This window comes from Alligator mississippiensis, chromosome 5, assembly GCF_030867095.1.
Source record: "Alligator mississippiensis isolate rAllMis1 chromosome 5, rAllMis1, whole genome shotgun sequence".
NCBI lineage: Eukaryota > Metazoa > Chordata > Crocodylia > Alligatoridae > Alligator > Alligator mississippiensis.
This window is the reverse complement of record NC_081828.1, coordinates 156,571,057-156,632,004: the sequence shown is the minus strand read 5'-3', so window position 1 is coordinate 156,632,004 and position 60,948 is coordinate 156,571,057. Positions and strand designations below refer to the sequence as shown.

Here is a 60,948-nt window from a genome sequence, read left to right as displayed (position 1 = left end):
ATGTCACTCCATGTCCCCATGTCACTCCACAATCTCCATGTCACTCACTCCTGCTCCTGATGGGAGATTGACTGACAAGACCCCCCCAAATCCTTTTCTTTTCAATAAAAGGGTAACTACATTGCTGGCTATCTAGTCTGCATCAGGCCCTAGAGCTGCAGCTCCAGAATGCCCAGGCAGAGCCATCCCAAGGTCATTCTGGGCTCACTCAGCCTGATGAGGGTTGGATTTTTTTCCATACCCGGGAGTGTTGTATAGTCAAACACTTCATCTGTTTTATCAGACAGGCAGAACTGGGAGTCTGATAACTTTTAAAAAAAGATACAGTTCTCTGATTAACTGAAGAGTAATAGCATGAAATTTCTAGTCTCCAATAAGTAACATATTGATGCTTATGTCTAATTTAATCAGCATCAGCGAGGAACAGGGGTGCCCATTCCTTCACCATCAGTTATGCAGCAGTTCAAGGTGATAAATCCTATCTGCAGAATGATATTCCGTTGACATTTCTATAATATTAATTAGATCACCTTGTCATGCTGTAGGAAATTTGCTTAACATTCATTAGGAATTTCTTATAGATAGATAGGTATCGCCCCCTTCATTCTCCCCCTCCTTTCTTTCTGTTTTGATTGACAGATGAGGTCAAGCCAGAGACAGTTCCTCCCTCACTGTGCCTGAAGAGCCAGGTCACTGGACTCCATAATGCATGGAGAGTGGGAGGGGAGGATTATGCCTTGAAGAGATATCTTATTAAATTGGACAAAAGCTTGTCTGCCTCCAGGCTGTGTCTCAGGGTCTCCTCTGCCTGCAGCCTGCATGGAGAATGCAGGAGAGTATGCGACGCAAAAGCCATTTGCATTACCCTGCAGTCATTTTTATATGCGGAGGTAATGAAGTTGTCAGCGGAGCCCTGACTGTGGCAGAGCCTGATATTCAAATAGACCTGCCAGTTCCCCCTCCCCCTCTTTTCTCTTCCTTCTCCCCCCTGCTTCCCCCCCCCCCCCCAATCCCCATGGCTGATCTACAAACTCCCCGGATTACTGCTTCACTGACTCCCAGACTCCTACTGCATTCGCACTCTCGCCCCTGTCAAATGCTTTTGTTTCCAAGTCAGGGAACACACAGCTGTGTATGTGAGTGCCTGTGTCCATGTCCCTGTGTTTGTCCACATGGACTGATGCTGGCTGCAGATACCAGGTGTCATGGGCTGACTGCTAATGAGTGGCAAGAGGCCCAGACAGTCACACCACGGCATTTATTAAAGCAAGGCTGTGCTAAGATAGCAGCGGCATTTCTGCTGCTAAGTGCACTTTTGTTTGAGTTGTATTTGAGGGGAGAGGGATTGTTGAGATTACAAGGATTTTTAGCTGAAATCTGTGGACATTTTATCATGAGCAATAGAAAGAAAGATGTTGCAAGCTCATGTGGGTTTCCTGGATAAAACAATGGTGAAAATCTCACTTGCATATTTTGCATTTATAGTGCTCCTGTTGTTCTGAAGAATGGCAAAGCATATGCAAACTGTATACACACAGCACTGTGGGAAGGTAGCAACCAAGCAGCATGCAGCATGCTGTACAACACTTGTTTGGCAAAGGTGAAGATAAGCTTATAGTCTGAAGACACCCAGATCAGCCCCTATACTTACTAAAAGTGAAGTGGGGTCATAAATATCTTGAATGATCAGATCTGCCATTGAGATTTGAAAAGGTCATATTTTAAAATATCCTCATGGTAAAACCATCCACAGTTTTAAATACTCACTTTAGGATGAAAGGCTGAATCCACTGTAGTAATATGAGTTAACTAGTTTTTTAAAACCATTTTCATAGCTACTGTCAATTAGCATAGCACTGAAGTCAATGTCCAGGTGAAGAAAATGAAATGAGACTGATTTGTATCAGCTGAAGGTTTGCTGCTGGATATTTAGATGATGGAGGGACACATTTTTAAAGTGACCTCAAACTCTTCTTCTGTGGGATCGAAACTGCATTTAGACATCTGACTACCTGATCTGCAGGTACAATCATGTAGTTGACATCTATGTTTTTGCTATTTTGCTTGCTTTTTTGCTTTGCTTATGTGTGCAAAATGGAAGGTTCTTTTTAAAAGATTGACCCCACTGGTAAACATTTATCTGCCATGATAGTCTCATTTTTGGATCACCAATGCATCCATTATTTTCAGAAAATAATACTTTCTGTGCTCTTATGAAAATGATCAATGATCCTTTAGCACAGAAGTCCCATGGGCTTAATTTATTTTGTAAGCAGTAATTTAAAAACACTGGTTCAAGCATTTTTAAAACTTACAAAAGAGTCAAAACTATACAGGTTTCAGCTACTGTTTTGTTCTGCCTTTGTTCTCTCAATGAGGTTTTAAAGATTCCCTAGAAATTTGGCAATTCCATGAATTTACAGCTCATGTTACATAAAAGTGCCATTCAGAATTTTTATGCTTCTAGGATTTTCTTTTTTTTACAAATGGAAATTTATTTAGGAAAGTGAATATTATGCATACAGTAAAACAGCTAATCTGTAAGTATTTTTAGTATACAGAGTCACTCTGCATGCCTGGACCTCCAGATTAAAGTCTCCCCAAGTATACATTGGCACGATGCACTGTAAATGATCCACAAATGGAGGAGTCCCAAAGTGTGCATTGACTCACTACACCATAACAGCTCCTACAGAGATTTTACAGCATAGTATGCCAATGATCCATGGATTAAGGACTCCCTAAGTACACATTGACACGATAGATTGGAGCTGTTTTGGTCTATCGTGTCAATGATCCAGGGATAATGACAGTGTCTTGTGCACGTCCACTGAGACCGAAGCTGTTATGGCCCTAATGGAAGAACCAAAAATGTTCCACTTACATCATGTTACCCTTCTTGGGTGCTACAGGAACTTGAACTGTGTTTCCACATTTTTATAACACACACAAGTTGTGTGTACAACAGTGCACCTGCCTAATCTGGGGGTATTATCAGGTTGTACTCCTTTTTGGAGTAATAAACTTGATCTGTAGTTGATATACCTTTTCCTATATGCAGCTCTGCAAAGTATCAATGCTTTTACACAGAAAGTCTCTTCATGAGTGTGTCTACATATGCCCCCCATGGCACAGTAACAGCCGTTACTGCGTCATCCCAGCAGTGAACAGTTATTTTTAGCAGCTATGTCATCGTAGCAATGTGCTATAGTGAGGTAGCTCATCACTATGGCGACATAGCGTTGGCATCATGGTTTGTGCCCAATGATGCTATGTCGCCATAGCAATAAGCTATGTCACCGTAGTGTGTTACTTTGGCAACATAGCATCATGTGTAGACTTGTAGACTTACACCCAGTGTAAGTTAAAACAGAGAAACTCAAATCAAAGGAGATGAATCTCAGACAGATGGGTAGCACAAGCAAAAGTCTCCCCCCCAAAGCACAGTGAAATGGAAGTGCCAAACAGAAGAGATGAATAACCATATGTACAATGATTTACATCTCCAAAATGATCTCTCAGTAGCAACTAGCTAATCCTTCCTGAGATGCTGGTAGTAGTCTTATCCATGTTTAACTGATGACGAAATTGAGGGCGCAGACAGAAGTGACAATTTTCGCTCAATTTGGCCTCTAAAAGTGCTCTATAGCCATGACCAAACACAAGTGCGTGGCTGCAAAGCATTTTAAAAGGGACTGATCCCATGACAATCTGAGTCATCATTGCATGAGAGTTCAGATGAAGACACTCCAAAATGGAGTGCCTTCATTAACGTCTGTCTGTGCACACCAGGAGCAGGGCTAGGCTGACACAGCTCAGCCCTGTTTCTGGTGCTGTCTTCAGAATAGGAGGGGGGAAGGGAGTTGGACAGATTTGGTTTGGGTTTTTTTCAACAAGTGATGGAGGGTGGGACAGGTGGATTGGAGCTCCCCCCCACCATTTGGGGAGGGGGAGGCTCCAATCCACCTGCCTCACCCTCCAGCCCTGGCTGAAAAAACTGCAGACTGAATTCCCTCTGTTCCCTTCCCCCTCTCCCATTCTGAAAATAGTGCTAGGGATGGGAGGGGGGAGGGGAGGGGGAGGGGAAAGTGGCTGCAGATTCACAGCCATTCCAAATTGCAGCTGAATCTCCCAACCTCTGGTATCCAACAACAAATATCTGTTGGGTCCAGGAGATCTCTGCAACTCATAGTACTTCCTGCTACACTTTTATCTGCGCCTTCTGATGCAGAGAGGTTCAGTGGGTTGCCAAATGTAAACAATGAGGCAGTGGTAAAACTTAGACCACGACATACAAATTAGGGGTCTCTAGATTTAGGCTGATTCTACTAGGCCAAGATTCAAAAGGATGTTGAGTAGATTATATGCGGCCCCATGATACATCCATGGGAAGTCTGAAAGCCAATAGGATTAAACTGAAATGTATCTGGAGATAGGAAGTCAGTAGGAAACAGTTTGCCCTCCAGCAAAAAGTAGTCTATCAGGTGCAGTATGCTATAATTTAGCTAATAATGATGTAAAAGCCCAGAAAAAGGAGAAATGTCATAAACATGATCAGATAGTATTAGGAAACACAGAGTCCAGGTGAAGACAGCTATTAGCAGTGGGAAGGTAAATGTAACTAGGCTTAGGTTTAGTTTCATATTAGCTCAATGTTAAGAGCTCTGCTGTCCTATATGATCCCATGCAAATGGCAGAATTCCTGAAGATTTGGATTGTAAAAGCAATTTTAAAACAAACCTCTGTTCAGGACATCTTCTTTTGATGTTGCTGAATCAAAAGGATATAACGAAATGAGATTCCCTAATTAAAACAGGCTTTAAGTTATGAACTACTTTTCTTCTTTCAAAGATTCATAGATTCATAGATATTAGGGTCAGAAGGGACCCCAGCAGATCATCGAGTCCAACTCCCTGCCCCAGGCAGGAAAGAGCACTGGAGTCATATGACCCCAGCCAGGTGCTTGTCCAGTCTCCTCTTGAAGACCCCCAAGGTAGGGGAGAGCACCACCTCCCTCAGAAGCCTATTCCAGATTCTGGCAATGCTTACCATAAAGAAGTTCTTCCTGATGTCTAACCTGAATCTGTTCATTAGCAAGTTGTGGCCTCTATTTCTAGTTGCTCCAAGGGGTGCCCTGGTAAACAGGGCATCTTCTATCCTTTGTTGTCCCCCCAGATGAATTTGTAGATGACCTCAAAATCACCTCTCAGCCTTCTCTTGCAGAGGCTAAAGAGAATCAGGTCCCTCAATCTCTTGTAGGGCCTTGTCTTCAGGCCTCTTACCATACGAGTGGCCCTCCTCTGAATCCTTTCAAAGTTATCCACATCCCTCTTGAAGTACAGTGCCCAAGGTGGAATGTTGCAAGTTGCTTAAATTTTTCATTGAGGAAAGGGATAAAAGAAACCCTGTGTATGTTTTGGTGATGAAGAGTAGTAAGTCAGGAGAAAGCAGGATTGGAAATCAGTAGGTGAAACATACACAATGTTCACAGTTATTCCTGTTGCTGATTGCTATGGAACATGGGTTTTCACATTATGGTCATGCTTGCACCACCTGCCTACCACTGAGGAAATAAGCCACGCCCATTCTCTCCTGCTCTGCATGTGATCAAGCCCAGCAATTAGGCAGCATCAGTGGCTTAGAGTGGTCCTGATCATGAGCCTCAGAGTTACTCTTAATCTCTCCCAAGAGAAGTTTCAGGACTTTGCTGGACATTCTGTATGTCCTGGTAGATTAACTCTGGTTTGTACCATCCTCTCTCTAGCTCTTCCTCTAGACTCCAGCAAGTGAACCTTGAGTTGACTTACGTAGAGAAGTGATGTTGAAGGAGGTACAGTATGAAATGAAATGTGATTAAATAGGCATAGATATGACAGTGTATCAAGGAACAGAATCAGAGTTTGAGTGATTGCTGAGAGAGAATTAAGGGATCTTTGTGTTTTGTGCAATAATAAGCAGGATAAAATGTAATTGTCAGGACAAATGTATCTTGCCTGTCCCATGTAATAAAAACTCAGGAAGATTGTTCTCTGGATTCCTATTCACCTCCAAATACAGTTTGTAGATTAAGGTCATTTACATTTCAGAGTTTTTGGCCACAGCTCTACCTGTAGGCAATGGGAACTACTGGTACTCAGCATCTCTACAGTTAGGCCCTAATGACTACTGCTAGACCTGCTAGTGGAGGTAGGTCAAGAGTGTGAGTCACCCATCCTGTTTCAAACTGCAGATATGCTCTTTCTCAGTTCATTGTGCTTGACTGCTTGGCTCTTTCAAGAGTAGGAGGGCCTTGGGAAATTTTTGATTTATGTGTTGTTGCTAAGTGTGGAACAGTCAAACACACTGGCCATGTCCATATGGTTGCCCTCCTGATCCTGAGTTTACTGCTAACTAAATAAGTGTTACCCACTAGCTGTCATGGAGGCCCACCGGAGATCATGAAGTAAGCAGAGTAAATGGCTCACAAGCAGACTAGAGAGGCAGTGTGGACCTAAGCTTTCCCTGCCAAGTACCACTCTTGGGCTCTCCCCAACCAGAAAGACTTGAGTATGGCCTTGCTATGCATACTCAGGGTTGTTCCAAGCTGTCTGCTTAGTATAATTGCCTGTCTCTCGTGTGCTCAGTAGGTGCAAATGGAATTTGTTCTGTTGGTGGTGGACCTGTTGTTTTGTTGGCTGTCACGGCGGGGTCCTTCAGGAGGGCCGTGATCTCCTCGAGGTCCCTCGCTCCGTGTCAAGACCGGCCCAAGGCACCCTCTTATTCTCGCCTGCCACGTCTTGCTGGTAAATATAAGGTTGGGAGGCTGCCTATGACTCCCTGGGCACGGCTACTCAGGACCTCTGTCCCCGTGTGTTCCTGGACCTCCTGGGGTCTCCCGGTGTAATGGGTGCTCCCCAGGCACCCTAGCCTTATGGGCTATGCGTGGCTCCTACCACCCCTAATACCACACCCCAAGCCTCACAGATGAAATAGACGTTGGTGTGTCTGCATGCCCGCTTCCCGGGCCCTTCTTCTATAATCTAGCCCACTCTTGGGCCTTCCCCGTATGTGTCTACACTAGTGCCCCTTCCTGGGCTCTCTCTAACACAATGTCCCTCACTGGGACTCTTGTCCCCTCTGGGACTTCCTGCTGAGCCACCGGTCTTTTGGGCTCACCGCACTATTACCCTCTCTGGTACGGGCTCACCGCGCTGCTATCCCCTTTTGCCGGGGACAACCGCAGCACCTTGCCCTTCTCCTGGAGCGCTATGCCACTAACCCCTTCCGTCGGGGTCCACCGCAGCACCCTGCCCCTGTCCTGGGTTTTTCTGCAGTGCTAGCCTTCACCCGAGTCTACTGCGCCCGTCCTGGGCTTCTCTGTAATCGCCCCTCTCAGGCTCCTCAGTAATTGCCCCGCTCTAGGGCTCCTCAGTATGGCCCCACTCGGGCTCCTCAGTATGGCCCCACTCGGGCTCCTCAGTAATCACCCCTCCCTGGGGCTGGCGTCTGCTGCGCCCGTCCTGGGCTCCCTAATATGGCGCTCCCCCTCTTTGGGGCTCGCCGTGCCCACCTTGGGCTCCCTGATAAAATCGTCCCTCTCTCTGGGGCTGGGGTCTATGTACCCCACACACAACCTGGGGTCTGTGTTCCCCGTCCGCAACCCACTGGTTGCACCCGCAACCCACTGGTTGCGCTCCTCACTGTGAGCTGCGCCTGCACTGGCGCTGCACCCTCACTGGCGCTGAGGTCCCCATACCACTGGGGTACCTATGAAGATAATGCGCCCTCTTGGCGCTAGACTGCGCCCTCACTGGCGCTAGGGCACCCCACCCCTATGAGGCCTCCTCCAACCCCTACAGCCTCACCCAAGCCTCTGGTATAATAAACAACCACAAAACATATTGCAAGCCTCCTGGCTACAACTAAAACCTATGGCACCTAGCCACTACAAAGTAAGTCGCCTGGCTATAACTTAGCACCCTTACTCCAACCTTCGGAGCTCTCATGAGCTGTACTGGCCATCGGGCTTCTACCCATCTCTTGGCCAAGGGAGCTCCTGCCTCTCCAGCTGCTGGCAGGGAACTGCCAGCCTGGCCTCAGCCCTGGGCTTTATAAGGGCCAGGCCCTGCCTCCTACAGGCAGCTGGCTCCCCTTAGTTGCTCCGACAACCCGCAGCTGCGCTTGTTACCCTGGCAACCCGCAGCTGTGCTCATTAGGCTCTGCCAGGGCTCTCACCCTGGCAGTTTCTCCTCTCTAGGAGCAGGCACTGAGGTGCCTTGCGACATTGGCAATGGAGGGAAGCCATATAAACATGCCCACTAGGAACAAAGAGAGGAGGTTAGCCATGTTAATCTGAAGTCAGGCAGAAGGCAGGGTAGAGATGCATCGTACAGACTAACTGAATCAGAGGTTCATGTACGTAAGAACTCACTTCATCAGCTGCTTACTCATGAAGCTTATGCATCTCTGATTCATTTAGTCTATAAGGTACATCTCTACCCTGCCTTCTACCTGACTTCAGACTAATACAGGTAACTACTCTTTGGGTGCCTATACACGAGAGCGTAGAGTGCTTTGATGCGTTGGAATTCCAGCGCATCAGAGTGGATGCCATTAATCAAATCTGCTGGAGTGTGGCAATTGCTGTGCCTCATGTATCGGTGTCTCCACACTTAAAAATGGCAGCAGGGGTGCTTGAACTCAAAGCTCATTGAGTAAGCTTTAGTTCAAGTGTCCCCACTGCCATTTTTAAGTATGGGGATGCTGATACAGGAGATGCAGCAGCGCTTTAATTAGTGGCTCTCAAAGTTGCTTTAATTAAAGCACGACCCCACCTCACGCCTGGAGCGTATGTAAAAGTGCCTTTTGTTCCTAGGAAGTATATTTATATGGCTTCCTTCCTGACTTATTCCACTAGGTATAAGTGCTATGGGCATGCACATAACCATCATGTTATTGCAAGTAGAGTGAACCATGGAATAGTTTTAATTTTGTAAAATCATCCAGAGGTGGTAGAATTTTTCTCTTGGGTTGATAATGTGTTAAAAATATCCAGGTTTTTTTATGAGAAAAAATATATTGAAGGTTTTGGAAGTTCAGCAGAAAAGGAAATGTAACATTTTAAATGAAGAAATAAAATTTGAGGCCTACCAACTTCCATAGGGCTCTTTCTGAAGAAACTCATAATAATTTGAATACATTTAATTGAAAAAGAGAGAAACACTTTCACTGTGATTATGATTTAAATGAATGCATTATACATTGACTACTAGGCCCCTTGATGAAAGGCTAGTTAAAAGCACAATATATTGGCTTCTCAGGACTACTGAAGTGCATTATAAATGTTTCCATTGTAATACACTCTTTTTTGCAATGCTTAAGTTCCTCAGTTCCTGACAATCTAACAGAAAAGTTGTTGTATGCATTTTTAAATGTGCTGGTAAATATAACTAACATATTAAATATGGTACTAGAGCTATTTTCGATTTTATACCTAATTTTACATTCCTGAAAGCTAAACTTATCTAACTCTATCTTTTGAAAACTACTGAGACCCAAAGAAAACTCAGTAAGATCTAGATATTGTTAGTGGTTTTTAAGTACTTAACTACTAGCCAAGTTTTCAATTTACAACTCCAGAATGACAAAATCTGTGAGATTTGTCGTTTTACTGGAAACTGTTACTTTATTTATAGCAGGCATTAATCCATTCCCATTGAATGCAAAAAGATTAAGGCTGGCCTATCAGAATATTTCTTAATGCATAAAATATTAGTTCATTGTTTAGTTTTCATTTTCAAGATATCATTATTTGCCTTTCAAAAATAACTCATAAAAACAACCTGATTTTTTTTTTTTTGATAAAAGAAATTGGTATTTTGACAATTAAAAAAAATGAAATGGAAAAAATTTAGAAATCCAACAGATCTGAGGAGAAATTGCCTTAACATTTTAACATTTACTTTTCTTCAACTAGCTCTACTTCCAGCCATTACAGTTCCTCAATGTATGAGAACATTCATCTCTAATTCAGCTGCCAACTGAGCCTTTCAGTTACTGGATTGACAGTGAAGGCTCTAGCCACAAAGGGAAAGAAGTATATTGGATGACACCACTCAGCAAACAAAAGTTGGGGAGACCAGAAGAATAGAGAGTACTTCTCAGAGCAACCCTTGCTAGCACCAACAGCTTGTCCTACAGAAAAAGAAAGGAGCATAATGTGGTTTCATTTTTCTCAAATGTCAGTGATAGCAACAACCTCCCATTCCAGAGCCAGAAGGGAAGCATATTTAGGAACCAGTAAATAGAAACCTAATCAAGAAGGGAAGATAAAACAAGGAATAATGGGAGAAGTCCTAGAATAAGAGAAACAAGTCTGACTTCTGGCAGGAAAGAGATGGGATTGTGAAGTGAGAAGGAAGAGAAGTGTTATTGGAGACTAGGGGCCTTTGTACAAACCACAAAATTGGCCTTTAAAGCGGCTTAAATGCCCCTTTGCACCGCTTTTATGGCATTGTGGTTTACAATGTCAGCGGCATATTACTCTTTAAATGATTTCAGGATGTAGCAAAATAAAACACCTCTGAGGTGTTTTAGTTTGCTACCTAACAATGTGCAGCAGCTACAGAGGGAAGCGCTGGGCCCTGTGCAGCTCAGGGGCTGTGCAGGCAGCCTGTGCAGGCAGCCCATGCAGGCAGGCTCCACTGAAGAAAAAAAAAAGCAGCAAGCCTGATCTTTTAATTTTTTTTCCTTCCTGGATTCTGCCTGCCTGCCTGAGCTGTGCTGGGGCCCAGTGCTTCCCTCCGCGGCTGTGGTGTCCCTGGGACCACCCAGGCCAGGTGCCTGCAGGCAGGTGCTGTCTGGGGGCCACCACTGCCCCAGCAGAAGGAAGAACCAGCCCCCCCGCAGCTCAGGGGCCGCTCAGCCTGCTGGCAGTTCAGGTCCCCAAAGAAGCGGGTAAGGATTGGGCCTGACCCTTGTGTACATGCCACAGGGGTTTACTTTGGTTTCATTCTCCCTAAATTGAAGCAGTGTTTTTAAAAACCCACTGCTTCAGTTTAGGGAGAATGAAACCAAAGTAAACCCCCGTGGCACGTACAAGCAGCCTAGAAGCAGACAGTAGATTATAGCACCTTAAAGCAACAGAGAGAAGGAAATGTAGAGAACAGAATGGGTAAATAATGAAGCTATGTGGACAACAGAATTTCTATTACTCATAGGATTGCAAGATTTGGCTTTGTTCCAGATTTTAAAAATTCTCTGCAAAGGACAATTCTGAAGAAAAAAAAATAAGTTTGGATCAATCAAAGTGTTTTGTTTCAACAAAGTCTAAACTTTAATGTTTTGCACCTTTAAATGTGTATTATAATAATAATGTAAAATAGAAAAATGATCAAAAAGGTGTTTCAAAATGCAAAATTGAAATATTCAGTCTGAAAAAAACCAAATGAGACCTTTCATCATTGACAGAAATCCATTTGGCATCTTTCTTTTAAAAAGAAATTACAGAGAAATTGGCCTGGTGTCACACTGTATTTTGATTTTGATGGAAACACATTTCCCAAACAAACAGAGTTCTATCAAAGTATCTTTGGCAAGTTATAATAAAGAACAGAAAAAAGACATGTAGTACAATTCACGATTAGATCCTGAATTGCAGCAAGGCTTCTACCTTGGCCATGTGGCACATTTGCAGTAAAGAGAACTCACCGTGCAAGTACCACACTGCTAACAGAGGTGTGGCCACGACCCCTCCCCATGATCTTGGATGCCAGGGAACTCTCTGAGCTCACCAGCATCTAGAAGGACCTATGGTGAGAAGTTCTGCATGTGCAGTGAGGGCTGTGAGCTCACCAGCTGACTGGTGCAGGGTCTGCTCAAAGCTGCAGAGCCCAAAGGTTGAGTGTAACTACTGTTCATTCTTCCTTCCATCCTTGCCTCCCCTCCCAAATTCAACAGCAGGGGAAAAGAGGGGTTGAGTAGAGGCAGCGACACAGCTCCTGAGCTCCAGAGCTGCATGAGAACTATTAGAATTATTTATCTAAAATACTGCAGGGCTGTGGTGAGGACCATGAAATTTCTGTGACAATTAGAGAGAAATCGCAAGGCAAACTTTCAACCTGCAGGTATATTCAGTATTTTTTCCAGAGCAAACAACCCAAGAGAAATCTGTATGAACATCTGCTGTAAATATCGCCTATGTGAGATAGTGGAAAACAGAATTGTCTGTGCCCAGCTGCTTCATTCATACTAACCTGTTTCTGACTAGCCAAAACCAAAGTATTCCAGGAAAAAATGCAATAACCACGGGAAGTCCTCACAGTCTCCCACTACTGCCAAGCATAAAACATATAGAGAGTAATTCATAGATTCCTAAGTTCCAGGCTAAAGAAGATCATCTAGTCAACCTCCTATATATTGCAGGCCATTAAATTTCACTCAAAAGAACTTGTGTTTGACTAAATCACATTCTCCAGAGAGGCATCCATCTTGATTTGAAGACATCAAGAGATGGAGAATCTACCACTTCCCTTCTGTTTGTTCTGATGGTTAATCGCCCTCACTGCTAAAAGTTTGTGCCATTTCTAATTTGAATTTGTCTGGCTTCAACTTCCAGCCATTGGTTCTTGTTAAGCCTGTCTATGCTTGAATAAAGAGCCCAATAGTACTGGGTATTTTCTTCCTGTGACGGTACTTATGCACTGTAATCAAGTCATCTCTCAGCCGTCTTTTTAATAAGCTAGACAGATTGAGCTTTTTAAGTCTCTCAGGGTGGTGACAGACGAACAAATTATACTGACTTAAATGGGGAGCACATCACATATCAGCTGATTTGTGATAACTGCTTTGTGTGTCCATTCTGTCCCCGTGTACGCAGAAGCTAAGGTAGAAGGCAGGATAGATTTGCACCTTATAGACTAAACCAGAGATTCATAAACCTTCGTAAACATCAGCTTCTTTCATCAGATGCTATGGTCCCATCATAACTCCTTCAAATGAACATGTGTCAGGAACCCAACACCTCTCTGACTTCCTAACGCAAAACTTTAACCATCATGTTACAGCTTAGGCTTTGACCAGAACCAGTGCTCCTTTTGAAGCTGAGCCCACTGCCTTGTGTTGAATAGTCATTAGACTGAGAGCAGTGCAGTAGGGAATTTAGTTACTGGGGCTAAAACCTAGGAGAGCTGTCATTCCTTGTGCTTTTTCTAGGATTTATACTCAGGTGTGCTAGTATGTACCCGGCCAGTGAATAGCCTACTGTGCATGCTCAGCCTATATATGACTGTTTACATGTCCTCACTGCAGGGGTAACAGACTTGATCCCTATGCAGAAGTAGAAAAATGCCAACCATGCAACCAAAAAACTGCCATTTGTCTTTGCACAAAGGAAAACAGAATTCCATCCATGGTGAATAGGATGAACCTGCCGTAAATTTCTATTCCCTCCCTAGATATAATAAACAAATTCCTTTTTCTAAAAATTTGTGTTCCTCTTAGTTTGAACACTGGTTCTTTGGGATCCTAGCCTACTCAACAATTATACAGCTCTCAGTTACAGCTGAAAAGAATTCCAAGATTAGCTAAGCTATGGTATTACAAATCAAGATTTATGATGCATTAACAGCTCTTTGGGGGGGGGGGGAGATTTCCATTGTACCCACCTGCCTGACTCTTTGATCTAACCAGTGCAATCAACCCCCTCACTTTCATAACTCACAGAATTTACTCCCGTATTTTCTGCAGTAAACTCCTGTCTAGAGTAAGAAATTATCTGTTGCTGACAAAGGCTTTCTGCAATGAGTCCCCCTGAAGTGAGTTTGATATGCTTTCTGCAGTGCTCTGAAATTGTGGACAAGGCTAAACCATTAACAGTTAAACTATTTTCATCATTATTTCTTGGGAATACACTGATGACAACCACTGTCAGCAATAAGTCAGTCTTCTGCTGCTTCTAGCTTGAAATGATACATCAGTTAAGTTTGGTAGAATATTTATTTTGGTATACTATTCAGAAAAGACACAACGGGTGCACACATGCAGGGGTGCGCATTTCCCATGGGACAAACAGCACACATATGAGTGCATGTGCAGGGGTGTGCCTGGGGACAAATAGGTTCTGGTTTCTGGCAGCCCATGTGCACCACACTGGTTTTTTTTGCATTGTTTTTTTTTTACACTGGAATGTCTCAGTGTCAAAAAAACCAACCATGCTGCAAATTAGTAGTGCTTTGAGGCACTGCAAAGCATATATGTGACCTCGTGGGGATGTGCCCAACAAGGTTAAACCCAAAAGGCTCAACTGAAAACCTGCTTAGACCAATCCTTGTGGCTAAGGGCAGGCATTCCTTCTCCCCTTAACAGAGAAACCGTTTCTGCAGTCAAAACTCCTGCTGAAACTGGGGGAAACAGCACAGCTGAAGTATGCTGGGAATCCAAATCCCTTTGGAAGAAGGGAAAATTGAGTCACAGCTGCATGATGCAGTGAATCAGAAATATTTTTGAAGGAGGGAAACTGTTTTGGTAGAGTACTGTCAGACTCAGGGTACCAGCCAGGAGCTGGAGACCTGGTTATAAATTCAAAGCAACTAAGGAAATGAAGAGGAAATGGATAGAAAATGTGCCCTAGTTACTGCACATTTAGTTTAGTACTTCCTCAATGAAGTACTAATTGAATGGATAGTAACTAGAATTACTGTGCAGTAGCGCAGATGCACATTTTTTTCATGACACTTACTGTGCATTAGCCTAATAACACTGCTCAGTAGGCCTTTAGCATGATTTTTTGCTGCCATGCTACTGCACAGTGTTATTAGGCTAATGCATAGTAAGCAACTCGTAAGCAACATAGATATGCCCAATTTTCTTCAGCAGGTGGGAAGATGTGACTATAATTTGAAGGAAAATGGGGCAACTCTACCTCACTCTAGGAGGTGGACCACTGCTCAAATGATAAGTACAGTAATATGATCCATTGTGCAGGAAGCCAGTCTCTCCAAGGCTGCCTCAACCAATCGGAAGTATTGGAATGGCAAAAGCCTATTCAGGGATGCCAATGAACTTTGTCCTGATAGTTCACCCATGAGGGATAATAAGGAAGGAGATCTGAATGATGCAGACGTGGGTTTGACAGTGCGGGTTGCCTTTGTCTTTTGTCTCCAGATTAGGCTAAATGCCACAGAAGAGGAGAACTTATTTTACCTTACTAACAATGGAGGGTCATTAAACCGTGCTAGTCTTCTATTCAAATGGAGTATCTTAGGACAGTGCATGTTTACCAGCCAGGGCAAACCAACCTTTCTTGTTTGAACTCCAGTACGAAGATCTAGATCACTTGGTCACCTGGGAACTTTGATGACCTGCTTAAACTGATCAATGGGTCACCTGATAAAAGGAATGGGAAGTTATTAAAGAAGGAGTCATAGCCATTTCAGGCTATGTCTCCACTTATATTTAGAGATGGGTTTAAGCTTGTCCTTAAGCCCATGCTTCTCAGCACTGTACTTTAAAAAACACCTGCTTGATATTTATTGACAATGCTCAGGAGTTGTGCTAAGCTTCAGGTTATGAGATCGGGGTCATCCCTACTTGCCTTCTAGCTCTGCATTTTCTGTGGTCGATGTGGACTTTGCCTTTGCAAACTGCAGGGCTAGAGCAAAGGAAGACTGTCAACAGTAATCCCAGAATTCTGTCTTCCAGCCTATCTGCATCCTGTCCGTTAGTAGAGAAAAGGCAAAAAGGAGTAACCCAGACTGATTCAGGTATGGCACGGGAAAACCTGGGATACATCTTAACATTGTGTATGAGAAACAAGAAGTACAATGACCGTGGATGGCTTTGTTTTGGTATATAAGATATGATCTAAATGGGGAAGGGCTACTTACATGGTTTGAACTGACTGAAGACCTCAACTTTGACTCTAAATATCCGTGTAAACATATCCTTAGAATGCTGAAGGAAAATGACTGCAGTGGTCAGAGAGATCCCCAAACTGATCTGAGGGCCCTGGCTCTCTCATGGAACTGGCCCAACAAGGGTTAATCTTAGAAATACAGGGATAAAGGGACATAGATATTGCTACTGAAAGAAGTTACAGGATACCTTTGAGAAAAAATTAAAAACTTTATGGAAACAGTTGTTTGGATCTCAGCAATCCAGTGCATATCCAGTGGCAGAAAGAGATCTTGGAGTCATTATCGACTCCAAGATGAACATGGGCCACCAATGCAAGGACACAGTCAGTAGGACTAACCGCACCTTGTCATGCATCCACAGATGCATCACAAGCAGGGCCAGGGAGGTGATCCTCCCCCTCTATGTGACACTGGTCAGGCTGCAGCTGGAGTACTGCATCCAGTTCTGGGTGCCGCACTTCAGGAGGGATGTGGACAGCATTGAGAGGTTCCAAAGGAGGGCCACTTGCATGATCCGGGGACAGCAGGGCAGACTCTATGAGGAGAGGCTACAGGACCTTAACCTGTTCAGCCTTCACAAGAGAAGGCTGAGGGGGGACCTGGTGGCCTTCTATAAACTTACTAGGAGGGACCAGCAGGGAATGGGAGAGACCTTGTTCCCTCGAGCGCCTCCCGGAGTAACAAGGAATAATGGCCATAAGTTGTTAGACAGTGGGTTCAGACTAGACGTTAGAAAGCACTACTTCACTGTCAGGGCGGCTAGGATCTGGAACCAACTTCCAAGGGAAGTAGTGCTGGCTCCTACCTTGCAGGTCTTTAAGAGGAGGCTTGACAATTACCTAGCTGGAGTCATTTAAGCCCAGTTTTTTCTCCTGCCCAGGGCAGGGGGTTGAACTAGAAGATCTGCAAGGTCCCTTTCGACCCTACATCTATGAATTTATGAATATCCAGTATGTACGCATCTGTATGTGTGCACACACGTGTGTCCATGTCTGTACATACTCAGATTCACATTCAGTTTTTTTCCGGGTTTGCTAGGTAGTGTAAGTAGAATTCTGGATAGTTCTGGAGAACCTTTTCAACAGAGCTAACACTTGCATAACCTGATCCAACGCCCATTACAATCAAGGAGATTCTATTTATTGACTGTTGGGTATTGAATTAGGTTGCTTATGTATGCAGCTCCAATCTTGCAAATTTCTGCATAAAGCCCTACTAACATGAGCTGGAGTCTGTGGGTTTGCTTTTTGAACATCACATTCCACAATAGGATTTTATAATATGCAGCTTGTAACAGCTGTGAACTTATTTTATTTAAAAATACATAACTGAGATGATAATAGTCAACAAAATTCAATTTTTAAATTATTTTTTGATCCAGCTTTTGACATTTCAATCCCTGGCATTTAATTTAGAAGCAGAGGGAACCTGGCTTTTTACACCGTTGAAAAGTACACTAAGCTTTTCCCATGTGAAAGATCTTTCAAACATTGGCTGAATAATTTTTGTCCATTTGACCATTCAGCTAATTACTTTAGTACATTCTTCCCCTCATTTCTTTGCTAGCAGTCAGACCTCTGCAGTAAAATATTACAGTCAAAATATATTTTAGAGGAAAGGTATATAATTCTGTTAATGGATTTCTTTATATTTCCCATGTATTTTGCAATGAAATAAGTATATCTATAGGATTTTTTAAAGTTTTGCTTAAGGATTTAATGTACTCTTAATGGATAGAGATTATTTCTTTGGATAATATAAATATCCCAAAGATTTAATGAAGCCATAAAGACATTAATTAGACTTCTATAATTAGAATTATGGGTACAAAATCTTCAGAGTGCTAAATATACCTGTAATATTTCATTGTTTCAGGTTTTGAGTAAACAGCCTTGGTGCAGGAAACTTATGCAGGAGCTGGGGGAAACTAATGTCCTTGGAGCCGGGTGATAGAGCGTGGGGCACCAGCACACATCCTGAGTGGTAGTAATGGGGTTTATGAAGTTATCTACCTTCACACCCACTTGCTACTTCTCAGCTACTCTCCCAGACAACACCTGTCTTGCCTGCATCTTTTTGCTTGCTAGTGCAGAGTGTGCCACAAATGAAACACCACCTTCCAGGTATACATCGGGCATGGGGTCTCCTCATAGACTTTTCTCTATATCTCTCCCCTGGACACAGAAGCTGAACCACAATTTCACTGGTGCAAATGTGGGGACAGGTTTTGGCCCTTAGATCCTTCTGGTAATAGCTATATGTACATGCCTCTCTTTCTGTCTGTCCATTACTATATATGTTATTAATGAGTGTCATGAGTCAATCCAATTCTAAATGTGTTTATTTCTTCGACATTTCATTCACATGTAAATGTTTCGTCTATTTTCTATGCAAGGAACAACAATGACACAGAATACAATGATGATGGTACAGAATTCAATCAGAAAACCTGCATGAAGATGAAAGGTCTTACCAATGAGAAGTGAACTTGCTAAACTACACCTTTCAATGAATTTGGACAAAACTGAAAAATGTTGTTGATATCAGATCCTTAGGCTGATTACTGAAGCGTTCGATTTTTCAGTGTGTCAATTCATCACTGTCCACCTGGTTATATTTAACACTTTCTCCTGTTTCCATTGTGTCTGCTGAGATAGGCAATCCCTGTCACATGATATCTGCTTCACAAGAAGGTCAATAGACCATTGTGGAGGCCCATGATTTCTGCTCCCAAGCTGACTTGATTCCTTCCATGATACTGCTGACAGCAGATGGAGCCTCTGTGTCTTGCAGCATCTAAAATATTAATAAGATTTAGCTTTCATCCCTCAGCCAGTTAAGCATTTCCTTTTTGGTACTTTACAATATCCAGCCAGTCAATGTAAAGCAAGCCTTGTCTAACAACATTTGTTACATCTTGCTGGAAAGACCAACATTCAATGCTGTCCACACCATTATATTCTCTAGTTACTTAAAGAAATGGCTGTTCCATATGCTAAATCACCCTTAGAAAGGGTTATATTTATATTGAAGATTTAGTGCAGAGCTAACATGGCAGAGAGATCTAGAGATGTCACACACTTTCTCTCTGCCATTGTCAGGTAGGATGTGTGGCACAGCCCATTACAATGTCTCTTTGTTACTGAAGGATTATCCTTGTACCACATAACACTGTTCTTGAGCTAATTAAAGAGTGTTTATAGCCAGGCATTGGTTCAGCACCAAGTGGCTGCATTGCACCTAAAGAACTGGATCAGTATCTAGTTGTGGGTTTAAACTGAATCTCTAGATCATTTGGAATCCAAACCCACACCTTTGGGAGCCTCTGTTTCCCCCTCTATAAAACAATGCTGACAGAGCAGATCCTTGCAGGTGCAGCAGTGCAACTATAACCTCCTTTCTGACCAGGCACAAAAGCAGCAGCGGGGCACTTTTTAAAGTCACTGAAGATGGTAAGAGTTCCCTGCTCCCTTTGCCTCAGAGGCACAGCCCCTCTCTCCACCTCCTCATCCTGTTTCCTCTCATTCCCCTCTCCCCTGTCTGCTGCTGCCACTGTCCCTGATGTCCAGGGGGGAAGGGGAATTCCTGTCTCACTCCAACCAGGCTACACAGGGGCTGGGCTCAGCCCAGAACAGTAGCAGTGGCAGAGATGGGCAGGCAGGTGGGTTTCCCTTCCCTGTTTGGTTCCCCAAGGTGTTCCCCACCAGCTCAGGAGCAGGCATGGAGGAAAAGGGAGCAGAAATCTGCCTGCCCACCACTGCTGCCACTGTCCCATGCTGAGCCTGGCTTCTGCACAGCCTGGCTAAAGCTGGAAAGAAGTGTCTCGGGAGCTCCCCTCATTCCTGGGACAGCGGTGACAGCAGCAGGTGCAGAAGGGAGGGAAAGGAATATTCCTCTGAGCAGGGAGGGAAAAAGGGGGAATTCTTACCTTTTCTATAAAGTCCCCAACTGCTGTTCCTGTGGTGTGGTCTACCCACTCGTAGGCAGGGAGGAGGAGGCTGGGAGTGGAGTTGCCGTCACCCCAGTAGTGGTGGTTGCTGCTCCCACACCCTCCTTTGGAAAATCCTGGAGCTGCTTCTGAATACCAATGATATTTACCCACCTTTCTGAAGTGCTTTGAGATCTACAGGTGAAAACCATTATACTTACATGTTCTAAACATTATTTATTTCCTTAAAGAGACTATCTTTAATTGGCTTATTGAAGAAACTGTATTTATAAATATGTGTAGCCTCTGGAGTAGAATTTTCCCTATTCTTTTCTGAATATACAAGCTGAGCTGTTATTCATTTTTCCATTTTTAGAATCAACTATTAAATTGCACAGCAGTGCTGTGTTGTACCAATTAAAATAACTACTGTCTATTTGGCAGTCCTTTAGTAGGAAATGAAATTCACTTTTAGGCATATATCATGTTAATACATATATCATATGGTATACAATTTAGATCATTTTAGAGGAGGGTAGCTGTATTAGTTTATATTCCTCCTATCCAGTTCTGGTGATGACCATCAATTTTGTTAATTAAGAATTTTAAGCTCTCTAAATTTATAGTACAATTATGTTTTACTTCACACATAGTAGGTCTTTACCCCACTACCACTATTAACAAAATGTCCACTTATATTATTTGCTGACGGTTCCAAAGGCTGATTAATTTTATACAAAGATTTACCATTTATTTTTAAGCTTTGCTCACTGCATATCAGCTGTTTGTCAGCAAAACATAACAGGGAAGACTTTTGACTTAAATCTTATTTTTTTTAAAGAAAAGCCAATTCATCAGGTAGGAAAAGACCACTGCTCACAGTCTCAAGTCCTGCCAGAGACAAATGGCTGTAAAAATTTAAAATCAATCATTAACAGATTAGCTGTTGGTCCAAAGTAAATAGCAATCAGCTTATTAGGCATCAGGCAGAGTGAGATAAAGGGGAAGACTTATTGAAAATGAGGATGTTTGCTGGGGCTGTGCTGATGGAGCAGAACAGGAAAAGGCTGTTTCTTTGTTGCTCTAATTACAAATGGAAAATAACCTACAGTGCTGAACAAGTTGAGCTTCCTAGTTGAATTGAATAGAGCATGGTGCTTATGTTCTACATCATGGCTTGATTTATCTTGATTAGCATTGAGTTTGCTCCAATCTTTTCTCCCCCCACAAAACGCCCCCTTTCCTGGGCCCAATTCTGCACTCCATTTGCACCCAAAACCCTCCCTGAATTCAGTGGAATTTTTGGTTCTTCAATGAAAACAAGGTTGGACTGAAAAAGTACTGATTGGTTTCAGTGGAACCCTGATGGAAACACTACACAAATTGCGGCCATAGTAAAACACTAGACATTCCTTAAAATATGATCCTCACATAGGAAATTCCAGTAGAACTATAACAATTATGATTTCAAAGAGGTTTAATCAAGGTTAGCCGACAACTTGCCAATGAAAAGGTCACAATCAGCATCATGTCACTTAACTCTGTGTTTAAACATGGTGAAATCTGCTAACACAGAAATGCTCAGGTAGAAAAGGAGTTTTAACAGGGAGGGAAGAGAAATGAATGTTATGTTAAAGATGCTGAGCTTAGTGTAATACAATCCAGTATAGGGCAGGTTTGCCTTTTAACAAATATTTTGGCCTAGACCATCTGTAAGGGCCAAAATGCACAAAATATGAGGAGTGTTGGAAGAGGAGGAAAACAGAAGAACAGCAACGGTTAAAAAACTGGTCAGAGAAAGGTGGGAAAAGAAGCTGTAGGGGACATTTTAAGGTGGACAGGAGATGGAAAACATGAGGAAATGGTACAGGAGAGGTAGAAGAAAAATGATACAAGATGAAATCCTGACCTGTTGAAATCAGTGGCAAAGCTTCAATTGATTTGAATGGAGCCAGAATTTCACCCACAATACTTTTTAATGAAATATCCTGCTCATCCAGTTGGATGCCCTCAGAACCTGCAGGTACTTTTCTTTCCACCCTTTTGGGTTATGCAAAATCAACTGAATGAACCTATGTTACTATTGAACATGGGTTATTTTCATCTCATGTGCCTGAATTTAATAGATAATGCTGACTATATCATAATATTGACACTATATAACCTTCCATGTTTTCCTCTTCTAATGCCCTCCAATCCTGGTCTACAGAACTCAGTAGTTTACCAAGTTTGATGTCTGTATTTTTAATTGAAATTAGTGCTTGGTAAATGCATCATATCAACTGTTCTGGAAATGGTTATGTATTTAGTCCTACCTGGGAGGAATAGTTCTGGGACTGCAAGAGTTGTGAAGTTTCCAAATCTACTCCTAACTCCTTAGTGCCTGTACTGAGAGTGCTAGATGCAGTTTGCTAGTCAGGTGTGTCTCTAGTGGGTTATGGAATAGAGAAAATCCCACACAATTTACTGATTCATTTTGATGCACTGGCTGGGGGAGTAGTTAACTGATTGCATGATTTCACAATGATTACACACTTAATTTATACAACACAATTTTATTTTAAAACTCTTTGCTACGTATATAACACTGCTTAGCTTTAAGAAACACCACAAACATTAAAAACACAATAATTACATATATCAGAAACAATGCTCCGAATGCACTTCCTTCCCAAACAATACTATAAGAATTAGTGTTACAAAAACAACTACAATTATAACTAAAAGTTAAATTTGAATCAATACTATTATTTTTCATATTATACTTACAATCCTAGAATTCCGAGAAGCCAAATACCAAAATATGGTTTCATTCCTCAGTAGTATGATTTAATGGGTTGGCCTCAGTAGTATGGTTCAATGGAATGGGCTCACCTCAGCAATACAATTCAATAGGCTGGCCTCAATACTGATAGGACCTCTGCAGCTTCAGCGTGAACTAAGAGATTCGTGTTCACGGAGAGGTTAGTTCAGGTGATCAGTCTGACCCGGGCTATACTTGCGATTCTTCCTTCATTGTTCTACAAGTATAGTCACCTCCAAATTGGGACAGTAAGTTACAGTTTTTATTGAGTGAGCTGCCGTCAGTGGGCTCCTCCTACTCAACCTGTCACTACTTCCAAATTTGGGCTCGGATCTTACTCAACAGATTCTTTTGCCTTTGTTGAGCATTTTAAATTACCTTTGGGAAACTTCCATATCACTGCAAATGCCCTTTTCTTACCAATCTGGTCAAAAGGCCTTAGGGTTTGATCTCTCGGAATTCAGGATATTTGCTGTCTTTGTAAAAGACTTCTAAAAGATTCAAATTAAGACTTTAAGCAAAGTCAGGACCTTTTGCACGTAGTCCCAAAACAATGAACTAGCGAAGGAGATAAATCTTATCTTCTTCCTGAAACTGGCTAATGGGCAACCTTTACAAACATTCAAACTATTTCATTCAATATGACAAGGTGAAATGAGACCAATTATGTTTAAAGCAATGGGGGCAGGTGCTAGTGATTATTAGAAGTCCCTAGTCATAGGTGACGCATAGGGAGTGCACAGGGGTGCACGTGCACCCCCTGAGAGTGCTGTTGGCCTGCCTGAGAGCGAGTGCTCTTGCCTTAGGTGATGGGTGGGGGGGGCAGGCAGAGTACTAGTGCCCCCTCCCCGTGAGAAGTGCCCCTGGCACTTCCGTGTCCAGCCATGGGGGACCACCCCCATGCTGCCAACACCACTGCAGCCACCTGCAGATGGTCCCCGCTTGGCCCTCCCTCACTGCTGATGCCTGCAGGCGGTCGCTGTGCCCCCCCCCTCCCCCAGCCTCAGGAGGCACACATTGCCTATGTCCCTAGTCACAGACCTACATGGAGGCAATGATTATGTGATGGTTGTTTTGTATTTGGAACTGAGACAGATGTGCAGTCTGGCAGCTGCCATCATGACTGAGCAGGCCTACTTAGGATCCACTCTGTTCACCCCAAGTGGCGAAGGGGCTGAAAAACAGTGTCTTAAACGTAGTTGGTCTCATTTCACCTGACTGGCAAACTGCATCTAATGGGATCACTTTATCTGTGGTTCAAACTGAGTAACAGTTGCAACCTGGAATGTCTGATGTTAGGACTACTGGGATTCAAACCCAGAGGGGCCAAACCAGCAGATAGAGGCAAAGTCCACCATACCACCACCAGGTAGCTGGTTAGATAACAGCCCAGGAGAAGTCAGGTGACCAGGAGGAATCTATGGGAAATGCAAGCCCCTGACAGCCCCTGACTATAAAACCCTTCCTACTTCCTGTGGGGCTTGTCTGAGTAATAATCCTCCTGTATATGATTCTTGGACCTCTACCTTGTTCTTGCCTTGCTACTGCCTGATCCCAGCCTCTCCATGCTCCCTGTCCCTGTTTTCTTTCAACCTTCCAGCTCTGATCAGGCATCCACCCTCATTATGATACCATCTCAACCATCAGCCTGACAATTGCAATGGATACTTGGTGTGACCCCAGCCTGTCCATGGTAACTCATTAAGTGACTACTCACAGCCCAGTTGATCCTGACAACCATACCTTGATAAACAACCATAACAGTGATAAACTAGAGCACTGTTGCAACAGTCATTAGTGTGTACACTCCGACCCTTGATGCAGAAGATGACACAAAAGATGAATTCTGTTCAAAACCTGACCAGGCCTTATCATCTGTCCTTAAAGAAGATATGATAATTCTTCTAGATGTTTTCAGCGCTGGAGTTGGAAGGAACTCTGAATTATGGAAAGGAACACTTGGAAAAAAAAGGGTAGTCGATTCAAGTAGAATTTTTCTCCTGAGCAAGAGTTTTGAACATGATCTCATCATGAACTCCTAATTCAACCAAAGCAACAAATGAAAGACATCATGAATGCATCTCAAAACACTGGCATCTGACTGACCATATAATAGCACATGCCTGGGATCATTGAAATGTCTATACCACAACTAGAGCTATGACCAACACACAGATGACTGCTTATGGGATTTTCATTTGATACATCCCACCATGTCCATTTGTATTGCCCCAAAATTTTATAAACAAAAAAAGGATCCAAGAAGAGGTTCAATATCAAGTGCATGAAAGACCCTCCTAAAAGCATTCATATCCATCAGTGCCTCAGTGAGAAATTCTCCAACCTCCCTGATAATCTTGACACCATTGATCACTGAGAGAGCATCAAGAAAGGCATCCATGAGTTGTGTGAAGAATCTTTAGGCTTCTCTGCAAACACCAGGACTGGTTTGATGAGAATGATAGGGAAATTCAAGTACTCATTGACAAAAAAGAAAAGGCTTCAAAGCTTGACTGTTAGTCTGTGGCCTTAAACCCAGAGTCCTGGCCTGAATACCACAGCTGCTCATTCAGGTCTGCAACAAGAGAACAATGGGGCAGACACCGGTGGCCAGAACCCTCTAGCTGGGCCTAGCTACACATCCATTTCCTGATATCAGAGTGACTAGCTTAGGTCAACCTGCCCCTTACCTCTTCCAATATAAAACCTTTACTCAGAAGAGGTAGTGTCAGCGCAACAAGGTTTAACTCTGTACCCAACCTGTTGTACCCTTGGCTTGTGCAGACTCTCTGGATACTCAATCTAGATTGCCTGAAGACCCTAAGTTTGACCTGATCCTTTGGATACCTGACCCAGTTTTGGTTTGATTTACTGGATACCTGGCCCATCTAGCTTCTTGACCCAGTGGTCAGCTGACCTAGATCTCTAGCTCAGTTCTCCAGACAGATATCTTGGCTTCTGGCTTCCCTACACTTGGCATGTCCCTTCAGACCTCAGCTGCTTCTCCCGACCCTGAGGTGAACCCCCAGACTTGGCTGCCTATGACCAGGTATGACTTTGGCACAATGGCATCAACTCCAAATGGAAGCAATACACTTATCACCACATTAAAACTGAGACCCAGAGGATAATTTGAGAGTGAAAAAACAAGTGTTAGGAAGACAAAACAAAAGAGATTCAAAAGTTTACTGACAACCATGACTTGCATAATTTCTTCAGTGCAACCAAAGCCATCTGTGGACCAAGCATACAAGCAGCTGTCCCTCTGAGGTCCAAGGATGGAGCAACACTTTTAAAGACAGCTCCATCATGCATGGTGGAAAGAGCACTTTTTCAGGAGCTCCCAAACTGAGATTCTAAGATCAAAGACCATATCATTTGGAACTGTTCCACAGCACCCCATTAAGGACCACCAACTTATCAAGAAGCTTTGAAAGCCATTAAGCAGATAAAGAACAATAAAACATGTGGTCCTGATAGAATACCAGCTTAAATTTATAAGCAAGATGGGGGGGGGGGGGGCATGGCACACAGCTCTTTCATGAACTATGTCATAAGTTGAAAATCTGGATCCATTAACAATTTTCTAGTGACTTAAGAGATGCCAGAATCATTACCATATTTAAAAAAGGAAATAGATTGCATTGCAGCAATTTCCACAACGCTTCCTTCTTTCCATAGCAGGGAAAATAGTTGCCTGTATTCTTCTCAATGTCCTTGCTGAGGACATTTTACCTGGGTCCCAATGTATAATTGGTCCAGAGGTATAATAAATAGGGTTGTGTGAAGCTTCAGGTGCTGATTCAATTCGGAGGAGATTGGGCCCGATTTGGTGGCCAAATCTCTAAATCCAAATCAAGTCAGGGAACCAATTAAAAGGTCTGAATCAACTCAGAGCTCTCCAAATTGATTCAGAAAAGATTTGGAAAGTTTCGGTGATTTGGGCAGTCCCCATCCACTGCAGCAGGGAGCTGGACCTGGACTCCAAGCTGGTAAATATGGGGTGGGGGGTGGGTGGCTAGAGGAGGGGGAAAGGGACCATGAGGGGACCCCTGCCAGGCCCCATCCCCTGGTGACTTCGGGCTTTTTTTTTAAAGAGCCAGGAGCTGGAGCTGGAGCTGGAGCTGGGCAGGGCTGGGAGAGTGGGCAGGGGATGGAACCTGTGTGATTCAGAGATTTGGCTGATTTGGCAGCAGCCAAATCTCCAAATCAGATTTTGCTGGATTGATTCAGGACAGTGATTCAAATCACCATATCAAATCACTGTCCCCCAAATTGGCCAAATCTGAATCCAAAGTGAATACTAGCTGCTTCACACAGACCTAATAGTAAATATGATCCTTGTTGCTACATAGCTGCATAAGTGCTATGAACAATACCAAGATCTTTACGTGGCCTTTGTTGACCTAAGGTCTTTGATTCAACCAACAGAAGGCCCTATAGCATGGATGCCTGCCAAAATTTTGTCACCATTAAACGATTTCTTCACAAGTACATGACAATAAGGGTCTAAAGCAATAGCTGAGAAGCACTGTTTGAACTGGAATCAAGCAAGGATGTGTAATTGCACCAACACTTTTTTTCCTTCTATATCTCAGTTATTCTGGATCTCATTGATGATAGGCTTCCATATAGAGTCAAAATCCAGTATCTCATAGATTTCTTATCTCTTTAACATCCACTAGTTATGTTCCAAATCCAAGATAACCAACATCTCTATTACTAATCTTTAATAGGCTGACAATTGTGTCATGTGTTCCCACTCAATTAAAGAGCTCCAGGTCACTCTTGACTGCTTCTGTGAAGTGTATGAAATGTTTGGACTTGCTGTCAACTCTACAAAAACTAAGATACTTTACTAATCTACCCCAACCAACCACCTGCTCTTCCACATATTCAATTCTTTGGAGAATGTTGAGCATTTCCCCTACCTAGAAAGCTACTTTTTCCCAAAAAGTAAACACACATGATGATATTCAGCACTGGATAAAATCTGCCAGTGTCGCCTTTAGACATCTCCAAAATCATGTCTTTGAAATTATGACATCAGAATCGAAAACAAGCTACTTGTCTACTAAGCTGCTGTTATCGCTACCCTGTTATATAAATAAGAAATTTGTATGACATTTTGGAAAACACCTGAAAGCTTTAATGTTACCATCAGCGATGTCTTCAAAAAATCCTCTGTGTCAATTGGAAGGACAAAAGAATGAATGCCAGCGTTCTGGTTCAAGCCAATGCTACCAACATTGAAGCCATGTTTTATATGGCACCAACTCCATTAGTTAAGCATGTCATAAGAAAGCCTAACAACTGGCTCCCAAAATAGGTCCTATACTCCCAACTAACCAATTGTCACCACTCTAGAGGTGGGCAAAAGAAGAGATTCAAGGAAACTTTGAAAGCCAATCTGGAGAGATGTGATATTAACATCAGTACCTGGGAGACTCAAGCACTGAATCATCCCCAATGGTCCCATGTGTATGGTATCAATCATTTTGAGCAAACTTGACTCACTATGGAGGGATATAGACAAGATAAAAGGAAAGAGCTGTGACCTGACATCACCAGTATCTACTACTTCCTCCTGGAACTATTTGCCATGTCTGCAGTGGAACACGTAGATCTCAGATCACACTCCACAGTCATCTATGGACTCACCTATGACTTCCCTATTTACTAGAAGATTGTCATCCCTGTATCGAGGGATTGCTGCTGCCACTGCTGCCACAATGCATAGGGGATCAGGCCTAACATGTAATGTGGTGGCTGCCAAAGCTTTCTTTCCAAAGATTGCTGAATTTGCTGAATTTGTAGGGGAGAGATAGAGCCAAGACATTTTTTTTTTAATCCTGGTTTTCTTACCAGCTGCACTGACTCAGCTTATAAAGTCAGTTCATAGATTATAAAGTCAGAAGGGATCATTGTGATCAACACAGACCATAGGGCTCCCATAAATACATTTTCATTTGAATGAGAGCATATCTTCTAGGACAAAAATTCAATTAATTTTTAGGAATAAAGTACATATTTTAACAGTGGAAGTTATTGAGCACTGGAACAACTTCCCAACCGCAGTGGTAGCTTATCCTTCATGGGAAATTTTTAAATTAAGACTGGATGTTTTTCTACCAGATATGTGTGCTTAAAAGAGATGGCTATTGGTAGACCTAGGAGCTCTTTGAGCTACAATATGTCCCTTATTGATATGTTTTTGGATTTAAAGTAAACAAATTCAGAAATAATTTGTCCCTCTGAAATTATTTTACTTTTCGTATTTGTGCATCCCTCTACTATGATCTAATCACGATCTAGGATAACCAGCATTCATAACCCTTAGGTGATCTTTGTGTGCTCATTAACAGCCAAAGCAACGCTGTGATCTTATGATTGTACTCTCCCTTCACCTGCTAATGAAACATCAGTTAAGATCCGACATCATCAGCTATTTGTACAGAGACTTGTCTGTTATGCTTATTTGTTGTGCTGTGTAAGCAGCTATAGTGATAAGCTCTGTCCCTCACCCCCATGAGAATCTGTTCAGTTGTGCCTTTGCTATTATTACAGTCATAAAGGCAGCTGATTACTGGTCCTTGGTATGATGTAATAATGAAAGAAGAAGGACCCTTTAACCACCTCAATGAGCACTCTGTACTGCAGTCAAGAGTATACACTGTTCCTGCAGTTGAGGAAATCCATTGCCCCCACTCTACATAGGGCCAGGCACCAAGAAAGACAGTGCCCCCTCCTAAATAAATGTCTCACACTACCCTCTAGTGTCTGTGTTATATGACTGTGGCATAATTCACGGACAGCAGAAATTTATACCATTACCTTGTATAATCCCCCTTGACTACACAGGTAGGAGCCTGGCTTCATTTCAGTTGGTTTGATTTAAGCCTGAGCACCTAAGTTTAAGCCACTGTGCAATTAAATCCTTCCCTACCATATATCTGTGGAACTGAGGAGACTTTACCGTACTGGGCATCACATTTAGTTTACCTTTTGAAAGCTGAAACACAGCTTCTCAAGAGAGATCGGAAGGCTCCACTCAGTAGTTCTGCACACAAAGAGGGTTTAACCTAGAATCAACTGACTTTTAGGCCCCTCTACACATGCAGGTAAAGACACAGTATGATCTAATGCACGATCCACATAATCACGCCTTCTGCCATGCCACATGCATGGCAGGAGGTATGATTATGGGATTGTGCATTAGATCCCATCATACCATATTGCCTGTACAAGGTGGGCCTGGGATCAGCAAGATGCAGGCTCCTGCAGCTAGAAGCTCCCTCTGTTGATGGGGCTCCCAGTCACAAGGGTGCCCCATGCACATCCTGGGCTGCCACCACTCAGCATCCACAGATATGGGACTTTTTGGCCCTGGCAACCGCTAGGCACTGCTGCAGTCTCCCAGCCCTGGGAGCGTGTGGGGCACCCTGCAGCTGGGAGATGGCAGCAGCTGGAGTCTCCCAGCCACAGGGGACTGCCTACATGTGCAAATTAAAGCTGGATAGAAACCAACTGTAGAGTTATTACACATTTTATATTTTAAAGAAAGTACACATTGTACCTTAAAGAAACCTTCCTGAGGGTGCAGGAATAAACCATCCTGATGCACAGGAATACTATGGTGTATATGGCAGAAGACCAGCTTGACTTAGCAGGGAACTCTCTAGTGAGTTAAAACACAAAAAGAAGCTTACAAGAAGTGGAAATTTGGACAAATGACTAAGGAGGAGTATAAGAGTATTGCTCAGGCATGCAGGGATGAAATCAGGAAGGCCAAAGTGCAATTGGAATTGCAGCTAGCAAGGGATGTGAAGGGTAACAAGAAGGGGTCCTACAAGTATGTCAGCAGTAAGAGGAAGATCAGGGAAAGTGTGGGCCTCTTTCTGAATGAGGGTGCAACTTAGTAATAGATGATGTGGAAAAGGCTGAAGCACAAGCACTCAATGCCTTTTTTACCTTAGCCTTCACAGGCAAGGTCAGCTATCAAACTATTGCACCTGGTAGCACAGTTTGGGAAGGAGATGAGCAGCCAACAGTGGTGAAAGAACAGCTCAGGGACTATTTAGAAATGCTGGACTTGTACAAGTCCATGGGGCTAGAAGCAATGCACCCGAGGGTGCTAAGGGAGTTGGCCAATGCGATTGCAGAGCTGCTGGCAATAATTTTTGAAAACTCATGGGGATCAGGAGAGGTCCTGGACGATTGGTAAAGGGCAAAAATGTGCCCATCTTTAAATAAGGAAAGAAGGATGATCCAGGAAACTACAGACTGGTCAGCCTTACCTCCGCCCTCAGGGAATCTATTTCTAAGCACCTGGAGGATAAGAAGGTGATTAGGAACAATCAGCATAGATTCACCAACGGAAAGTCATGCCTGACCAGCCTGATTGCTTTCTATGAAGACATGACTAGTTCTGTGGATATGGGGAGAGCAATGTATGAGATATACCTTGATTAAAGCAAGGCATTGGATACAGTCTCCCACAACATTCTAACTGAGCAAGCTAAGGAAGTATGAGTTGGATGAATAAACTGTAAGGTCAATAGAAAACTGACTGGAGCATTGGGCTCAAAGGGTAATAGTCAATGGCTTGATGTCTAGTTGGCAGCCAGTATCAAGTGGAGTGCCCCAGGAGTCAGTACTGTGATTGGTTTTGTTCAATATTTTCATCAATGACCTAAAAGATGGTATGGATTGTACCCTCAGCAAGTTTAAGGCTGATACCAAGCTGGGGGGAGCAATAGATACACTGGAGGGTAAGGCTGGGATTCAGAGAGACCTAGAGAAATTAGAGGATTGGACCAAAAGAAATGTCATGACATTCAGTGAGGACGATTGCAAAGTCCTGCACTTAGGATGGAACAATCTCATGCACTGGTACAGACTGGCTAAGCAGCAGTTCTGCAGAAAAGGACCTGGGGGTTACAGTGGACAATAAGTTGAATATGAGCCAACAGTGTGCCTTTGTTGTGAAGAAGGTTAACAGCATACTGGGCTGCATTAGGAGCAGAGTTGCCAACAGATCAAGGGAGGTGATTATTGCCCTCTATTCAGCACTGTTGAAGCCACATCTGGAGTACTGTGTCCAGTTTTGGGCTTCCCACTATAGAAAGGATGTAGACAAATTGGAGAATGTCCAGCACATGAAAACGATTAGAGGGCTGGGGCACATGACTTACAAGGAGAGCCTGAGGCAACTGGTCTTATTTAGTTTGGATTGGTGGGATTTAATAACAGCTTTCTATTACTTGAAGAGTCATTCCAAAGAGGATGGAGATGGTTTTCAGTGGTGGCAGATGACAGAACAAAGAGCAATGGTCTCAAGTTGCAGCGAGGGAAGTTTAGGTTAGATATGAAGGAAAACTTTCTCACTAGGAGAGTGGTAGAGCCCTGGAACAGGCTACACAGAGAGGTTGTGGAATATCAATCTTTGGAAGTTTTTAAGACATAGTTAGACAAAACTTTAGCTGGGATGACATAGTTGGGGATGCTCCTGCTTTGAGCCTGGGGCAGGATTGGATGACCTTCTTAGACTGGATGACCTTCCAACTCTAATTTTCTATGATTCTATGAATCTATGATTTTTGAGCAATAACTTTATAGTTGGTTGGAAGTTTTTAAGGTGCCATAGTTAATTTGCACATGTAGCCAATCTAAATTTATTACACACTTAACCAGGTAATTGTATAATCGATACAACACGTAGAGGGGGCCTTAGATTCTACAGGCAGAAGAGAGGCTTGTCTTCAACAGGGGAACCACAGATTCATACGAGAAGCTAGCCAGGACCTGCCATGTATACTTTGACTCCTTTGAGATTCTCCCAGCCAAGCAGCTCTACTTCCCAATCCTAGAGTCTGTTAAACTTAACTTTAGATGTCAGAATGCAGGGATGGGGGCTGCACTGGAGCAGGGGACTGAGAGGTAGGCTGCCCATCCACATAGAGCAGGCTAATGTTACAGCAACTGAAGAAGAGGCTGTGTTGAAGGATGACTGACTGTGTCACTTGCATAGCATTGCAACAGCTTGCAACAGTTATGTGCACTCATGATAACAGAGAGAGAGAAATGAGGGTGCAGATTTTCCAGAGAGGTGCCTCAGCTAGTAGCCAGGAGGTTCAACAAGCCACTTTCTTGCCTTTTAAGATTTTAAGATTTTTGTAGGAGGAGTTTGAAGTACACCTAGGTCTCATAAAATGCTCAGACTTTCTAGAAGAATGATGTTGTAGCCTTTTGTTCTGTCAGTCATTGAAAGGAAAAAGAATAAAGATGAACATTTCAGTGCTTTTTTTGGATCCCCATGGATAATGAACAGCATCAGTATTTGCATCACAGAATGTGTGTTTCACCACTAACAGGAGATACAAAGTGGAAACCATCAAGGTGTATTAGCTCTGCTCTGGCACCACTGATTAATGTTTGGGAAGGTGGCAGAGAGTTATGTAGCCTGGGGTGTCAGTGGAAAATGTCAGGGTATGTCAGCTGTCCTGAGTCACATTATAACAGAGGAAGAGAAAGGAAAAATTTTCATCTGATACATGGGCCTATGATGAAGTGGCTGAATAGCATGGGCAAAAAAGCATTTTCTTCACAAAGCAGACCATGTCTGAGTAGAATATGGAAAGGGGTAGAGACTAGTGTAACTGTCACATTTCTAATGTTTCTTCCAGGCTCAGGCCCACGTTTCTTCCAATGCAAGGTGGTGGTGGTAGGGGGCTTCAAGGGGCCCATCTGCCATCTGGACCCCCTAGTCCATGAGGTCTGCTGCCTCCCTGGGGCCCATATCTGAGATGTTGCGGAGAGAATCCCCAGGCTTGTCCGGCACTCTCTACTACCCCATGCTTCTCATCTATGTGGGAACAAATGACACAGTCAGGAGCAATCCATACTTGGTCATGAGTGACTACAGGGCTCTGGGGGCTGGGCTTAAGGGATCAGGGGCCCATGTAGTCTTTTCCTCTGTGCTCCCAGTTGCAGGCCATGGTCCTAGGAGGGAAGAATGCATCAAGGAAGTGAACCGACAACTCTGACAGTGGTGCCACCAAGAGGGCTTTGGTTTCCTCAACCACAGTGTGCACTTCAGGAAGAGAGGACTCCTGGGAAGGGACAGTATCCACCTCATGCAGAGATGTAAGTCCCTGTTCTCAGCCAGGTGGCCCATCTTCTAGATAGGGCTTTAAACTAAGATTGCTGGGGGACGGGGAAATGCTGACCAAAGCATGCCTGGGGACCGGCATACAAGAATGCTCCGTAGATAGGAACACTGGGAGAGCCACCCTTGCAGGGGCTGAGGGAATAGCTGTCCTTCAGTATGACAGGAAGTGAAGGGTCTTAATAGGAGGACTCAGGTGCCTGTACACTAATGCCAGGAGCATAGGGAACAAGCAGGAGGAGCTAGTCCTCCTACTCTCCAGTAGGGATTATGGAGACCTGGTGGGACTCCTTACACAATTGGAGCATAGCCATAGAGGGCTACACCCTGCAAAAAAGGGCCAAGTAGGGAAGAAAGGTGGAGGTGTAGTTCTCTATGTAAAGGAGCAGTATGCCTCCTTGGAGGCCGACATCAGCTCCAAAGAAGAATGGCTTGAAACCCTCTGGGTCAAACTGCAGGAGGAGTAGGGGGAGTGGTGAGAGAGACCTAACTGTAGGTATATACTATAGACCACAAGGCAGGGGGAGGTGCTTGATCTAGAATTTGCCCGAGAACTGACAGAGGCCACGCATGCATGGGATATGGTTGTCACGGGCAACTTCAATTATCCAGACATCTCTTGGCCAATGCTTGGCCAAGCTGGATCAGTCACATTCCTTCTTGACCTGCATCGAAGAGCTCAGGAGGTGCACGGGCCAACCAGACGTAACACTCTTCTAGACTTTGTCCTGGCCAAAGGAGATGACCTGGTGACTGATTTAAACATAGAGGGTAGCCTGGGTGACAGCGACAGTGAAAACACCACATTCACCATCTGTCACAAGGCAGACGAATCAGATAGGAGGGTTGAAGTTTTGAACTTCAAAAATGCTAATTTCGAAAAGCTCAGGTCACTAGTAGGGGAAGTGCTGTGGGACCGAGGACTGAAGGCAAAAGGAGTGCATGAAGAGTGGTTGTTCCTTAAGGATGTGATCCTTGAAGCACAAAGGAAGTCTATTCCCATGCGGAGGAAAGGTAGCAGAAGGGCTGGGAAGCCCTCTTGGCTAAACAGGGAAATCATGGTAAGAAAGAAGAATGAGGCATACAAACAATAGAAGATTGGGACATGCCCCAAGGAGGACCACACCACAATGGCCCTCATTTGTAGGGAACAGATTAGAAAGGCTAAGGTGGCAACTGAACTTAAATTAGCAACAGGAATCAAGGACAAGAAGTCCTTCTTTAGGTACTAAGGGCATAGGAGGAAAACAAATGGGAGTGTGGGGCCATTGCTCAGCAACTCAGGACAGTTTGTTACTGGCACTCAGGAGAAAACTGAACTCCTGAATGACTACTTTGCTTCGGTATTTCACCAGGCCAACGGGAAAATCATGCCAGATAGGGTACAGAATGAGCAGGGTAGGAATAACCACTTTCCTACTATTTACATAGAACTGGTGTGTGATCAATTACAAAAATTAGACATATATAAGTCAGTAGGACGCAATGAACTTCACTCGAGAGTGCTGAAGGAGCTGGCTGAAGTTATCGTGGAACCCCTGGTGAAGATCTTCCAAAACTCATGGCACTCCAAAGAGGTCTGGACTGGAAGCGGGCCAGTGTTGTGCCCATCTTCAAGAAAGGGAGGAGGGAGGACCCGGGTAACTATAGGCCAATTAGCTTAACTTCTATCCCAGGGAAAATCCTGGAAAAATTCATTAAGGAGTCTATGTGTGATAAGCTTGCAGAAGGTAGGATTCTGAACAACAGCCAGCATGGTTTTGTCATGGGCAGGTCTTGTCTTACCAACCTCATCTCCTTTTATGATCAGGTAACTCGCCACCTGAATAAGAGAGAGGAGGCTGACATCGTATATCTTCACTTCCAAAAAGCCTTTGATCTGGTATCCCACAATGTTCTCATGAGAATAATTGGCAGATTGTAGGCTTAACTACAAGACAGTCAGGTGGGTACCTCACTGGCTGTGAGGTAGGACCCAGAGAGTTCTAACAAACGGATCTGTGTTGTCCTGGCAAGAAGTGGCCAGTGGAATCTGTCAGGAGTTGATGCTTGGTCCAGTGCTTTTCAACATCTTTATCAATGATTTTGGATGTGGGGGTGAAGAGCTCATTGGCTAAGGTTGCAGATGACACCAAGTTATGGGGAAGCGTGGTCACACTTGAAGATAGGCTTGTGACAGCTGAAAATTGTGTCTGTGTAATAAGGGTGCTTGCTGAAGGCTCTATGAAGATTAGACGAAGTGTTTTTTTGTATTTCTTTAGATATTAAGCTATATGTTGTTGCTAAAAGCCTAATTAAAGTTTAAGATGTAGTGAGGCCTTGTATAATAATAATATAGTAAATTTAGCAAAGCCTTGAAGTAGTAAGGCCCTGTGGCGTAGTTAAAATTACCTTATCAAAGGAATGCAAGGCTTCTACTGCTAATTGGTCAGTCTAAGGACAGTTGAAGTAAAAGGAATCTGAGTAGTTGTATGTTATCAGAACCATTCAGAAGCTTTAAATTGGCTGGAATATCTGGAAACCATTCAGAAGGAAGATACAGCTCTGTGAAAAGGATTAGTTAGCTGTTGCCTGGATCAGTGGGCCCATGGATCTCGAGGAGCCCAAGGACTGCATTCCAGGGTCCTTCCCGGTACCCCTTTCAACAGTGCTGTTCAGGGACGCCTGACTTCGCTGAACTTTGTGGAAAGATAATCTTGCTGTGTATCAGGCATCAGAGGGGACTGCTGATAAGTTGCTGACGTGAATTGCTTTTGTCTGTCATTGTTAGTCTTGTTACTACGCATAGTTGTGTTTTTGTTAAGTCAATAAATCTTTCTTACCTTTCTACCCCCGACCATACTCTCAATCCCAAACCCTCCACAGGCAGCTGGGACATAGGCTATAGATACAGGTGGACCTAGACAGGTTGGTAGGTTGGGTGGATTGGAACCAGATGAAGTTCAACATTGAGAAATATGAAGTGCTCCACCTGGGGATGAACAATCCCCTACACACCTAAAGGCTTGGTGGCACCAAACTGACTAGCACCACAAATGAAAGGGAGCTGGAGGTAATAATAGACCACAATATGAATATGAACCGGCAGTGCAACACTGGAGCTGGGAGGACAAATAATACTCTGGCATGCATCAATTGATGCATCTCCAGCAAAACCAAGGAAGTGATTCATGGGTGACTGGTGCCTCCTGAGACTGGGGGTGCACAGTTTGTGGGTGGCAGTGTTGGCGGCAGGGTGGCAAGCAGCAACTGCCGGCAGAAGTCAGCATTGCTGGCAGTGTGGCGAGTAGTGACCACCTACAGATGCTGGCAGCAGTGGTGGGGGAGGGGTGGCAAGTGGCAACCACCCACAGAAATAGGTGGCGGTGGTGGTGGTGGTGTGGCAAGCGATGACCACCTGCAGACTTCTTCATGGTGAAGGTGGCCAAAATTTGGAATGGGCTTCCAAGGGAGGTGGTGCTCTCTCCTATCTTTGGGGTCTTTAAGAGAAGGCTGGATAGGTATCTGGCTGGTGTCATCTGACCCCAGCACTCTTTCCTGCCCAGGCAGGGGGTTGGACTTGATGATCTGTTGAAGTCCCTTCCCTTCATAGTCTCTATGAACCTCTGCCAGCAGCGGCAGCAGGAGGAGGGAGTGGCAAGTGGCAACCATCCGCAGAAGCTGGTGGCAGTGGTGGCAGCCAATCTCAGGGGGGGCACATGCCTATGAAATGATTCTTCCGCTCTACTCAGCATTGGTGAGACCGCAGCTGGAGTATTGTGTCCAGTTCTGGGAGCCACACTTCAACAAGGACATGGTGAAGCTTGAGAGTCCAGAGAAGGGCCATCCATATGATCAGAGACTTGCACAGCAAGCCATATGAGGAAAGGCTGAGGGACCTGGGACTCTTCAGCCTGAAACAGTGAAGGCTGAGAGGGAACTTGGTAGCAGCTTGCTGCTACATCAGGGGAGTACATTAAGGGCTTGGTGAACAGTTGTTCAGCAGGGCACCCTTGGGGAAAACCAGGAGTAATGGCCTCAAACTCCTGGAAGACCATTTCAGAATCAACATTAGGAAAAACTTCTTCACAGTCAGGGTGTCCAGACTGTGGAATTAGCTCCCTCCAGAGGTGGTGCAATTGCCTACCCTGGAAATCTTCAAGAGGAGACTGGACAGTCATCTTGGTGGGGTCACCTGACCCCAGTTGTCTTTCCTGCCTGGTGCAGGGGGCTGGACCCAATGATCTTCGAGTTCCCTTTCAGCCTTACAATCTATGAATCTATTAATCAACCTGTGGTCTGCTAGCTATGGCACTTTTCTGAAGGGTGGGAGATGAACATTTGAATCCCCTAATACTCAGGAGGCATGACAATCCAGGCAAGTGCTTTATCCACTAGGCCTCTGTGCGAAAAGTGAATGTCATTACAACAGCCCCCTGCTTTTGGGAGAGGAGAAGCAGTGGTGGTATACTGAGTTCAATGCTCTTCAATTCAATCAAGCATTTGTATGCTCTGTGTGCATATTATGTGGATGCAAAGTATCAGAGGCTTTGGCAAATCGATGTGTAAAACAGTCCTGATCTGGATCACAACAGAACTTAGAGAGGGATTAGGCTCTGAAGAACTTCATCTAGATCATTTCTGAGCATGCTCAGAAGCCTAAGAAACTACGTCTCAGTCCAACATGGAGGCACCTAATGATTCAAGATAATTAAGTGATTCTGAAGCTGCTGCAGCTGAGTTGATCTGGGTTGCTTTTTGTGACAGTGTCCAAGTTCAATGCAAGTCTCAGTTCAGTGCCTACAGAAACAATCTTAGACCTGGTAATGCGGTCTTAATATAAGAGATGGACCAGAAATAGTCAACAGAAGAATATAAAAAGAAATGGTTACTTTTGCTCCATGCTGAACAGTAATTGTTTTACTAATTTTAACACTAATAGATCCCTGTTATACAATTTTTGTCTTTTCAATAATACTTTTCAAGATAAAGTAATGGGATCTTAATACCTTATGTATTTTGGAAAAGGTAGTAGTAAATTGTACTATATTGACTTTTTCAGCATTTTGTAATTTGATTGGCTGTCTGTTCTTTTTCTCCACTATTTACAGCTGCAATGAACTGTTAGGAAGGGGTAAAATGGCTAGCCAGCTGAAATACAGAATATTTAAAAGGTTAAAATGGTGCAACATACTAGTGCTTTCTGTACAGTATATGGGCATTATAAATTCCACTGAGTTGTTCACATAAAGACTGTATCATGACTCAGAAATTAAATGACCACATGAATCAATTTTGTGGAACAACAAATCTGACCAAATGGGGGAAAATGTTGTCACTGACCTCAGAACTAGGGAGCATATTTACTGTTGTTAAGAATTTCAGTTGCAGAAGATAAGGGGTATGTTAATACATCAGTGGTAGCATGCTCCAGATACACCCTCTTGCTCTCACTGACACTGTCTAAACACCAGCTCTCTGTGACTGCTCTCAATCAAGCTGAAGACTGAGGCCTCAAGAGTAGGCATACTTGTATGTCCTTGAGCAGCAGCATCAGGGCATTTCAACGCTTGGAGTATGTGGAAAAGAATGGGTTGGGCATAGTCAAGAATGGCACACTGCCACCATAGTGTACACATAGCTCAAGGCTTCAGTCAGGGATCAGTAGGCCCTTTTTTGTTTGTACAAATGAATTATACAAAGATGTCCTGGACAGCTCACAGTCAAGGATTTTGATTTGGTGCAACAGGTGAATAAGTAGAGGTTACAACTTTTTAAAAAATAAACATTTTTTTTAAAGGACCAGTGGGAGTTCTCAGGAAAAAAATGTGGTGTACTTTGAAAGTGATTTCTTAGCAGATGGACAGGATAACATAAGGACTTTAATAGTCATGCAATAAGTCCACAGGGCATTAGAAGGGCAATGTCAAATCATTGAGTACCTGGATAGGATTGCTGGAATGTTGTCATGAAAGTATCTCGGAATTCCATTCCATATATTCAAATCATTCTGCTTGCTGAAACTTTAAATTATTTAAAAAAATCATAAGGCCAAGCTGGTATATAAAATGTCATATGAAATTTAACCCAGCAGCTTGGTTTTCTGAGGTGATGAGCACCCAGAGTTCCCACTGATCCTCATTAACAAATGAGGCCAACTGGGCAGCTGTGTATATTTGGCCAATATCTACCCTTGGTGTAAATTTGCTTTCTAGTTCTTATTTTAGAACATGGCCCATGATCTTTAGTTTTCAGTGGCAAGAGCTACAACATTTAGGAATAAAAGTACCCATTTTAGGTAGAGACATATTTGAGGAGAAATAGAGTCTAGTTCAGGGGTGGGCAAAATATAGCCCATGGGACCCCTAAACATTAAAAAAAAATATATTTATCTGGTCCTGGCTGCCTGTCAAAGATGACAGGAGCCAGGGACAGTAGGACCCAGGGGAAGCTGGCAGGAGACAGCAACAAGGCCAGCCTGGCTCCTCCCCCCCCCCCCCACACACCTGGAAATCTCTGGCTGCCACAGCTTTTACTGCTTCCCTGCATGTGATTGTCCTCCAGCATCACATGGCCCCTGGCTACATTGCCAGACAGGGCTGTGCCAGTACCTCAGGGCCAGAAGTGGGAGAGGAGGTTGTGTGTGTGTTTGTGTCCGTGCAATGAGGAAGAGAGAGACTGTGTGTTTGTGTCTGTGCCTGTGCAATGAGGGAAAGGGAGAGACAGAGAAAGGCACACAGTGTGTGTGTGCACACAGAAATGCACACAGTGTTTGTGTGTGTGCAGAGAAAGGCACACTTTATGTGTGTTCATAGGGTGAGTCTCACACACACACACCCCACCATACACATGCACCCATACCCCCCTCGCACTGCCATCCATGCAGACCCCCACACTCATGCCCCCTCACACTCTCCAGCCACCATGCCCCCTTCACACAGTCTCCCACAAACCCCATACTCACCCACATGCTCCCTCACCCCACACACACCTATCCACCCCCACACAAACCCCCCTCGCACACATATACACACAGCCTCCCCCACACCCACAGCCTCCCCACAAACCTATCCCCACCTCCACATGCCCCCACCGCCCCTACAATATACAAAAATAAGACTTCATTTTAAGCTATTGTGCAGTCACCTCTGTGTACACTACACAAACACATGTAAATAAGGACAAAATATTTTTTGAAATCAAATTAATGAATGTTGTAGTTGTTCAATTTTTAGAATATAATTTGGTATTTTTCTGGTTCCAAGATGGCAAAACTCCTTGCCGAAAGAAGTACTTCTGGGGCCAAGGGGAGGGACTTCTGGTGGCAAAGGCCAGGGATTAGAAGGTGGGACTTCCAGTCCCAAGATGGTGACCAGGGGGGCAGAGCACCCATTACTGCCCAAAGGTGATGAATCTTTGGAATCCACACCAGAGATCAAAGGGGATAAGCCCCCCTCCTACCTCTCTGCATGGCCTTGTGGGGCCTTTCACAATTCTGAGTACAAGCGTGGAGAGGGGAACAAGCAGGAATTTCACAGCTGAAGTACAAGTAGGGAAGAGAGGGAGAAGGGATTGGGAAAATGCAGAACACCCAAGATTCCATATGAAGTAAAGCTGAAACCTAAGTTTATCTCAGGCTGTATGCCCAAACACTGAGGCATTTCAAACCAGTGGCAAGTTCTGAAAAATTGTCTCTGTGGGCCTAGTGTCTGAGTTCGTCAGAGAAAAAGAAAGTAACATCTTGTTCTGCTTTAGACTCTGGATTTAATTCAGGGTCCTAGAGAAAAAGTTTGTCTTCTATCTCAGCCACATTTCACTGTTATGGAGTTTCCATTAGTAAAGACCAGCACATAGGTCACATCACTCCTTACCCATTATGTAAGGATACGCTGAGTGGAAACAAAACCATAATCTTCCTACTTCCTTTCCTTTCATCTTACCCACCCCACTCCTTTCCTTTCTCCTTTTCCCTCCTTTTTTTTCTTATTTCCATTCCTCTTTGTTCCTTTCTAGCCACATCTCCCTACTTTTCCATTTCCTCCCTTTTGTCTTATCATCCCTTCCCATATTTCTAACACTCTTTCCCTTTGTTCCTCACTTTTTCTTGTATGTTCTATCCTTTTACTTTTTTCCCTTTTCTGCCTGTGTCTGCGCCACCTTCTTCATTCTCCTTCCTTCTCCCTTTGGTTTCCTTCCACTCTATCCCGCACCTCAATTCCTTCGATTTCCATTCCCTTCTGTCCGTAGCTTTTTTCTTTGTTTGCTTTGCTTATTATAGTTGAATGTTTTCATTGATTTAAATAGCCTGTTTCTGGAATAGCTGCAGCTGCCAAGATGCACAATCCTCCATTCTGCTGAGCTGGTCCCCCTGAGGGAAGGTGGGTGACTGACAGGAGGCACAGCTTCTGTCAGATTCTAATCCAGAAATGGGGGACTGGTGTACAAACTGCTGCAACAGCAACTACAGCAGCAGGGATGTAAAGGCCAGATAGTCTGCATTTCACAGACAGTAAGAAGTAAAGGCAACATTTTCCAATGGAGCTATAATTAAAAAAAACACCAAAAAACCCCTTTTGAATTCCCTCTCTCCCCATCAAAAATCACCTTTCTATCTCTACGATAAGCCTCGCCCCACTGTGATGTTTGAGAAGCTATCTGATGATGTAAGCCAGTGATGCTCAACTTCCATCCATAGGACAAACCTGGCCTGTGGAGTCATGTCATCCAACCCATGGGTCTTCCCATAGGTCCAGAAATTTGGTGGCAGTGGAACAGTGGCAGTATTAATTCCTGCTCTTTTGCTACCAAATTTATGGACCCTTGGGGATCCCTGTGGGCTGGATGATGTAGCTCTGCACACTAGATAGCACTGAAGGCATTATGGGGCTAGTGTGTAGGGTTTCCTTGCAGTTGGATTCAAGCACATGGAGCTGGACTTGCACATGGCCAGATCCAGGTGTGTGGGGTCAGGCTGGTGCACAGCTGATTTAAGCTGTTGCTTCCTAGAGCTTCTGCATCTCTAATTTATTTAGTCTTTAAGGTGCAAAGCTATCCTCCCTTCTGCCTTTCTTCTGGCAGCATAATTAAAAGGGCAGATGGGAGCAGGAGCCTGGTTATTGATGCAGTGGGGAAAGAAGAACTGTTCCAAGGTCAGCTGGTGTGTTTGTGTGTGCATGTGTGCATACAGGACAAAGAAACCTCAGTTCCAAAATGATGTATCAACAGAGAGAGGCAGGACATCCTATGGTGACAGCTCAGTCCTAGTGATGATGGGAAGGAATTTGACATACCTAGATACAAATGAATGGGTTAAATGTTTGTCTGGAGGACACTAAGCAGACTTCTGTACCCCAAATACTGCTGCTGACTCAAGAGGAAGCAGGAAGTGATTGGGGTTATCTCAACAGATTATCTAAGTTTTGATCTCAAACTCTGTGCCTCTGCAGAGTTGTTCTGGCTTCCCTTTTTCATGTGGCAGGATGGTGCTTTGAATTCTCTGCCCATATCTGCCCAGGTGCCCTTCCCTTTTATAAGGATAAGAAAAGAATGGAGGCCACGTACAAGTGTTGCATTTCTAGCAGGAGAGTCACTGTTCTTCCGGCAGAAATTGCCAGCATACAAGCGTTCACTTAATTTCTCCATAAGGAAACATACCCCATCTGGGAGAAAGATCATCCAGGTTGACTCTTGGAAGACCTCCCCTGCAAGAAAGTTTCTCTCGCTACAACGAATGCCTGTCCGCTCAACTCTTCTGTGATTAGGAGGAGTCAAGCAGCATCTTCCCCCTAAGCCTTCCCTAGACTGGGGAAGATGATGGGGCATTTCCCCACAGCTTGACTCCTCTTCATCACGGAGGAGTTGAGCTGTTGCTGCACCCCACCCCTCCAACTCCCCCACTCCCTCTGAGCCTGCACAAGGCCATGGGACCCTGGTATGGGGAAAACTGGAAGAACAGTGGAAGTGGGATTCCTTTCAAGCACAGGAGGAGTCCAGCTGCAGCTTACCCTGCATTCTTCCCAGACCAGGGTAGCCTGGTCTGCAGAAAGTGCATGGGGCAGTAGCAGCTCAACTCTTCCAGGGGCTGGGAGGAGTTGGGCAGCTGGAGATGCTCCTTGTGCATACTCCAGACTGAGGACACTTTGGCTTGGGAAATGTGTGAGCAGCATTACCCCAATGCTTCCATTCCTTCCAGAGACTGGGAGCGGAGGAGCAGCAGCCCTGCTCTTCCAGAGCATAGCCATCCCAGTCTGGGGAAGGCACAGGGAGCCTTTTCCTGCCACTCCACTCCAATCAGGGACTGGGAGGTTTGCTTGGATCTTGTGGGGGAAAGTGTGGAGAACAGGAGAGAGGGGGTGGCTTTAGACTGGCATACCAAACACTTCATCTTCTGGATGCCTGGTTTTGGAAATTTCCTAGGAATTTTCAGCACTAGAAATGAAACCTGTTCATAGCCTGAGGGAGGGATGCAGAATTTTGGAAGCATTGTGATTGATTCATCTCTCCAACCTCTTATCCTTGCAGGGGGTCAAAGCATGGCTCCTCTTGAGCTACTTTGTAAGCCAGTGGTGCTCAGGCTTTTGGCCCTGTGGGCCAGATGAGTGGTGTGGGGTCAGTTCATAGGCTGGATTGAGCCCTGCATGCCAGAATTGGACCCTACATGGCCTTAGCTGTCCCCCTTGTGCTGGGATTGGGCCCTGGAGCCTGGCACCGCCACTGCCTGGACCCATGCACTGGGATCTGGTGCCTAATCCAGCATACAGGGCCCAGCACCCCTGATAGGTCCAGAAATTTGGCACCTGGGAAGCAATATCACTGTTCCCCTGCCACCAAATTTCTGGATCCATGGGGAGCCCTGAAGGTTGGATGATATGGTGCCAGGGGCTGGATCTGGCCCACAGGCTAGGGGTAGCCATATACCCCTGGGCTGCTTTTCTTGATTGCCTGATTTTGCTATTATGAAGAAGCCTTTATAATCTTGCACTCAACTCTAATGGTAGAACCAGAGTCTAAACTAATGCTGGGACAGTACAGCGAATCTGTGAAAAACAGGGCAACTGTTTCTATAGATTAAGTATCTTAAAGCTCACCTGTTATTGTAGGCAATCTATAATGGAACAACCCTTTATTCAAATAGCACTTTATTTTAGCCATTGTCATAAACTCTGAATGACAACAGCTGAAACAGAGCAACAGCACTGTTCTTCCTTCAGTTTGTAGTGAAATGTAGCAATCTCTTTATTTCATGAGTGCAGCAGTATGGATTGCTATACCACTAATTGACCAAACCAGTAGTCCATCTAGTCCAGTCTCCTGTCCTGGCATCGGAGACCAATAACAAATGCTTCACAGTAGATTTGTAAATCTACCAGAATGGACAGTTATAAAATAAGTGTCACGGGAGAATTTCTTTCTAATCCAAAGCACTTAGTGGTCATTTTATGCCCTAAAAGTGAGTTTAATCAAGGGTGGGTAATAGGAATATATCTACCATAATGAACTTCTTGGTACTGAGGAGACATTGTCAGGAACTGAATTCATGATATGCGCTGTTTGTAATTGGAAATCTTTACATCTTAGTTCCACCTGTCATTTTTCCAATCCCATTCTAAGACTATCAGTTAAAATAATACTCTCTGTGCACGGCAATCACATTGGAGCAAAACAAATCTAGTCCCTGTGATTAAAAAAAAATCACTTTGTTACGCTTGAAAAAACTAGATCTGTTAGGACCTTTTAAAATATGGCAGTACTGGGTCAGCCTCCCTTAGCAGACATGGATTGGGTAATCATATACCCAGCTGCTAACTGGTATGTCCAAAAATAGGGCTTGGGGGCAGGGTTATTGCATGGAGATTTGAAATATTGGTCTTATTGGTTTAGAAGGCACTGCATGTTTAAACAACTCCGGCATACTCTACCGAAGTCGACTTCACATACAGTATTAAGGGCCTGCAAAATCAATAGAAAAATTCAGATGGATTTCAGTGGAAGCTAGACGTAGCCCTATAGGAGACTTTTTTCCCCAAATGCCAAGAAGAATGGTTGTGGCTGTTGTTTGTTTTGGTCATCCTGCAAAAGTCCCCTGAGGCAGGAAATTTCCATGAGTTATCCTTGTGTGAAAGGGGAAAGCTTCCTTTCCATTTTCTGTTGCACCAGGCTTGGCCATCCATGATGAAAGCCAGGAAATTCAAAATGAAGTTCATACTTCTTCCTTTCTATAACCAGACTTGCAGGTACATGACAGGGGCTCGGGGTTTGAAGGCAGAGTAAGTTTCCTGGATCGCTTTCTTTTGCTAGAGTTTTAATATTAAAAAAAGCATTTAGAAACAATTAGGCTGCAAACCAAGTGGTGCCAATGATAATGCTGAGCTGCATAAATAACACTGGCTGTTTCATTTTCATTCACTTATCAGATATATTTACTTCTCAGATATTTCCTTAACCGGAATTGACTGTACTATAATTGCCTATTTCTTTGGTCCATTGGCTGTTAACCTTGAAGTGACTAGGGTAAAACTGGCGAGGCCTTCCCTGTCAGGCCTGACCTCTCACTATGCTGGAGAGGGTGCTGCCATGACAACCGCGACAGATGTCAGCTAAGCAATGTGTACCCTAGAAAGACTCCTGTATTGAGAAAATCGATCTTGTAATGGTACTACCGAGCGCATTCACTGAACTGCCAAGTGTTCTAGGCTTAATCATTTATTTCATCTAGCAGAGAGACGAAAACATAAAAGAAATGAAATGAATTTGACCTCTGTCTTTTGAGTGACTTTAGTGCTACACTGAATTCAAGCAAGTGCCTCTTATGAATTTAAAAAAATTACAGTCGGAATAACATTTTGAAGTGAAATGACTCTTGTAATGCCAACCCTCCAGAAACATGTTATTTCAAATGTCAGATACATAATAGTCATTTGCTATTTTCCCTATGTGTCCAGAGGTTATCTTCACTGAGGGTGCATTTCAGGTAAATTATAATAAAGAAAACACATATGAAGTATACAAAAACATTGCCTATTTTTTCACACTCCTGCAGTAGGGGAAGTTCCTTTGTGACTGCATTATACTACAGCTGCACTGAGAAACAATAAACAGTGTTTCATATTGACAGCTTTTCTCCTTTTTCTATTCCTTGTAATCTTCCGATGTAAAATATTTTTTTCCCAATCTTGAGTGAAGTTTTTCTGGATGACAACTAATCCCCTGCTGGTACAAAACCGATTCCAGACACTAGAAGACTACTCACTCCTTTCTAATTTATTTGGATTTTGCTTGGTATCTATGCAAATAATTTTATGACCAAACCCTATAACTCCACAGTAACATTTGCCAATATATCAGTGTCATTCTGGAAATGTCCAGTATGTGTTTGACAAATAGTGAAAAGCTAAAATCTACAGGGTTTAGTGTGAGCTTTCTTTTGGACAAGCCTGATGTTAGATTTTAGGGGAAACCTTCCAGACCTAAAGAGAGTGGACAACTCCCTCTGCTAACTTTGTCCTTACAATAACAAGTATCACTGAGGGTGATTATGGTGAAAAGGATCTTTTAAGATTTTCAATGCGCTATGTCTGTCTCTGTGCTTTGGGATATTTTATTGCATTTTTGCCCTCAAGTGAAGCTGACGGGAGCCAGGCTTGTAATTTAAATCAATAAGAACCCTTTACCATGGCCATAAAATACTTGGCTAAACCTTTGAAGTGGCCACAGTTGAATGCACAGTGAACACAGTATAAATGTTCCTTAAGATGTATTGTATTAGACCACTACTAAAACAGCATTCAAAGGATCCAGCGCCTAAGCACCTTTTGTGAATGATGGCAGAGCGTCCCAGCATCGTTTGATCATTTACATTCACTGTTCGCATTGCCATGTGAAGTTGCTATAAACAAGCACTCTTAATTGGCACATCACCCCTGCTGCAGATGTCAGACTTCCTTGTCAGGCGTTCTCACTATCTGTTTGACAGGTTTCCTGGGATCTGGATCAGGTTCTAAACCAATAATCCACATCTGATATGTTGTTATGTCAATTGCTCCTTTACATTTCAATGATGGCTGGGGAAATGTAAAGTGAACGTGGCATTCAGAATGGTTCCATAAATACAGTACGTGTTGCTGAGTCGCAAACTAATTTTGTGCCATGTGACAGAGCTGTGTTTTAAAATGATCATCTGACCAAATTATAACACTACTTGCTTCCTTAATGCAAACTCATGTAGCTGGGATGCTTTTTGCAACGCATTCAGCTTAGTTCTGCAGCAGGTGTAAGTCAGCACTCTTTCACCCACATCAGTGGAACAATGCTAATTTATGCTTGCTGCAGAGCTGGTCCTTGCAGTCTTTACACTGCAACTTGTATGTGCATGAATGTATAAAAGGCTACATATTTTTCCTTTTAAAATAAATTAATTCCTACAGGAAAAGTAGCAGAGTTTAAATAGCATCAAGCATGTGATTGTTTTTATGATGAAAGCCAGGAAATTCAAAATGAAGTTTATACTTCTTCCTTTCTACAAACAGTAGTGGAAAAAATAGATTTCAAATTAATTCCCTGGTTTTGTGGTGCTTCATGGAAACACAGAGGTTTCAGATAAAGTCTACTCCAAAATGTTCCTCACGGTGCCTCATTTGGCTTTGGGTTCTCTTAAACTGAACTTTAGCTCAGTGTCCTAGCCTTTCACTCTTTATAGCTAACTAGAACTACCCCAGCTACAAGGCAGCAAGTCTTAGAACTAGCTCAGTCAGGTTAGCTTAAAACATACCCCCAGCTGGGACCAATGGTGCAACTGATAGGTGAGCTAGCCTCTCCAGCTGTGCCTGGAAAGACTCAGGATTGGTTACTGTGAACAGCTCCTAGCTATTTAGGACCTCATTGGATTGTGTAGGCTAGTAGCTTTCAACCTTTTTAGACTCAAGGCATCCGTTGGAAAAAAAATGTCAGCGTTTTGTTTTCACTTGATTTTTTGATTATAGAAAGATAACAGCAGTGCTGTAGCAAGAGGGGAGATGACCAGGGTAACCATGCGCCAACAGGCACTGCCCAGCCCAGGTGGGGCATAAGATGAAGCTGTGAGCAGCTCATTTGGAGCAGGAGATGGGGAAAGGGTGGTTCCCCCCACTGTGAGTGCTTCTGGGCAAGTGTAGGCAATGCGTGTGCCCCAGATCTGTGTGTGGGGCAAGAGCTGGCTGCCACTGCGGGCTTTGTCCCGGGTGCCAAACTTCGTTACTATGGCACTGGATAACAGATCGATTTCTTCTATTGCAAAGAGCTCTGCAAGCCCTCCGGCAGCTCAGAATGCTTTTAACACTAAGGGCTTCTATTTGAACTCTCTGGGTCTTCCTTGCGAGTCATGTTTGTACACCTAATGTTAGGTGACATTCTGTGGTGCCCCTGGAAGGACCTTAAGGCACCCTCGTTGAGAATCACTAGTGCAGCTTGTGGAGCAGGGTGGGGAGGCAGTGTTTGTCTGTTTCTATTACTTGATTAGTCTTCTCAGAAGGGGGATGTTTCTGTTGATTTGAAGCGTATCACAAGACCTCTTCTCAGCTTGTTCTGTTCTACTATCATTGTGCCTCAAGAGGAGAATCTGGGTTACTGGGTCGAACATCTGTCAGAAATTTCCTAGGGCAGGAGCTGCATTGGTTATTGTGGAGACTTCCCTGGCAAGGCCTTTTAAAAATGGTTGCTTGCTCTCAGCAAATAATTCTGCTGTATGTGTTGTGCACTTGTCTTACATAGTTGAACAAAGAGCAACTGCTTAGGTGAGAAAGATCAAGTTGGTCCTTGGCTCCGCTCCCTAGGTAGTCTCTTCTAAATGACCACAGCTTGGGAAGAAAGGGTAAGCAGAGAGGCATAGTGGGGCACAACTGCCACTAGATGGTATGTTGTGAGTGGACATAACTGAAGGTTCCCATCTGCCTAGGATGTCTCTGGAAAGATATTCTCTATTCTTAGCTCAAGGTTTCAGACACACTCCCATGCTTATGACTGACAGCTTTCTTGGACAATATTTGGACCTTTGAACCACTGTCACAGCCCTTATGAGTCCCTGACTGTTTAGACAGGTTTCCCCAGAAAGTCTGAGTAAGGATGCTATAGTTTCTTTCTAGGTATATCCTATGTAGCCAAATTACAGGGAGGCAAAGAATTTTAAACTTAGCAAAGGAATTTTTTAAACACAGACACTTTATTCTTACAATGTGCACTATAGAGACACAGACCTTTGAGAAACAACAAATTGTGGGCATGTTTCTCTCCTATTTGAGCTGGAAATCACCCTTGGTCAGTGTCTTCAGGCTAAGCAGCCCTTCCTTTGCTTGGTGTTTTTGCATATGGCAATGACTGGCCTCTTTTTCAGAGAAGAGCCATTTTTTACATAGTCTCTGCCTTCCTTTTGCTCGTGTGATTCAAATGAAGGAGCTCCAAGTTCTTCCTTCCAACTTTTTCAGTGGTTTCTGGGTAGTCTCATACAAAGTCACCAGTCCTTGAAAGTAAATACATTGTTTCAGTAGGGGAGAATCATAAAAATTCTGATGGCCCCTTATGACTATGTCATAACTTCTCAGACACTGACTTCTACTCTGTCAAGTCCCTTCTGCAAAATGGATGCATGTAATCCACAAAGGAAGTTGCAATATACCATGGAGGTCATACTCCCAAGTGAAGGTTACAATAAAATAGAGTCCCCAAACCAAAATGGGGCTCACAAAACAAAATGGAGTTCAAAATGTGACATATACCTATGTCACACCAATCTGTCACATCTCTCCTGTGTGTTGGCCAGAGTAGCTATCCAGGTGTGAGTGGTGAAGTGATATGTCTCTTTTCAAGAGCTGCAGAAATTTGCTTTTCCTCCCCCAACCTTCCCATACTAGGATGATGGTGAAACAGGCTCCTCATATGACCTTCTAATCAGTGGAGTGACAAGCTATTTCTTTCTCATGTGAGTCCTAATCTCCTGTTACACTGCCTGTACACAGGTTACTGTGATAAAAGCCTACAGCCTATGACACCTGGTCAGAACAATTATTTTGGTTGTTATCTCCTATGGAGTTAGCCTATGATATGTGAGGTGACTAAGCAATCCATGGAGCAGTGGGATTCCTAAAATGCAGTATTATTTAAGATCATTGTTTGGTGTTCTAGAATTATGGACATGCTTCTTGGATCAGACAGCTCTGGGATAATATATAGTTTCTCATGTTCTGACTTTCCAACGTGTAATATTCTCAGCTTCACTGCAGCTTGTAGTAAGGATTTCAGAAGTTGTATTTAGAGAAGTCAGCAGGCATTCCAGATACACAACACTTCTTGGGGTTTGCCCCAGGGAAATCAAACATAATTTATCTAGTCTTGGCAGTGAAGGAATCTAGTGGCCAGTATGTTCTTTACTGTTCTATTTGGTCTGGTATGAAATGATTTGTTGTTCTTGACAGACTGTTCTAGAGATGAAGAGATACTGTAATCAGCATAATCAGGTCAAATGTCAAGCAAAACTTCATATCTACATTGGCATGGTTCCCATCAGCCCTAGGAGTATGGAAGGATTATTATCCCTATTTTGCAAATAGGTTATGGAATCTCAGAGTAAAAGGATGTCTATGTGGCACAGTGTACTTCTCTAAATGAGCTAGCTCAGGTACTTTCATGGAGAAGGTATAACTGCATTATGAGCCAGGCTGAGCACTGTACTAACTCAGCTATTTTGCTTCCAATACCTGAGCTAGCTTTTAGATAGCCATAACGATTTGAAGCCTGTGGCAGAACAGGGGCCTGAACATCTAGCATTCCAGGATAGCACCCACATTCCTAAGACATCCTTCTTCTCTCTCATCTATCCTGGGTGCATCCACATGTGCTATTATCATGTAGCAATAAACTCTGGTGTAGATCATGCTAGAGTTTAGTGCGCTCAGGCACAGTGTTTACATGTGCACCTGGTACCATGGCACGTTGAGCAGGGCAGAGCAGCCCTAGACTGGAAGAGGGCCTGGGAGGTCAGTTTGCCAGCCTGGGGCTGGTCTGCTCTGGCTCAGTATGCTGCAGAGGGGCTGGCTGGAGCATGAGGGTGCTACAGTGCAGGGCTAACTGGCAGGCAGCCCCTGCACTTTAGCAACCTTGTGCCCCAGCCAGGCCTGGTCACTGTCTACATATGCATTTCGGTGCAGGTATCTACTCCACTGTAGGATGGTAGTTGTCCTGGACAGTACTATCCTACAGCAGGTTAATTAATTTACTGCACCCTATTATGACTGCAGATGTTGATAGTGATGCTTTACTGCAGAGCTAAATAATCAGCTCTGTAGTAAAGCTCACATGTAAATGCACCTCGTTACCTCTAGTTATGGCCTCTACAGAGACACCAGAGAATTCTTCTTCAGCTTTGCTGTTTTAGGGTTACTGTACATCTGGGTTTTCCTGGACATGCCCTCTTTTGAGGTCCTCCCATCTTTGTCCGGGTGGGTTTTTTTTAATATCAAAGAATGTCTGGGATTTTGCTTTGCTCAGCATTGAAGTTTTTCTTGGCACTTCCTAGCTTGCTGTAGCAAAGAATTGCTTGGGACTGGAGGAAGCGGGGGAGGATGATTTGGAGACAGGGGCATCACATGGTAGTAGGACCAGCCCCAGCAGCTGCATGCAGGTAAGTCTGTTGTGGGGTTTGGAGGGCTAGGGCTTGTGGGCTTCTGGGGGGCTCTGTGTGTGTGTGTGCGTGTGTATGCGTGGCAGGGGTGTGTGGAAGGGATGGGTGTGTTAGGGGTGGCAGGTGCCCGCTGGCACTGGGGGAAGCACAATGTCCAGGCGCTTGGGCTGTAGTAGGGCAGGGAGGCTGCCCCACCAGGAAAGGAAGGGGGTGGGGGGCCCTTTGGGGGCAGCAGGGAGCTGTGTGGCTAGGCTGGTGGCACTGGGGCCAGTACCTGTACTTGCAGGGGCAGAACAGCTGGGAGACACTGCAGGGCTGGGGGGAACAGGGGGCTGCAGGTTGGGAGTGAGGGGCACCATCAGGGCTGCAGGTCAGGAGTGAGGGGTACTGGCAGGGCTGGGGAGGCTGTGCCTTGGGAGTGAGGGGCACTGGGGAGCGGGTGGGGGTGGGGACTGGGCTGGGAGCACAGAGCACAGGCAGTGCCAGGGGGCTGCAAGTCGGAGGTGAGGGGTATCAGCAGGGACATGGGGGGCTGCAGGTTAGGAGTGAGGGGCACCAGCATGGGCTGGGGATGTGTGGCTTGGGAATGAAGGGCAGTGCCAGGGCACGAGCATATCACTCCGTCCGCCCTCTCCCCCCAATCATATTACCCACCTCCCTCCCCGACAGGTGTCCTCTTTTTTGAAACGGGAAATATGGTAACCCTAGCTGTTTACAGCCATCAAGGGTGAATGAATGGCTATTGATAGACAAGCTTTTCAAGATTCAGGCCCTGATTCTTCCTTATATTCAAGCACTGGTCAGCTGCAGGGAGATGGTCACAAGTCTCTGAAGTCTGGCTTTATCAGGGCTAATTTCAGATCAGGTACAGCAAACAGTGCATAGAGAAGTGTTGGACTGTTAAAGATCCTAAGATTCTTCATCTTCAGTGAAACTCACCTCTCCCTTCCTCTTCTGTTTCTTCTTCTACTGCCACAACAGAGATCAGAAATTGCTTACTTGGCAGTAGAGCTTCATAATGAGTGAGTTCCTGCGACTTGCTCATGTTTTGTTGCCTGTTCAAAGCCTGGTCTCTCACTGAGGTGCGTTTTCCTTGGGGAACATTCAGAACCCCTCCCACGGTATCTACAGATGGACAGATGCTGATTTGCCCTCCTGCAACCTACCATCTTCTGCTGACCTGGCTGGTCTATTTCCTCCTCTAGCTATCATCTCTCTCCCTTAGCTATCATCTCTCTCTCTTATTTGTCTTTGTATGAAACAAAACAGGCCTGATTCTTATTTCACTTTGGGTAGTGAAACTTCATTAACTTCAGCAAAATTAGTCCTAGTTTATTCAACTGGGAGCAAAATCCCAGGACTGTTACTGAGCAGTAATCCCTTGTAACTGAGAACAAAATCAAACTGTATTTTATACAGAAAGATTAAGATGATCAAGCATCAAGCCCTCATTTCTTTGACATTTTTGTTCCTGCTTTCTGAACACACACCAATGTGTTGGCATTTTTCTGGTACTGGGGTGCCCATCATTGTACACATTAGTATTTGAATTGAGGGGATGCATAAATGGTTATGCCTATTTAGTTGGAAGGAAGCATCAACCTGATGGGCAATTAGTGAAAGGGAAAATATAAAACAAGTGTTAAAGTATACAGCATATGCTCACTCTTTTCTCCAACTTAAGCACAGCGGAGCATTATTCATGGTATAGTCTCATAAGTGCCATCCAGAAAGGAATTGTTCCCTGATCCGTGACTTGATGATTCTGAGTATGCAGATTAAAATAGCCATTTTTTGTTTCCATGGGTTGTTTTTTTTTTTTTTTTGCAGGAGAGGGAATGGTTTAGAGGCTTTGTGTTTATGGGAATATTTCTGTTTTACCTTGCAGGGAAAAAGTAAAGGCACATGTATGTTTTTGGTAACTATATGTTGTCACCCCAACTTTGTGGCAGGGTCATTTTATAAAGTCAATAAATATTTATTGCAAAATTCTGAGTCAGTGTCTGCAGTTGCCTTTAGGGTTGGCAGCATATTTTAACTTCAGTTTAATTTAGAAGCAGCTTTTTCACCTAATAGGGCCAGTGCAAATTTTCTTGTATTCTGCATCTCCTAAGTATACTCTAGACACAAAGAGAAATAATCTCTTGGGATGCTGTTAGGTGGTCATGTCTGTATTTGAAAAAGCAGTTTCTTGCATTTACTCTTTATGGAAACAAGTTATTCTATCTAAGGCATTCTTAGCAACTGTCCTACAATATTATTGATCTTAGACTGCTCATATAATGAGCAAACTACACAGTGCACCATGAGTGGTTTTTCAGTTTTATGTATAAGCACCACAATTGATATTTTAAAAATTAATATAGTGGGTTCTGGCATTTTTATAACAGCTTATTAAATGTGTTATTAATGTTTAGGAATTGAAGATCAATGTGGCTTTGGGTTTATTTTATGTGAGTCTGAGTCAATTTTACAATCTTCCTCTTTGTCTCCCTTCTTTTTGTCTAGGTTCAGTATACATATCTATAGCTCTGACTTCTTTGCCAGCTTTGGAAAAAACTGATGGCTTTACTTACCTTATTCCTTATGTAGCTCCATTAAGTTCAGTGACCATCTGGTGGTGTAAAGTGCTAATCACTGTAAGAGTATCAGAATCTGCCCCTTAACATAGAAACTAAGAGAAAGCATGTAACTTGGTTGATAGGGTGTATGTCACCCTACTTTATGGGCTAGACTTAAACTAGTGCCCTGTTTGAGAATATTCTGAATTATTTCAAATACAGCAGGAAAGATGCATGCTTTGCACTAGATAGATTAAGGAGCCGAGCCTGCTGGCTGTCCCTGGCCAGAAGCATCAAACTAGGATTGGTGTCATTAAGGGCTCCACATATAGAGGACTTGCCAAATCAGGGCCTGAACTGATATTTGCTATTTCTTCTCTGGCACGAAACTGAAACCCAGAATATGGGTGAGGACCCTTAAACAAATGCCCTGTTATTACTTGTTCTTTCTCTAGTCCTTGCTTCAGAGCACAGTTGCCATAGTTACCCTCTAATTCTACAGGACTAATGGGTATACGGGATTCAGCGCTCTTACATTTCCAGAGCAGGTTGGACAGACACTTGGCTGGGATAGTTTAGTCAGGACAACCTTGTCTTGAGCAGGGGGGCTTGTGGACTAGATGACCGTGTCAGGTTCCTTCCAGTTCTGCTTTCCTGTGATCCTATGAAAAGGTGATACACAAACTGTACCAACCCAGGCGTGCCCCTGGGAGGCATTCTAACTCAGATATGCAACTCTTCTGAGCCAAAATGCCTCCCCTGTTTTTAACTTGTTCCTGGAGGAAATAATTTGCCTCTGACATATTTGCAGGAAATTTATTCTATGGGTGGATGGAGTCATATCTCCACATCCTTCCTCTTTCCTTCCCCCTACCCCCCTTGCAGGATTGCAAAGTCTGCTTATAATAAGTGGAATTGGGCTTGTTTTTTTGTTTTTTTTAAGTTGCTTTATTTTTTTGAGAGTCACAGGTTGATAAGCACCTGCACTCCCCTCTCTTTGAAATGGGTTGGGCTTGTTTTTAAAGGCAGCACTGCTTTCTTTTCTCGTGAGACTTGGCAACACCACCCCTTTCCCCCTCCTCCCCACCCCCAACCTCCTCTATAGGGGAATAAGTGAGCAAGAAAACACCTGATTATTCATACAAACTGAAACTTAATGTCTGGGAAGTCAGCACAGGGACCTGTTGAGAGTTCTCACACCTTCCTAATCCTTTGTGAGGGCACATAGTCTAACCCTCAGTTAGTTCTTCTATTTTTCCTACTCCTTCCAAAGAACATACATAGTGCTATCAGTGCAAATACTGAACAGCACCTAATTCTGTGAGCAGTCTTCTTAACCCGCCTAGCCGTTGGGTGGTATGGAATATTTCTATAGGTGCCAACATCTAATCTTTAAAGTTAGACATACATGGAGACACTAAGGCTATCTTTATGGGCAGCCAAATATTATTTTGTGGAATTATACAATCTGTGCACCACAGTGTTTTATAAGTGAAAGAAGAATATAGTGCTACCATTCATGTTTGTATTCTGTGTAACCATATATATGTGCTGTTGTCTAGGTCTAATAATGATGGGCACAATCTTTCAAAGGATGGAGCTTCTTCCATTCTCTGTGAAAGAAATGGTTTCAGGAACAATGCCTCAGTACAAGAAAAGGCTTTCTTGTTATGATTGAAACCATTACTTGGTACATTCAATTCTGTTGTGTAAATGAAATGGGTTTGAAATATGCCTGTCCCTCATGTACTCATCAAGATGGACTCAGTCCTGCCAGGGGCTGAACACTGATCAAATTCAGCAAAGCACTTAATCATGTGATTAACTTTAAAGAAGCCAGATTTGTGAAGTGAGGTAATATCTTTTATTGTTCCAACTTTATAGTTGTGGGAGATGTTGGACAAGCACATGAATAATTCTAATGCATAAAGTACACACTTAAGTGCTTCACTGGGTCAAGGCCAGAGGGCTCAGCAGCATATCTCACATGATCAGACCCATCAGGTCAATCCCACACTTTGGTTTTGGATCTCAGTTCCCCTGTACTCCTACAAGGTCAACTGGACTTTCTGTTAGAGGAAAGCACTTTGCAAGCATGAATCGTTTTTTTCAGTGTCTCCATGACACCAGAAAATATCATTACCTCCATTTCAGGGACGAGGAAACTGAGGCACCCAGTGGCTAACGGACTTTTCAAGGTCAAAAACCAAATCTATGTATCCAAGACACAACCCAGTTTTTATCAAACCCACTCCTTTTCTCTGCCATTAGGATGCCTTCCCATTTTTGTTAGTATGGTTATCTAATATCACAAGACTACAATTCCATTTATAGTACAATGTTATTTGCAGTTGTATGCATTATGTCATTTTTGCTGCGTTTGTCACTTTTTGCTATTTGTCCCACATTTTTGAGATCAGGCACTGCAGAGCCAGTCAGTAGGTTAAGAGGCAGAAGTGTTTTATTCTAATTTATGTATGTCTCTATTAATATATAAACTGCTTTCTACCCCCTTATGGGGGGGGGGGGGGGGGGGGGGGGAAGTCTTCTCCTGTATATGCAGTCAAGTCATGGTAATTTCCCCCAATTGAAACTCCCTGACTTTGTGTCTTAGCATCATACACAGCATAATTTATAAAAGTGTGAGCAACTGCAGAATTGTTCTCCTAATAGATTCTGAAGATTCCAATTTCCATTCTGCCACACAAGACTGAAAATCCACTTGTGCTCAGTTATCTGTATCTTTGCCTCATCCTCACACTGCATCAAAAATCAGGTTCAGGTGCAGGTTAAGAGCATGCATTTACCTCAGGAATATGGGACTTATTAAATATCTCTACACAATTAACATCACCATATCAATAAGAATTATCATTATGTCCTGTCAATCAGGTGCTGAATTTTGCTTCAGGGAAACAAAACAATTTAAATTATAGCAAGTACTCCCCTTCTTTTTTACATGCTTCTCTTAAAATTGGATAATTATGTGGCTTTTCATTAGATTCCTCTAAGCATAATAGATCACGATATTCACCCTTTGACCTTGGTGATGAATGTTTCTGGTGAAAACATGTGACAAGCAGTGTTCTAATGAGAATAAAATACTGAATAACTGTGAACCTCACATAATGAAAGAACAAAGCAAGAACGAAGCACAACTACTTCCAGATTGCAATATAAAATGTATTCATACCACAATCCTGATGCAAATAGGAAGCGCCTTTTTATTTGGTTTTAATAAAGTAGCAACAAACTTTTATATTAGATGCACAGACCAAGGCAAGAAAAAGACAAAGAATCTTTTTATTGGGGAGACAATGGAACATGAAGGGTTCTTTTTATGTTATATATGCAAGTTAGATTTTTTTTTTTAATTCCAAATCCCATGCATATATTTACAGTTAAAATAATGATGTATTAATCTTATTTAATGGCAACAACATAGGTGGGTACTTAATTTGTTATTTTAAAAAACCCTGGGGCAAATAATCAGGTAGTATATGCTTACAAAATTTAGCAGGGCAGTGTTGAATTTGATCCTGCATGTCGTAATATTTTACATTGACTATCAAATGGTAATATACCAAAACCACCCTTTTTTATTGGTGTCTGAACACAAATGATTTGGGTAAACTGGATTTTTGATGTACATCACCCATGATTTGGCTTTGCAATACCAAAACCATTTTACAAAATCAAAACCAAAACTGTTCCTCCAGCCCACCTCTATTGCTCTGCATAGTCTTTTTAGAACCTGGTCAACAAGTACAGCAACAGTGAAACCCTTAGTTTATGAGCTAATTATCTTCCAATTTGTTTTGTGTTTTAATTTTGTGAAACTTCTTGTTTTAATATTTGGGGAATGATTTTGGTTGTGAAGGTTACAGAACTGTCATCGCAGGAAACCAAAGTTCTATCCCTGTCCAGGTTCCCTGATCAGTAATATACTTTCCAGTAATGACTGAGCAGTAATTACAGTGTACTTTTATAATGTCACAATTTTTGCAATATTTATTTAAAATCACTAAAATATTAACAAAGCTCTGGACTTTTTGCCTCTGGACTGGGATACTTGTCTAGTTCAAGCTTAGATCTTTTACTGAACATATTAGAAACTGTTTCTTGTCTCTTGGTAAATCCTGTCCCCATGAGGTTTGTGGGTGTTTTCTCAGAAATTTCACTGAGACAAGGATTTTACTTCTTATGCCAAAATCTTCCTCCAGTTACTGTGATCTAAAGCTGGAGTAACAACTTCAGTTACTCTTAACTGAGACCTGTGCAACTGAAAGGAGGTTTTGGCCTTGTGCCTTCACTAACTTTTTGAACTGTTCTGATTTTGGAAAAGATGTCAAGTGTCATTGTATGTGTTTTATGAGACTAACGGGAGAACATGAAGTAACAGCAACATGTATAAGCAGTAAATCTTTATCAGCAGTTATGTATATAACTGTGTTGTGACTTATCATGACTGGTGACTCTCTCTTCCATTGGTGAAGCATTATTTACCTTTCGGAATCAGACTGCTGCAGGGAAAATGAAGAGAAGGATGCTTATTGGCTATACGGTACTTTAAAAAAGAAAATAAAAGACCAACATATGTACAGAAAGATATTTCTCTTTCACACTTTACATAAGTGGAAAATAATGTACTTGAATAGAATTTAAACTATTAACGAGTAAAGATAAATATACTGAGTTTTAAGCAGATGCATTTGCTAATTTGCTAATACTTCCTGCAGTATCTGCTGGGGCAGAATCCTGTGCCAGTGATAACACTTGCATTAAGTTTTATGTCTCCCAGTAACTCTTGCCCGGTTGGGCTTTTCAAGTAACCTCAAACACTAGGCTATTTTGGTTTCTTACAATTGGTCTTCACAAGGTGCCTCTTGAGTAGTCGGAGATGGAACCGTACCTCAGCAAGACATTTTGCACTCTGTGCCCAAGAAGCTATCAATCTGCTGCTGGCTCCTGCCAGCCCCAACTTTTCTTTCCTGAGCTGGGTCAGTGTTATTGGCTGGCATGTTGAGGGGTGGAGCTGTGTCTCTGCCTACTTGCCACTCACTGCGCCAAATGTGGGGGAAAAAGGAATAGTATGCAATGTCAGGATAGTCCTATTTGGCAGGGAGAGGGTTCTTAGTTTCGTTACACTTCTGGATATTTATGTAGGCTGCATCTCAATCTGGCTTGTTGCATTTAATCATATTTTTTAAATCATTTGTACATTTGGTTCTCTAGGACTTGGGCATGAAAATATCAGTAGGAAAAATATGAGCATGAGAGTGCTAATGAAGAAAACAAATTTTGCTTCACGCAGGTGCACCATTAAAACAAAAAACACCGTTAAAACGCATCATCTTATTGATTGTTTGTTACAGTTGTCAGAATTTGAAAGCTGCATCCCAGCAGCTTGAAATTTACTGCATTTGATGTGGTCTCATAAAAAGAGATCAAAAGAAAAAGAAAAAATGGAGGATCTTAAAACAAAATTACTGTGAATAAAAAGGTTAGTATCAGAAGCCACTAAATACATTTGCTACATTTGCTAACAAATGTAATCTATTTACCTAGTACTTTTTATTTAAGCTCATCAAAGCAACCTTTTATGATTTATACTCTTTTGAATTGCTTTTAAAAGACAGAAAAGCAAAAGCAACTACAAAGGGTCCAAATCTGCAAACACTTGCATTTATGAGTAACGCTACATTCATTAGAGTTACCCATGTGTATAAATATTTGTACAAAAATACTCGTGTGTGTACGTGTTTACATGGTCAGGGCCATGCTAGTATGACTTATATTTGTTGGCACATTAAAAATAAAAAGTAACCCATTATCCTTACCAATTTATCATACTTGAAAGCCAGTTTAGAGGACTGTGCAAGGGACTGGGAGTCAGGATTCTGGAATCTATCAGTTCTTGTCTGTGGGAGGCAACACAGGATGTTCTAAGCACACGTCATTATTTTATATA

At 43.3% G+C, this 60,948-nt stretch overlaps 1 long non-coding RNA gene across 1 annotated transcript; it reads left to right on the top strand.

Annotated features, from left to right (window-relative positions):
• The first annotated feature begins 4,107 nt into the window (after positions 1-4,107).
• LOC132250915 (uncharacterized) lies at positions 4,108-12,672 on the top strand. Its single transcript, XR_009462617.1, has 2 exons — positions 4,108-6,782; positions 9,956-12,672. It is a non-coding gene; the product is annotated as an uncharacterized LOC132250915 (long non-coding RNA).
• The last annotated feature ends 48,276 nt before the right edge of the window (positions 12,673-60,948 follow it).